Source organism: Magnolia sinica, chromosome 12 (assembly GCF_029962835.1).
Source record: "Magnolia sinica isolate HGM2019 chromosome 12, MsV1, whole genome shotgun sequence".
Classification (NCBI taxonomy): domain Eukaryota; kingdom Viridiplantae; phylum Streptophyta; class Magnoliopsida; order Magnoliales; family Magnoliaceae; genus Magnolia; species Magnolia sinica.
In genome coordinates this window covers 13,742,634-13,814,722 of record NC_080584.1, presented here as the reverse complement: position 1 = coordinate 13,814,722, position 72,089 = coordinate 13,742,634, and the positions used below count along the sequence as shown (strand labels likewise).

Here is a 72,089-nt window from a genome sequence, read left to right as displayed (position 1 = left end):
TTGAATCTAATTTGACCGATGTGTCAGCAGATTCCTGGTGGATAGATTCAGGAACTACTATTCACATATGCACTTCTATGCAGGAATTACTACAGGCAGGCCACCAACTGATGCGGAGCGCTCAGTATACGTAGGCAATGGTGTTAAAGTCGACGTGGAGGCAATAAGAGTCTATAGGCTTAAGTTGAAGTCTGGTCATTTTTTGAATTTAGTTAATACATTCTGTGTGCCGTCTATAAGGCGCAATTTAGTTTCAATTTCCTGTTTGGATAAGTTGGGATATTCGTTCTACTTTGGAAATAAAAGTTTTAGTATTTACTTTAATTCGATTAAAGTTGGAACCGGATCTTTAGTAAACAACTTATACCAGTTAGACTTGATTGCCTCTCACGTCTATAATATTAATACCTTGCATGGAAATGTAGTGGGATCCAAGCGAAGACTAGACTATGAGAATTCCTCCATGTTGTGGCACAGGCGGTTATGCCATATATCTCGTGAGAGATTAGACAGGCTTGTGCGAGAAGGAATTTTGCATTCTCTAGACTTCTCTAACTATAAAGTATGCATTGATTGCATAAAAGGGAAACAGACTAGAACGAGAAAGAAATGTGCAACCAGGAGTGTAGATCTATTAGAGGTTATACATACAGATATCTGTGGACCATTCCCTACAGCCTCATGGAGTGGCCACAAATATTTCATTACCTTTATAGATGACTACTCTCGCTTTGGGTACCTATACCTTATCAGTGAGAAATCAGATGCCCTGGATGCTTTTAAAATCTATAAAGCCGAGATTGAAAATCAACTCGATAAGAGAATTAAAGTTGTCAGATCTGACCGTGGTGGTGAATACTATGGCAGATATGACGAATCAGGACGCAATCCAGGGCCATTCGCTAAATACCTGCAGGATTGTGGCATTGTTGCTCAGTACACTATGCCTGGTACTCCAGAGCAGAATGGAGTTGCTGAGAGACGTAATCGCACCCTTATGGATATGGTGCGAAGTATGGTCAGCAATTCAACATTGCCAGAATCTCTGTGGGGTGATGTGATCAAAACTGCAGTTCATATATTAAACAGGGTTCCCAACAAAGTAGTAAGCAAAACTCCTTTTGAGTTGTGGAATGGGAGAAAACCAAGTCTCCGATATCTACATGTTTGGGGTTGTTCTGCTGAGGCCAAAATTTATAACCCGCATGAAAAGAAGCTTGATCCTAGAACCATAAGTTGTTTCTTCATTGGATACCCAGAAAGATCAAAAGGCTATCGATTCTACTGTCCTTCCCACTCCATCAGGATTGTTGAGACTGGGAATGCCAGATTCATTGAGGACACTGAAAACAGTGGGAGCACGAACATAAGAAATTTTGTATTTGAGGAACAAAGGACTGTGACTCCTGTCATAGTCAATCCAGATCACGTGAACATTAATGATGCAGTCGATTCTGCAGTCACTGCAGAGCACCACGTAGAACCTCATATACAAACCACTGATGAGGAAAATCAAGATCAGACCCAACAAGCTGAACCAATAAGAAGATCTGAAAGAGAGAGAAGGCCTGTAAATCGAGACGATTACATCGTATACTTACAGGAACACAACTTTGACATAGGGGTGGAAAAGGATCCTGAATCCTTTGATCCTTCTCGTTGGTTTAATGCCATGAAAGATGAGTTGAAATCCATGCAGGACAATAAAGTATGGGATCTTGTAGAGTTACCCACTGGAATAAGGCCGATTGGTTGTAAATGGATATTTAAAACCAAACGGGACTCCAAAGGTAATGTCGAACGATATAAAGCCAGACTTGTTGCCAAGGGTTTTAACCAACGTGAGGGCGTTGACTTTAAGGAGACTTTCTCACTAGTATCAAAGAAAGACTCATTCAGGATCATAATGGCTCTTGTAGCTCATATGGATTTAGAGTTACATCAGATGGATGTAAAGACTGCATTTCTCAATGGGGATCTAAATGAGAATGTGTACATGTTGCAGCCCGAAGGTTTTATAGCTACTGGCGCAGAACATTTGGTTTGCAAACTTAAGAAGTCCATTTATGGGTTGAAACAGGCATCGCGGCAGTGGTACCTTAAGTTTCATGAAGTAATTTCTTCATATGGCTTTGTAGAAAACACTGCAGATGAATGCATCTACATTAAAACCAGTGGGAGTAAGTTCGTTATGATGATTTTGTATGTTGATGACATTCTGTTAGCTAGCAGTGATACCAGGATGTTGAGCGACACCAAGAAATTTTTATCTCAAAAGTTTGAAATGAAAGACCTTGGTGAAGCTTCTTACGTCATCGGCATTGAGATTCGCCGTGACAGAACACTTGGACTGCTCAGCTTGTCACAGAGGACCTATATTGCTAGGGTACTCGAAAGGTATGGCATGCAAAATTGTGCTTCAGGAAAGTCGCCCATTGTGAAGGGCGACAAATTTGGTTTATTTCAGTGTCCAAAGAATGATTTAGAAAAGAATCGAATGAAAGAATTTCCGTACGCATCAGTAGTAGGGAGCATCATGTATGCTCAAGTCTGTACGCGACCGGACATTGCCTTTGTCACTGGAATGTTGGGAAGATATCTATCTAATCCAGGAATGCAACATTGGATAGCTGCAAAGAAAGTATTACGGTATCTTCAGAGAACAAAAGACTTCGGACTCACATACAGAAGGTCTGATCAGTTGGAGTTGATCGGATATTCAGATGTAGACTTCGCAGGCTGCGTCGATACTAAGAAGTCTACTTCAGGATACATCTTCATGATGGTGGGAGGAGCTGTGTCGTGGAAAAGCATGAAACAATCTACCACAGCCTCATCCACTATGGAAGCTGAATTTATTGCTTGCCATGAGGCATCTAATTAGGCACTATGGTTACAGAGTTTCTTCTCAGGTTTGCGGGTACTGAAGCATATCCCGAAACCGTTGAGAATATTTTGCGATAATTCGGCTGCTATTTCCTTCTCTAGTAACAACAAACATTCGTCAAGGTCGAGGCATATCGACATCAAGTATCTTGTTGTAAAGGAAAGGGTTCAGAATCATCAAGTGTCCGTGGAATTCATCGGCACTAAGCAGATGATTGCAGATCCGCTCACTAAAGGGCTCCCTATCACGCCATTTCAGGAGCATGTAACATCCATGGGAGTCATTGATCCCACAGATGTTTTCAGTTAGTGGGAGTTGAGCGTACTTTGATTTTCACAGACACTTAGAGATCTCGTTTTATACAGTTTGTTTGGATGATTTTGATATAAAGATTTATTTCTGCTTATTTATATATATGCGCAAATTTTGAATAAGTGGAACTACAGTTGTGTCTCGTTGGAGACATGAAAAAGCTTCAGGACCTCTTAAGGATAGGCACATATTATCACACTAAAGTGTGTAATCCTTATACCACATTTCCTAGTTCGTGATCTATGTCATTAAGATTGAAAGTATTTGTGATCGCGCTTAGACTCACTTCGCCTAAATTAAATGTTGTGATGACTACCGCGTTTCGATACTGACTGTTTTGATGGACCAGATTGAATAGCATTACTCATATTGTCCAACTGTTTTCATTGGTTAACCATTTAGATACTTTCTTAAAATATCAAAACTTGTTTACAAAATTATTATATATATGACTATCATTGACGTTGCTCAATGAGGCCCAAGTGGGAGAATGTAAGAACTCTATTTAGTGGGCCTCACTGATCAACGGTCTGGATTGTTATACAGTTGGACTAGATGATTGAGTAGACCAGTGGGCCCCACTTCAGGTGATGCGCTGCGCAGTCTATCTGCGCAGCTCTGCGTACTAGGGCTGGAATGCTATAGCTGTCTTACGCAGACAGCAGTTTGAGTTGAACTAGGATGCTACAACGTGGAGCATGTGAGAGAGAGTTGTGATGGGTTTCAAACTCCCTCTCCACAGACTCTATAAAAGAGAGCTGGGTCCCCAATCCTACACTACAGCAAAAATTCGAGTCCCATCTACTGATTTGTAGAAAGGGTGTGAAGGAGAGGAAGATCCTAAGTTCTACAGATATTCTGGTATTCTTATCCGGCTTCCATGGCGGCATCTCAGCTAGGTAAGCTATCTAAACCCCTGATCGCCATGTCCCATGCACAGACAGATCCGTGGGCCTATTCCGCATTTAGATTAAGTCCCACATTAGATGGTGGTGATATAGATCATAAGTATGGTGTGGTAAAAACTCTAATTGCATTACTTTATGAAGTTTTATCATGAATCACCGATATAATTCCACTCGACATGATAATCATTGGAAATATATGGTATGATCAAATACTTTATTTATCTTGCCCAAATCATAAGGATGAGGTATTGAGATGTTGGTCACATTGGATGTGATGGAGGGTTGTATTACTACTATACATATCTTTATCTTATGTTATAGGTTTATTCCAAGATATTACTCAAATGACACTAACTTACTCATTCCACTTTTAAGGATGGATGCCTAAGGAATATCATAATTTATCTGTACTAAATCCCCATGATAAAGGTAATTATTCTTTATTCTCAATTTAAAGGGAACTTGATACATATCGCACATCAAATGAAGTGAGACACATAATGTCTTAGTATGATGAAGTATAAGAGATATCATTATCACCTAAGTTTAGATTTCGTACTGGAGGAGATTTATTTCAGAAAGTGTGACTTTGAATTCATTTGCATATATGTATATAACTTCTCGCTTATAGGAGTATCTTAGGTATTGAATATCTTTTGTTACTCTCATGTGGATACTGTCTAATTCAATATCAAAAAACAATTCAATTCCATAATGATTCAATGATGTGGGAGCATAAGTTTGCGCTCTTCAAATCATGGAGTTCTTAAATGAACTGAAAAATGTTGAATAATTGTTAATGATTATGGTTTAAATGCATTATGAATGAATGATACCGTGGAACAAATGTTTTACATTGTATAATTTTATATTATAGTTGGACTAGCATAATAGATAGAGGAAATTACCACTAGAAAAACTTGTTGGACCTTCATACTATAATAATTACGACTCCTTAATCATCTTTATTATTTCAAGCCATATTTGACATATGATTGATATTTCTCAAGTACAGTTGGTTTTACGGCACGTGGGAGATTATTGGAGACATATCTTGAAAAACCAATGTGTAACTTGTTCATGAATGGCATTGAGGTGATAAATATGGATGATGTTTTTATGTAGATCATAATGACCGTGGGTCATGTGTGGCCATGTAACTATTTCATAGTTAATATATGAGAGTATATTAAACATTTGTGAACACTGATTATAAGAAATTTATGTAGTTATCCCCAAGAACTTGAGATTTGACACAATGGTTACTGATTATTAGAGAGTTGTGGACATGGATCTTAGTACCTTATTATTTCATGTATGCCTAAACCTATGGTTATTGCCACTATGCAACTATTTTATGTGAGGGATTGGTGACGAGTCGTTATGAAAAGTCTGCACCATTAGGCTCTATAATGAGTGAGTGCTTTTCACCTACCCCATGTAGGAGTGTAAGGGTGCCACGACACTAGGCTCATGTTGTGGACCCGTTGTACACTTGCACTGATGGATCAAGTACAAGTCTTTGGACTTAGAGGCCCATCATACATGGACCATGATTGACTTGTAGATATATTAAATATGACTAATCTTTATACTTGAATATTGTTATTGACAGATGTCTTAAATATGTCAAACAGGTTCGATGACATCGAGTAAACTTCGATGTTATTGAAGCCAGTCGATGCCATCAAGTATTTTTCGGATTTTCACCGCTGGTCGCTGAACAGATTTGGTCATTCTTCAATGACATCGAAGGTTTAGGCAGAAATTTTATGGAAACGCAAATTTTGAGAAATTTTCTTTCGATTTTGTTTATAATTCTTTCTAAAACTATATATATGAGTGTAAACAGGATTGAGATGTATTCTAAGGCTTCCTAAACTATTCCAAAGGGTTTCTAAATAATTCTAGGGTTTCAAAGAGGTGGAGCAAGGGTGGGATTTGAGGATTGCTCAAATCAAGGTAAGCCTTTTCTCTTTGTAACTTCTGCTTTCATAGTGGATTTATGTCGCTTTGTGCCATGATTTTTTCTCGAAAGGGTTTTTCATGTTAAATCGTTGTGTTCTCTTTGTGTTTGCTTGGTTCTTCTGAATTGTAATCCTAGATTCATCTTTGTATGATTTTGTCGTTTTTCCCAATAAGTGGTATCAAAGCAATCGTTGGGGCATAGACTTGAATCTGTAGGATTAACATTAATGAGAAACATTAGGTATGACATCGAGAAGTACTCAGGTAAAAATAACTTTGAGTTATGGAAGATCAAGGTGATAAGTTTATTAACCAAGTAAGGTAAAGACGGTACTCTTGAGGAGCGAAAGGCGACTATGAGTGATGAAGATTGAAATACTCTTGATAAAAATGACTTATCCTCGATCCGTTTGTGTTTCACGGATGAGGTTCTTTATAATGTTTTGAGGGAGAAAACTGCAGTTGGTTTATGAGCAAAGTTAAATGATATTTATGCAAAAAAATTCCACTAAAGATCGCCTACACTTGAAGCTACAACTGTTCACCTTCAAGATGGCAGAAGGTGGAGATGTGGAGGCCCATATCAGTTACTTTAAAAAATTTGAGTTGGATATGGAGGAAGTGGTCAAAGATGAAGATCAGACATGCATGTTGTTGAATTCTCTTCCGACATTGTATGAATCATTCAATGACTCGTTATGCACAACAAATAAATCCCTAAGTGTAGACACCGTTATCTTATTTCAGCCATTCAATGGAAGGCCATGAGAAAGATAAACGTTGGCGTACAGACATCTTTTGATGTACTGTTTATGAAAGACAGGAATACTGAGCAAAGTAAAGGATCTTTAAGATCTAGATCTAACTCAAAGGGCAATGACAAAGGAAAACTAAAGTGCTAGAACTGTGGGATGACTAGACACATGAAAAATGATTGTACAAATCCTAAAACGAAGAAAGAAAATTTAGAGGCTTCTTCCAGGGAGGTTAATGTTGTCACATTTGATGAAGAGATAAGTGGAGGTGATGTTCTATCTGTGTCCATGATTGGACACTTGCACAACAATCATAGAGATGAGTGGATCCTAGACATAAGAGCGTCATATTACATGACTCCTCATCGAAGTTAGTTCGCCAGTTACAGAGAATGCGATGGTGAACAGGTCTTTATAGGCAATGACAATGCCTGTAATGTTGTGGCTATTGGTACGGTAAGCATCGAGATGTTTGATGGGATGGTGAATACATTGATTGATGTTAGGCACGTTCCTGTATGAAGAAAAGTTTGATTTCTTTCAGTGCACTCAAGGCTATAGGGTGCGAGTTCACTGGTCTTGATAGTGTCCTTAAGTTTCAAAAGGGGCACTCGTGGTTATGAGAGCGCAAAAGCATGAAAACTTTTACAGGTTGATCAGGAATACTTTAGCAAGTGGAGCGGCAGCGACTGTTGTAGATTTCACGTCTGTATGTATGTGGCATGCTCGTCTGAGCCACATGAGCGAGCGAGACATAAAGGTACAATTTGATAGTTGTTTGATTCCAGCTTTTAAGAATTCTGATTTAGATATATGCAAGCATTATATATATGGTAAACAATCTAAATTATTTTTTAAATCTGAAAAACATGTATGTATGAGATTGCTTGATTATGTGTACTCTAACGTATGAGGGCCATCGCCAGAGGTTTCCGTTGGGGGGTCGTCATGGTTTGTTTCATTCATTGATGACTACTCCCCAAAAGTTTGGATTTACTTCATGAAACGTAAATATGAAGTTTTCACCATATTCAAACAATAGAAGGCAATGATGAAAAAATATTCAGGGTAAAAAATAAAGGTTTTAAGGACTGATAATGATGGAGAATTTATTTCCACTAAGTTTAATGAATATAATAAGGATAAATGGATCATTAGGCACAACACAATGCGCCATACGCCCGAACAAAATAGTATGACTGAGGAGATGAATCGAACTCTCTTAGAGAGGGTCAGATACATATTAAGTAATGCTGCGTTGGGCAAAGATTTATGGACAGAGGCTGTTAACACGGCTTGTTATCTAGTGAACCGGTCTCTTTCTACGACAATTGAATGTGAAATCCAAGAGTAAGTATGAAGTGGTCATAAGATGGACTACTCAGATTTACACATATTTGTTTGTGAGGCTTACTCTCATGTACCGTCAGTTGAGAGAGAAAAGCTAGACCATAGTGCCAAAAAGTACATCTTTGTTGGCTATGGTGTTGGTGTGAAAGTTTATAGGTTATTCGACAAGGTCACATGTAAGGTCATTAATAACCGTGACGTCAGATTCGATGAAAGCTTCCTATTCCACAAGAATGATTAAGAGGAGTAAGAGGAACTAGAAAGGTTGACCGTAGAAGTTCAGATTGACACAAATGATACTCAGGTAGAGACGGATGCGCAAACAGAGGTACAAGAGTAGGTGAAGTAGTCACCTGTGAGAAGAAACTCACCGCATGATCGCAGGTTACCGGCAAGATACATAGACGACTTTAATATTGCATATGCCCTCATTACAAATGAGGAGGACCCGTCTACTATTTAGGAGGCTTTTAATGAGCCCGATGCAGAAAAACGGAAGACAGCTATGGACGATGAGATGGACTCTTTGTATAAGAACCACACATGGAAGCTAGTGGAGCTTCTAGTGGGCCGAAAATCGATTGGATGTAAGTGGTTATTCAAAAGAAAACATGATATATACAAAGCGAGGCTGATAACAAAGAGGTATGCTTAGAGAGAAGGAATTGACTTCATAGAGATATTCGCGCCGGTAGTTAAGCAAGTATCTATGAGATTCGTGTTGGCGTTGGTTGCCCAATATGATCTCAAGCTGGAACAGATGGATGTCAAGACTGCATTCCTGCATGTGGAGTTGGAAGAGCAGATCCACATGAAGCAATCAAAGGGCTACGAAGTTAAAGGGGCAGAGAAAAAGGTTTACAGGTTAATAATGTTGTCGTACGGCCTGAAACAGTTGCCTAAGCAGTGGTATAAAAAAATTGATTCTTTCATGTTGAGTCAAAAATTTACTCGGAGTGAATACGATCACCGTGTCTATTACAAGACAATAAGTGATGACAAATTCATCATCCTATTATTGTATATTGATGATATGTTGATTGCCTGATATGTCTGAAATCAACATACTGAAGACTTAGTTATCAGGGACATTCGAGATGAAAGATCTGGGGGCTGCAAAGAGGATTCTTAGCATAGATATCATACAGACAGGAAGATGAACATGCTTTAGTTATCATAGGCAGAATACCTTGAAAAAGTGCTATCAAGTATGGGATGGACCAGCTAAAGGCAGTGAGTGTTCCCCACGCGATTCACTTCAAGCTTTCCTCAGAACAATATTCTAAATCAAATTAGGAAAAACAGGTTATATCACATGTGCCTTATTCAATTGTAATTGACAGTTTAATGTATGCTATGGTTTGTACGAGACCAAATATTTCACAAACAGTTGGTGTTGTGAGTAGATATATGTTAAACCCCGGCAAACAACATTGGGAAGAGGTGAAATGACTACTTCAATACATTCGAGGTACAAAAGACTTCTTCTTAACTTTTAAGAAGACAATGAGCAAAGTTGGTAGGGTATGTGGATTCAGACTACGCAAACAGTGTGGATTTAAGAAAGTCGACTTCAAGATACTCGTTTGTTCTAACAGGTGAATCAATTAGTTGGATGTCGAAGCTTCAGTCTATGGTAGCTCTTTCCACGACCGAAGCCGAATATATGACAGTGATAGAAGCATTTAAAGAAGGTGTTTGGTTAAGAGGCATGGTAAATCAGTTGAGACTTCAGCAGAAGGCTATACCGGTTAATTGTGATAGCGAGAACGCTATTAATTTGGCTAAAAATTCTGTTTATCACTCACGTACTAAACACATTGATGTTCGTTACCATTTTATCCGACAGGTACTTGAGGAAGGAGGCGTAATACTGAAAAAGATTCACACCAGCGTGAATTCAACAGACATGCTCACCAAGGTTGTTCCTATAGAGAAGTTCAAGTTCTGTGCAACTTCTGTGGGCTTGGCGATGACATAAAAGGAGGACGAAGTGTGCACGAGAAGCATTGATGAAGCCATGATGCGAGACAGAGATAAGAGAATAGGTCAAGAAGCTACACGTTTGAAAATTAAAAACATGGTGAAGATTGTTGTTGACAGATGTCTTAAATCTGTCAAATAGGCTCGATGACATCGAGTAGGCTTCGATGTTATCGAAGCCAGTTTGATGACATCGAAGCCAGTCGATGCCATCGAGTATTTTTCGAATTTTCACCTCTGGTCGTTGGACAAATTTGGTCATTCTTCGATGACATCGAAGGGTGCTCGATGACGTTGAAGGTTTTGCATAGAAATTTTGCAGAAATACAGATTTTACGAAATTTCATTATGATTTTATTTAGGATTCTTTTTAAAATTATATATATGGGTGTAAATAGGATTGAGAGGTATTCGAAGGCTTCCTAAACTATTCCAAAGGATTTCTAAATAGTTTTAGGGTTTCAAAGGGGTGGAGCAAGCGTGATGGATGATTCACGGGCCATTAGAAATTACTAAGAAATATTCCTAATTCAAAGCCATTCAAGTCATGGATTTTTTTTATTTATTATTATTAAAAAAAAAAGGAAATGGACTCTTACTACGATTTCACTAATCACAAAAATTTACAGCCCTTCAGGTGGGACCCAACAAAAAGAGATGGACCACACCTATCATATATATTTCTAATTGAGCTAAAAGCACAAAAACCCAAATTAAGAAAACTAAACCGCAAGGGTCCTGAGAGATCCTAACCTGACCCAATCTAGGAAGATCAATCCGCGCACCCGTCTAGGGAGAGAGGCTATATGGAGATGGAGGGAAGCAGACTGGCTGCCACTGCCTTCACGGGCCATGCCATCTGCCGGGCCGTTGCCTTCTCTCTGAATATGATTGAAGGAGAAGGATCCCATCTACTTCAAATGATTGATCCTGGCTAGCCAAATCATGGATGTTAGTTCAGATAATTCACAAAACAAAATTTAATCTTATTTGATTATGATAGATTTCTGGACATTTACCGAAGGGTTGAAGATAGAAAATATTGGATGGTTTTGTTTGACTGCAAAAGTTTCCACGAATCAGAGGTGAAGATTATCTAACCAATCTCGTGTTTTGAATGTAACTCAAGAGACTGGTTCCATAATTCGGTAGGCCCCACCATGATGCATGTGTTTTATCCATGCCGGCCATCCATTTTTCAGATCATTTAGGGCATGAGCTCAAAAAGTGAGACAAATCCAAATCTCATGTGGACCACACCAAAGGAAAGGGTGGTGATTGAACACCCACCATTAAAAACTTCTTCTTAGGGGCTACAAAAGTTTTGGATCAAGCTAATATATGTGTTTTCTCTTCATCCAGGTCTGTGTGACTTGATCAAAGGTTGGACGGCAAATAAATGTTATTGGGTGTTCAATTGTCACTGTTTAATGTGGTCCACTTTAGATTTAGATCAGCCTCATTTTTGGGTTCATATCCTAAAATGATCCATAAAAATAGATGGATAGCATGGGTACGAGACATCACGATGGAGCCCGCAAAGCACTGTTCAATAGCCACCCCACTACTGGTACCATCAGCTGACAATATGCGTCCGATTCAATAGCTTCATTTGAGTTAACCTATGCCAGTGCCTGCTTACGCAGCTTGAGTATCAAACAACCTCCCATACATAGATATGGAGCATATAGGGTACGACCCGGCTTCACCCAAGATGGTGTGGCCCTCACCGTGGGGCCCATCTTGATACGTGTATTCTATATTCACTTGGTTCATCCATTTTGACAGATCATTTAAGCTTAATCAGCCAAAAAATGAAACAGATCTAATTCTCAGGTGATCCATATCTGGTGATTGCCATTAATGTGCCACAAAAGTTTTAGCTCAAGCTAATATTTATGTTTTCCCTTCATCCGGGTTTAAGTGATTTAACCTATTCAGCATGTTGGATGGCAAATTATAAACATTACAGTGAGTCCTAGGAAGTTTTTAATAGTGGGTATTCAATCACCACTATTTCCTTTTGGTGTGGTCCACTCGAGATTTGGATTGGTCTCATTTTTGAACTCATAAAGTAAAATGATCTTAAAAATAGATGGAGTGAGTGGATAAATTAAGACTATCATAGTGCGCCACAAAGCACTATTTAATAGTCGCCTCGCTAGCCAATCTGCGTCCCATTCAGTAAGTTCGTTCAACTTAATATATGCCAGTGCCTGTGCATCAAGCATTATGTGCAGCTAAAGTATCAAATAACTTCCCATATATAGATCGGAAGTAGATTAGGTACGATCCCAGCTTCACCTAAGACGGTGTGGCCTTACCATGAGACTCACCTTGGTGTTGTATTCTATATTGACGTAGTTCCATCTGTTTTGTCAGATCATTTTAGCCTATGGGCCAAGAGATGAAGCAGATCTAATTCTCAAGGTGGACTAAACCATAGGAAACAATGGTGATTGAGACCATTAATGAGCTACCAAAGTTTTTGATGGTCAGAGTTCAATCATCATTCTTTTCTTCCAGTAGTCTGCTTAAGATTTGGATCATTTTTATTTTCGAGCTCACATCCTAAAATGATATTTAAAAATAGATGAAGAGCTTGGATAAAAGACACATATCATAGTGGGGCCCACAGAGCACCGTCAATGGGCAATCCCAGTCCAATTCAGTTGGTTCATTTGAGTTAATGTATGCCCGTGCCTGCGCATCAACGTCATGTGCAGCCGGAGTGTTAAATAACTCACCATAAAAACATCCGGAGCGGATTGGGTACAACCCCGGCTTCACCCAAGTGGTGCGGCCCTTACCCTGGGGCCCACCTTTATGTATGCATTCTATATCCACGCCGTTCATCCGTTTTTCCATATCATTTTAAGGTACAAGACAAAAAATAAAGCAGATCCAATTATCAGGTGCAACATATCATAGGAAACAGGGGCGATCGACCATTAATAAGTCACAAAGGTTTTGGATCAAGCTGATATTTTTTTCCCTTTCATCCAGGTTTTTGAGACCTTATCAACGGGTTGGATGTCAAATAAACGTGAAGAAAACATTACTTCCGGTCTTAAGAAGTTTCCAATAGTATGGCGTTCAACCATTACTGTTTCTTAGATTACGGTCCACCTGAGATTTTAATCTTCTTCATTTTTTGATATCGACCATAAAATGATCTGGAAAAATAGATGGGCGGCGCGGATATAGAATACATACATCAAGGTGGGCCCCATGGTAAGGGCCGCACCGTCTTCAGTGAGGCCGGGACCGCACCTAATCCCATACACTTCCACCACAAAAACCCCAGTACCCGTGCTGTTCATTTCTCTTCCCAAACGCGATTCTCCTCATTCTTGTTTCCCGCTCATTTTCGAAAAAAAAACCCCTAGAAAACCCCATTTCATCTTCAACCGAAAACAGGCCGTCCATCTGAACATCACCTCCATTTCTGACCGTCGAAATTCAAAAAAGAAAAAGGGAAAAAAAGTAGACCGTTGATTTTTACGCCTGTTTCTACTGAGATCAGAGATCAATGGAGAGAAACACGAGAGTGGTTGGGCCACCATTCGCTCTCACTCCACACAAGGTCTCTGTCTGCATCCTCGTCACGATTTACGCGCCGCCAGCTCAATCTGCAGTCCCCTTTCCGTTCTCGTCGATCCCCCAGCACAACCGCCTCGGCCTCTTCTTGTTATCCATCATCAAGGTATGATCTGATCTCTTGCTTGTTCATGTTGGATTTGTAGGGTTTTGGGTCTGTTGAAGATGGTCTAGACTGTGGTGATAGTTTCACTACCATTTTATCAATTTGGGGCGATTTATCATCCAAATTGGAGTGGACTGGAATCCAACCCGTTCCAGTGATAGGCCGCATCGTTGACGAATTATCACCCAAGATTCACACTGATATAGTGATCTCAGCTATCTGATTATGATGTATAATTCGGACCACTGACCATTTTATTTCCAACCGTCCATTTGACAGTAGGCAATCTGATTGTTACGATTAGTTGATCCACAGGGGGCTTTATGATTTAGACGGTCTGGATTGATGTCTGTGTATGTCACAGTTATGGTGAACTAAACACCGCCACGTAATAGAGATTGCGGCAAATTATCACCATACTCTTGTCCTTGTGGAAAATATAACTACATTCAATCTTTACTGTACTCAAGGATTAAAATCGATTTCGGCACACCATATCGGTTGCCTCTGGAATTGATTTGTATACTCATATCATCCGTATCTACCAATATGGGGCCTATATGAGCCAATTATTTTTTGAACAAAAATAAATATGAGAACCAGATCTCACTCGAGGTGAATCTCGATAAGGTTCTAATGGAGGCAGCCCTATGGCGGGAGGACCCGATTGTTGATTTGGCAAGTGGGCTGATAGATCGGCATTTGGCTGGCAAGACGGATGGTTTAAGCTCTCCAACAACCCGTTTGAGGCACTTTGAGCTTTTCTTCCCAGAAGCAGTTGCGATGATAGTATCTTCTTTCAGCCAGTTGTTGGAGATAGACCTGATGCAAGAGAAGAGGGAAGAGGTGTGATGGGCCAGGTTGAGGGTCCGAAGTAAAAGGCTGAGTTCGGTGCTGGAGAAAGTGTATGTGGTGGTCGGCGAAGTTTGAATCCTCATTTTTGTGGAGAAGGAAGTAGGCTGGTTCCCTATCGGCAAGCAAGAAGGTTCGGAGGTTGCTGCGGTGGTCTAGGAGCCGATAATGATGATGGAGCACAGAATCTCGAGTACCGCGAAGTTCTGATTTTTTGCCAGGATGCGTGGCAACCATTGAGTCGGCTTGGGGTAGGGGATGTAGAGTGAATGGTGGTGAATTCACCTCTTGAGGTTTAAAATTTGGAATGGGAGGTTTGGCCGTCTTTTTTGGAATCGGTTGATGGGTCCGATCTTGAGCCTATGCTAGTGCCAGGTTTGGGCCCAAGGAGGGGCTCTTTGTTGGACACGTGTAATGCAGGGTCGGATGAAGGGTTTCTCGACAATTCGCCTTTTGCCTTGGTGGCACGTGTTGCTCCTGACGCATGTATCTTGATCCATTCTAACATTGCATGCTCGCTACTATTTGTAAATGGAGGCATGCGTTCCAATTGGGTTTATAATAGTGCGAGAGACATCACCCTATTTCTAGAACTTATGGGTTTTGATTCACTGTTCCAATTAGAGGGATCTTTGGAGATCACCGGCCAAATTCTTATGGAGAAGGAGAACTAGTCAAAGAGCCATGCTGTGAATAACTCTCTAGCCTTAGTCGCGGTGGACGCAGACCAAGACTCAACACCTATCGTCGGTTGTGTCAGTGAAGCAATGCTAGGTGTCAGTGAATTAAAGAGGACCGATGGATTCTTGGAGGGGATGAAAGAAGGGGGAGTACTGAATATAGTCCCTCTCTGCTCAGAAGCAATGGCAGGTGGGGGTCTGAGGTCGGGCACGAATAATGAAGGCATGTTGATTCGAGCTGAGAGCAACACGGCCATCAACAGCCAAATAGAGTTTGTCAGAGGGAAGTGGTGGATTACGAGTGCACTGATGCACATGGGAAGATAGGTTGGAGTTGTTTTCGACAACAAAGAGGAAGACTATCATGATCTCTTTCAGTTTGTCGAGGCTCGTTGAAGGAGAGGGCAACTAGCTACTTTGCCAAGGCCACCCTCAGCTAATATCAGAGAATTGGTACGTCTTCAATCTAATCTGTCTTATGATATGGGAGTGCGAAACAAAGAGGATAGGAAGGGGCACATGGCAAGATCCTTGTCTAAATGAGGATCTTGTCTTGGAACGTTAGGGGCCTAGGCTCCAAGGAGAAGAGGATCCAAATCAAAGATATTTGCAAAAGAGATAAGGTTCAGGTGCTATTCTTTCAAGAGACGAAGACTCCTGTTTTTGATGTATCTTTGTTAGACTTGGTGTGGGAGTCTACAGGGAAGGAGTGGGTGTCTTTGGATTCCATTAGGGTTTTTGGGGGAATAATAGTGGCTTGTGACTTAAATCACTTGAAGAAAGTTCTCCATTGGGGCGGGAAATTTTTTGTCAGTTGTGTTGGAGGGGGACTTCCAATAGATTTCAATGGTTGTTCACATCTATTTATGGGCCGAACGTGGCTACTGAAAGAGATGCTTTTTGGTCAGGTTAGGGGCATCAACGATTGTTTGTGATGTGTGGATGGGGACTTCAATGTTACTAGATTCACTTTTTAGAAATTTTCAGGGGGCAAAATAACGAGAAGCATGTCAACTTTCTCTAGTTGTGTGGCAAAACATGAGTTTGTGGACCTCCCCTTGGAAGGGGGTAAATTCACTTGGTCGAATGGGCAGGAATGGATCATCCCATTATGACCAGGATTGATAGATTTTTGGTGTTTGCATCCTGGGTGGAGACATACCCTCTTGTCCCTCAGCGAGCTCTTCCTCGTCTAATGTCGGATCATTGCTGTGTTTTACTTGACGCTGCGAAAGAAAACTAGGGGCCGAGATTGTTTAGGTTTGAACTATCTTGGCTGCAAGTGGAGGGGTCTTTAGATTTGGTTAAACACTGTGGGGAACCTTCTCGGTTAAAGGTTTTGCAGGCTTCAAATTGAGCCAGAAACTGAAACTGCTCAAGGGAAAAATTGTCGATTTGAAGAAAGAAGTGCTACAAAGCAGACTTACTGAAATAAAAGCTATGTTGGGTCAACTCCATGATCTGGACATTAAAGCGGAAGACTTTGAGCTGGTGGAGGAGGATAAATGCCTTCGTGAAAAACTCGGGCTTGCCTATGCTAATCGTCTTAAGGAGGAGGAAATCAAGTGGAGGCAATGGTCCCGAGTCACTTGGCTCAAAGAGGGGGATTGGAATACAAAGTTTTTCCATAGTTTTGCGAGTGCTTGTGCCAGATGCAACAAAATCTCTACTATAGTGGTGGGCAGGGAAAGATTTGATGAAAAGGATAAGGTCTACAATGTGATAATTGGATTTTATGAAGAGTTGCTATCGGACTAGGGTTGGTTAAGACCTTCGTTGGATAGCTTGCATTTCAATGTGATGTCTCAGGAGGTCGTAGACTCCCTAGAAAAGTTCTTCGAAGAGGAAGTTAAAAAAGTTGTGGATTATTTGGGGGGAGATAAGGCAGTCGGGCCAGATGGGTTCCCTTTAGCCTTTTTCCAAACATTTTGGGAGACAATTAAAAGGGATGTGCTGGATTTTATGAATGAATTTAACTCCAGGGGAAAGCTTATCCAAAAAATTAGGGGCCTCATTTATTGCCCTAATCCCAAAGATTTTTGGCGCCGAAAACCTTAAAGACTATTGTCCCATAAGTTAGATTGGAAGCATCTATAAGATTCGTGCTAAGGTGCTAGCCACAAGGTTTAAAGGAGTGCTTCAAGGGATCATATCTAAGAACCAAGGAGCATTTATAGAAGGAAGACAAATCATTGACAATTGGCTCATTGCACATGTGTGTATCGACGCTAGATTCAAGCAGAAAGTGCAAGGAGTGGTTTGCAAACTAGACTTAGAAAAGGCATATGATTGCGTTCAGTGGGACTCTTTGGACTACATGTTGGAGAGAATTGGCTGCAAAATGAAATGGAGGGCGTGGATCTAGGAATGCATGTGGTTATCCAAGTTCCCGGTCCTAGTAAATGGCTCGCCCAAAGGTTTTTCCCTAGTTCGCATGGATTGAGACAAGGTGATCTACTATCCCTTCTCCTCTTTGTGGTGGTGGTCAAGGCTTTGAGCAAAATGTTAAGAGCGTGGGCAACAAATTGGACTTTTTAGAGGCTTATTCATTAGTAAGTCTAGTCCCCCGATGTCTCATCTTCAAGTCGCGGATGACATGCTACTGTTTTGCAACGCTAATGCTGGAGTGGTGGAGAACTTGAGAATGGTCATTATGTGTTTTGAAGTGGTATCAGGGTTGAAGGTGAATATATCCAAGAGTGTTATGCTTGGGGTTTGTGTGGCTAAAGAGGATCTTGTGTCTCTTGCTGGGGTGTTTGGTTGTAAAGTGGGTGAATTCCCATCTACATACCTTGGTTTGCCTCCTTCTGTGGGCAAACTGGTTAAACGTTTATGGGATGTGGTTACAGAAAGAGTGAAAAGAATATATCTGCATAACAATGATTGAAGCGACATTATCTAACCTCCTAGTGTACGTTATGTCGTTATACTGTTTCCCACAATCAATCTTGGAGAAGAATGAAGATTGATAGATTAAGGAGAGAATTTTTGTAGCAAGGAGCAGATGGAGGCAAAAGAAAATTCCATGTACTTAGGTGGGATGAAGTTTGTAAGCCCTATAGGGAAGGTGGGGCAAGCATTAAAAATTTGGGTATAATCAATTAAGCTTTTTTTGGAAAATGGCTTTGGAGGTTTGCTACGGAAGAAGAGGCGTTCTGGAAGGATATTGTTACTAAGTGTCGTCACTGGATTCTAGCTAACAGATATAATCAATCGTGGAGGTATGCCCACCGATGGACATGTAAGGACAAAGGGAAATCCAGACAATGGGGGGTGGGGTGCTAGTGGCTGGCAGTGGACCCTTCAATGCCTAAGTTATGACAGTCGATTCTGATTGAGAGCTAAAGCTTGGGTATTGGTTTTTTTGTGCTTATCTTCTCTCGCTATGAGTAGTTATATTTATAGAGTCCTTGGACGGTTTTGAAACTGTTGTGTCTTAATGGGATACGCTGGGGAACCCTATTTGGATGGGAAGCTGTTCTCGAAAATCTCGCCAAGCCCACCTCAGTCGGTGTGAACTTCTGCCGAGATTAGGTTGAGCCTATTTTTCCGGATCAGGGACGTAATCCCTTCTGGGTTACTTATATCGTCTTAGCGATGGTCGGTCGTGTAATCTTAGAATGCGGGAGAGCTTGGATCTCGAGCTTCTTGCCTTACCAGTCCTCTGCATGTGTCGTGGATGCCCCTGGTGAGATGAATCTTCCCCCACCGAGCTTCGCCCTTGAACAACTCAGCTTAGGGGACTCTTCCCTGTGTTGGGAGGACTGCTGATTCCGTCCTTGAGCCCTGCACTCTGACAGCTCAGCTCAAAAACTCGTTATAGGTTTTCGGTCACCTTAGTTCGGAATTCTCTCGTAGTTAGTCGATCACTTTTCCCTTGCAAGGTGGTCTGGCAAGGAGAAAGAGGGAGGAAGAGGTCTGGCGTATCGGCAAGGTGCTCCGACACGGGAACTCTTAAGAATGGAAGGATGCCATAAACTGTTTAGCCGAGGTGAGATTAGGTGTAGGTCGACAAAGCTTGGACTTTTCAAAGCAAACAAATGAAAGGAAGAAGGGGGATCGGGGTATTTATAGAACTCTCTTGATAGCCCATTTACTCTTGAACAGTGCCACATGTCAGCACGAGAGCCCGAGGTGATGCTTTGACTAGCACGCCCCTCCACGTGGCAACAAGGGATTCACCCAAGTCATAGCAGGATGACTCAAACGATAGTTGTCAACCTGTGATTTGTCTAGAATTCAAACGACAATCTGCCATTAATGCATGTCCCCTTGTATCCTGTGTGAGTAATCATGCCTTTTTGACTCTGTGTTGGGCGCCGACCTTTTACCTCTCGCCTCTACCAGCAAATGATGAGCCCGAGCTCAATTTAAAATTCGGAAAAGACTGGGTTACTTGAAATTCAAATTTCAATTCCCGCCCTTTTAGACAAGTTTGAGATCGTACTTCCTGAGCTCATGTAGGATGAGCTCGGAAGTGGGGGGCAACTGTTGTGGGGAAAATTGAATTGGTGCCTTACACGGGGAGAGTGATCAACTAATTACGAGAGAATTCCACATTAAGGTGACCGAACGTCCATGACGAGTTTTCAAGCCAAGTCGTCAGAGCGTAGGGCTCAGGGACAGAATGCGCAGTCCTCCCGACATAGGGATGACTCACCTCGAGCTGAATTGTCTAAGGATAGAGCTCGGTGGGGGAAGATTTGTCTCACTAGGGACACCCACGACATAGGTAGAGGACCCTTAAGGCAAGGAGCTCGAGATTCGAGTACTCTCGCATTCTGAGCTAACCTAACCGACGATCACCAAGACGATATGAGTAACCCGGAGGGAATTACGCCCCCGATTAGGAAAAAGGGGCCCGACCTAATCTCGGCCGAAAATCACGTCGATCAAGGTGTGCTCGATGACATTTTCAGGAGCAACTTCCCATTCAAATAGGGATTCCCCAACGTTTCCCATTAAGACATGATGGTTTTAGAACCGCTTAAGGACCCTATAAATACAACTACTCAGAACGAGATGATATAATCACAAAAAATCGATACTTAAACTTTAGCTCTCAATTAGAATTGACTGGCCTAACTTAGGTATCAGAGGGTCCATTGCTGACCACCGACACCCCTCCCATTGTCTAGATCTCCCTTTGTCCTTGTAGGTCCATCGGTGGGCATACCTCCACGATTGACTGTATCTGTTAGCCAGAATCTGACGACAACATTAAGTATGGATCCTGTGTTGGAGGGTGGTTTACAAAAGGCTCTTCCTTATATAGGGCGTTGCACTTGTTGAAAGGGATTGCATCGGTGAAAGTGTTCTTTGGTAATGGAGTGTGCTTTGTGCTTGGGAATGGTGAGAACATTTGCTTTTAGAAAGATATTTGGATTGGGGAGGAGACTTTGGAGTCACGATTCCTGCGGCTTGCAAGCTCATTAACAGAATGAGAGGTGTTATTGAGTCGATGCTTCTCCCGATTTGGGGAATGCATAATGTGGACTCCTTGTCAGCATTTCTTGTCCGAGGAAGAGGTGGGGTAATTAACATCACTATTGGATCATATCAAATTTTGCTATCCATCCCTTGGTGATAAGGATAAGATGTGCTGACAACTAGATTGATCCGGACGATTCTCGGTCCGATCCTTCTATAGCATGCTTTTAGGCCGCGGTCTCAGGGAGTGCACTAGTGGTGTGGTCGCTACCAAATTTATTTGGCATTATGGAGCTCCTTCGAGTAGCAGGGTTTGCATGGTTGGTTGTTTAGGGCAAAGTTTTGATAGATGATAACCTTCGGAAGTGGGGAATGACTATCCCAAATGCTTGTTTGATGTGCATGGCGAATGCAGAATCAATTGATCACCTCTTTTTGCACTTCCCGACAGCATCCTTTTTGTGGAATCGTATCCTATCCTCGTTCCAGGCGTCTTGGGCCTATCCGGCATGTATTGATCTATTCTTTTTGTTTGGCATGGGGTGAATCTCAAAAAGGAGTTACAAACGCCATGGTGTTTATGCTTGTTGGCAGGGCTTTGGGCTATCTGGGAAGAAATAAATAGGAGGTGTTTTAGAAACTTGAGCCACTCGTCTGGTTGGTTCGTGTTGAAAGCCAGAAGTGAGAAGACTAGTTATTGAATGGGCTTTGGGTTTTGGGGAGGGAGGGGGGAATTAATTATTCTTTCTTCATATCAATAGTTAGGGTGGTTCTCGCCTTCTCTTTGTATAGTCCTTTACCTTTTGGCGCATGTTTATAATATACTTTTGTTACCTTTCAAAAAAAGAAAAGAAAAGAAAAGAAAAGAAAAACAGTAAAAAAAAGAAGCCTATAGATACGAGTTCCACATGCATTTTAAATTAATTTTGACCCTAAATTATACTAATCTTCTATTTAAACACAAAGCTTGAACTGTGGAGGATGCTTTATAACCGAAGGTTTTAAAATTAGTCGGATTAAAATAGAGTATATGGAATGCAATTTCAGTAACAAATAGGAGTGGAAACGAGGAATTAGTTTTGGTTGCTGATTATGAAGTTCCTCAAATGACCATTTTCGATAGCTTGGTTTGATAATTCATGAGAGTGGAGATATTGAGAAGGATGTTACTCATAGAATTCATGATGGGTGGAAGAGTGGAGATATGCCTTTGGAGTTGATCTTTGGCTACTAATCAAATTGAAGGGGAAATTTTGTAGGATAGCTATAGCCTATAAGACAGCCATGCTTTGTGGGACATGACGTTGGGTAGTTAAAGAACAACGTGTTCATAAGATGAGTGTAGCTGAAAGAGGATGGTGACATGGATGAATGGCAAGATGAGAAGGATAAAATTAGAGATGAATGCATTTGAGGAAACTTAGGAGTAGCAACAAATACCAATAGGTAATAAGGTGAGGGAAAGTATACTTAGATGGTTTGACCGTGTGCAATGGAGACCAAGAACTACGCCATTTAGGAATAAGAAAGACTTGATAACCTATGGTTTAACTGAGGATATGGTCCTTGATAGAGTGGAATGATGGAATAGGATTCATGTAGCCAATCCCAGTTAGTTGGGATAAGGCTTATATGATGGCGATGATGACTACACTAATGATCCATATGTTGTGGTCCAGATCATCACTTTGGATGGTGAGATGGTTCAGATTTGCAGTTTGGACAATTAGATCTGATAGTTATTTGATCAAGATCATTGGCTGGTTCTGGTGAATGCCTCATATGCAATTTGATGACCTGATCCTCGATTTGCCAGATCATGGGATCACTTGGGATCAATCTGATGGTGTTCTGTGTTCTGGATGCATCACTTATCCAGAAATCTCTAATGCACTAAATGTTGAGTGGACCAGATGCTAATAAATTTTACTGCAATATCTGCACCCAACCTTCAAAGGTAGCCTTATATTGTAGAATTTCATTGTGTATGGAGCAATTTGTTTGGATTGGAATGGAGAGTGTTGCACCGTTGAAAATAGTGTCTGTGCAGTTCTACTTTAATCATGATAACTGGCATGTGTTTTTCTCTACTTTCAATTATTGTCCAGAAGATGTTTCTGCGATGGATTCTTTCTTTTGTCATGCCTTTCTTGAACCGTTTATTAGTATTGGTTGTTGGTTGACAACCCCATTCTATCTTTCGTGTTTGTGACACACTTTTTGTTTGTAGTCTTGCGACGATTTTTTGGAGCCACCGCTGGATGAACTTACAAGTCAGCTGAAGGCAGTTGATGGTTTACTCCATGATTGGTTGGGTCAGCATTTAACGAGTCGGCTCACATCTCTATCTTCACCTGATGATTTGTTTAACTTCTTCAGCAATCTGCGAGGTGAGTTATTGTTGTTGTTGTTCTTCTTTTTCTTTCTCCATCAACACTTTTGAGTACCTGTGTCAAGAGTTCAGCTTTTATTTTAATTACCAAATCAAAATTTGATCAGGTGTACTTGCAACCCCTGAAATGGGCAATGTGGAGGATGATCAGATATTTTTGGATCCAAATAGCCACTTGGGAATGTTTCTACGCCGTTGCATAGTGGCCTTTAATCAATTGTCTTTTGAGGTACTTGTATTTATTTATTTATTTTTTAAATCCTTTTTGTCATTTCATGCTCTTTATGAAAATGATAGTTATATCATCAATATTGACAATAATATTGCATGTATCGGCTGATATATAGCGATGGTTAAAAATGTTGTCATAGGTCATTCCATTCTTCTATATGAAAGTGCATAGTATTGATCGATGCATGCGTCACTCTGCGGGGATGAAAATTACCTTTACTGTCACTATGAGGCTGATAAGACTGAGCATATAATCTCAACGCTATGCATGCTTCAGAAGACCAAAGTGGCATCCATCCTCACCCACAGGTTGACACTCCTTGAGGACACTGAGTTAACCCAAGATAAGCCCCCAGTAGTAGTCATGTGGGACTCGATAAAAGGAGATGAGTTCTCAGTCAGTGAAAAATCCAAAATATTGCGAAATTTACTTATCCTTTTAACGGGATGACAAATCCGAATATTTTGTCCAATCACCGTATGGAGAACCTACATCTACTTAACATGCACTGACATTGTAGGATGTGAATTTTTGGGATACACTAAAAAAACGGTAAATTGGATGATTGAACTGACTGATCTTAGCTCTGTCTTTGTGCGAATGCCATCATTTGATTAAGGGGACGAAACTGGGTATATTGTGGTTTGATTGCTTCACGTGTATGGCAATGTTAGTGGGTTAGTCACTACTGCATTGTAGCCACCTACGCATAGCAACTTTGATTTTGCCGGTAGAAAAAATAAAGAAGAAAGAGGGTACCATGTTAAGTGACTGAAACTAAACTAAAGCAAACAAATAGAGCAAATAAACTAAAGTAAGCCAACAAACTAAAGCAAGTTAAATCAACTGAAGCAGACAAACCAAGGGGGAAGATGGTCAATCAAATGTGTGGAATCGGACTAACAATGGCTGGTCTCATATTTCAACAATTATATCACTGACCTGATTAGCTTTGGTATAAATGTGGTAAATCTTCAATTTGGTAGAAATTGCTGATTAAGTTAAGAGTGTTTGGTATAATGATATTCTAGTTTTAACCTTCCCAAAACTCTTTGTATCTGTTGAGACAAGATACATTTTGCCAAATGTTCTGAAGGCTAACTCAGAAGCATGTTAAACTAGAAATTGGTCTTGGTTATTTTATTTTTCTTTCTTTTATCCAACTAAGATTACGATTCTGATGTATTTATTTTATTTCAGAACTTGAGTTCCAACTTTATACTCTGTCTGTTGTATGACTTTTTCCCCCTGTGTGTGCATTGTTTGTAGTGATGTTTGTAAATGTCGAAGGCCTCACATGTTGTTATTGGAAACTTTCTGTAGGGCGTGTGTCAGCTTCTGACCAATATTGGGACATATTGTAATGAAGTCTCAAATGATCCTCCTTATGAGTTGCCTGATGAAGACAATTTCAATAATGAATCAGACCTATTGGAGGATGAGGACCTGGATCTTGAAAGTTATGCTTTTGAGAAAAACAGGCATGAATTTGAAGCTGGAACAAGTGTTGGAGAAAGTCCTAAATTTCATATGCATGCGCCCAGGTCTCTTTATGGACTAGTTGAAGGTACAAGAAGAACACGCTTCTTAACATGCATGGTTTTTAGGACTGTTGGATATCTTAACACAAATAACACATGGATCTTCAGTTTCCAAACACATATGCCCCACATTTGGCAAGACATTAAATGCATTCCCAATACGCTGCTTTTCAGATCTGTTGGTTATTTTAATGAGTGACACTGCTTGCAGACGCACATCTATAGTTGCCAAAATAGGTGGTTGTTTGTCAGGTGAGCTGCTAAAATAGGCGATTCTGCTCATCAGGTGGCCCCACAAGTTTTATGAGAAAATTGTCAGTTAATAAAAGATAGCAGTTGTACCATGGCTAAAAGACTTGGTGACTTGGATTGACTCATTCAGCCCTGATTTGAGTTAGGACTTGTCTGAATTGGGGGTGACTTGTAGTATCGAACCGGATCGGGTACTACCAAATCCAACTAGACCTGGACAGGTTGTATCAGGCTCATTGATTCCTAAAACCATGCTTTGTACATGTTATTTATTTATTTTAAAATTATAAATAAGATAACTAAAATTTATTCAGGTGAGAAGAAACAAAAGAAAGAAAAGGGAACAAGCCATGGGGATGATGAGGTCCCATAGTAGAAAATCCCTTCCCCTAACTTTGATCAAAATGCTTGCTACAACACCCAACAAAAGTAATAAGACTTAATGCTCACTTAAGTACTCTGGCCCCGGCCCTTTGAAAGACCCAAGGTTTTGAATAACCGTATTAGGGCCGGACCCAAAAACGATATGATATGTATCATATTGGACTGTATCTACATGTATTGAACTTTATGGGTTTGTATCAACCAAAATCTTTTTGGCGAAAAAAATTTAATCTTGGAAAACCATCACAAATTTACAATAGGAAAGTGTAAAATATCAGAATGTCTTTTTAACACGTATTTACTGGTGCATCTGACCATTTCTTTCATAACAATGTTGTTTGTTAGCTTAACCTGTTAATAAATCAATCAAATAGGTCCTACACAAACATAAATCAAACATGATTTAGAGGACTAGGGCCCATTAGATATGAATAAAACAAAAAGAAGAGGAAAAACGAGAAGGAAAAAGTGGCGATGATTTATCCCTTCTTCCTATCTTTCCCAAAATGGTCCATTTTGCTTTGATTTGCGGAATCCAAATAAAATCTTGTGTTTTAATTCTCAAAATAGGCCTAGATCTAGTCTAAAAATTGGTTTATCAGTTTCTTTCTTGGTTGAAATGGGAGTGGAAGAAAGAGAAAAAGTTGAAGGTAAAAATTTCAAAATGGGCCATTTGTGGTGATATCAGCCAGTATCCTGGGGGTTGGACTTGTTAGTTAGGCCTATGGGCTAGGCTTGGCCTTGGCATCCAAAGCCCAATCAATTTTTTGGGTTAGACTAGGCTTCGGCTTAGATTATTCTAACCCAGCCCAACTTATGCATGATATGGAACAGTAATCCCTTATCCTAATCTCACACACCCCCACACACACAAAACCTTTAAGTCACACCCTTCCTCCTCTTGTTGTTGCCATTCTCACCACGGGATCTGTGACTCTTACTTAACCCAAACTGCTCATCTCTCTCCATCTGTCACAAATCTTCCCACTTTCCCTTTCCATTTGAAATTGTTTTATTTATTTATTATTATTTACATCTATGAGATTCATGTTACACTAGTCCTTCGTTCCTACAACACTGTTTGCAATAATTCCCCTTCGAGAGACGGAAAAGAAAATGTTCCGCATTGTTGAGAAGATGGCAATTGCTTCCCCTCATTAATGGGCACTACAGGGCTGTTGATTTCATATGCTGCTTCTCTCTCTCTCTCTCTCTCTCTCTCTCTCTCTCTCTTCTACACTTGTTGGTTAATGGGCCAGGTTGGGTAAGGCTTGGGCCTAGCCGGGTAGTGGCTGTGTCTTCAAAACTTGACAATGCTAGAAATAAGGTTGTCATTGATTCCCTTAAGTCAAATCTGAAAGTATTTGAACAAAGGAACGTTTGTAAACCCATGATTTCTTAGAACCACGAAGCATGCCTCTTCAGCCATAGGTACTGGTAGTGTTCCTACTCGATTACCTATTTATGATGATCCTTCTTAGAATCTACCTTAAACATACTTCCTGTAGTCAGAAAAGTAAAAAAGATAATGTACCTCTTATCCTATTCAGAGGTTTGTTTTCTATCATACCTTGTCTCCTCAACACTGGTTCTTTGTTTTGGCGCTTGAGTGTTTTTCCTTCACCATTCCTAAAAATCTCAAGAAGGCTTTTGTTTCTCCTCAGTGGTGTCGAGCTATGGAGGAAGAGATGGTAGCTTTTGAAAAGAATCATACATGTGAGCATTGTTTGAAGTATCCCCCATATTATCGAAATATCCTCGATATTATCCGTATCTCCAGCTTGACAATACCGATAACATTGATAACGGTACCGATGACATTAGTAGTATAAAAAATTCAAGGTATTGGCGATGTATCGCTGAGTATTGCTAATGTATCACCAATATCTTCAACTGTTAAAATTCCGAGTGTTGCTTGTATTGCCGATGTATATTGATATTACCAATATTTTTGACTGTGTAAATTCCAGGTTTCATGATGCAGGATAAGTAACCACTTGCTCTAAAAGCTTGAACTGTTAGAGCACGACGAATCAATCCATTTATCTTATAACTCAGGCCCCACATCTCATGGGTTAGGACCTCAAATGAACCCTCCTCGTGGGCTCCAAATCACATGGGTACCGCCTCACACGAGCCACCCACCTCACATGGGCCGCCCACTCCGAGTGTGCCCCTGCATCCCACAGGCAACCCCACTTGAGCCCGGTATGAAAATGCCCCTGCATTAATCACCTCAAGTGAGGAGTCTCGAACACGAGACCTCCCGCTTTGATACCACTTTGACGTAGGACAATTAACCACTTGCTCTAAAAGCTCGAACTTTTAGAGCATGGCGAATCAATCTCTTTATCTTATAGCCCAGGCTCTACATCTCATGGGTTAGGACCTCGGCCGAACCCCCTCTCGTGGGCCCCAAATCACATGGGTACCGCCTCACACGAGCCACCCACCTCACACGGGCCGCCCACCCTGAGTGTGCCCCTGCATCCCACAGGCAACCTCACTCGAGCCCGATGTGAAAATGCCCTTGCATTATGTTGCTTGTATTGCCAGTATATCAATGATATTTCGATGATTTTTGCTAATGTATCGATATCACCAAAACTTATTTGTTAAAAAATTTTCATTTCAACTTCTTCATGGGTGCATGGTTAAATGTAGTTTTCAAATTTTTTTTTTTTTTTTTGACAATAACATTGAAAATTGCAATATTATTGTTATCGCAACATGCACAATATGGAGATCACAATCTTTCATTTCTTTTCCAGTTGTCAACGATTTCTTAGCGAAATATCGTGTATTGTCGATATTTTGAAATATCAATGGATGTTTGGATGGAAGGTTGGATCATGGATGATTGGATGGATAGATGTGATGGATGGATGGTTAGACTGATTTCTTACAAACCACACATGCTTTTAGGCCCCCATTAAATTGAAACTTATTATGTACGAAATTCATTTTTGCAATTTTTTCATTCATAAATATGCAAATATATGTATTTTGGCTCTCTCGAAGTTTTACTAAAAATTCCCCCATTTTCCCCCATGTTTTCTTAATGTTTCCTTGCATTTCTAGTTATCGGCGATATTGTCGATGATTTTGATATTGTTTCCGTATCCCTAGCCAACGAAACTTGTAGCGATAGTGATACTTCGTACATTGCATGAGAGATGATTGAGTTATCAGCTAGGAAGAATCTGGTAGGTTATTGTTGGGTGCATGTTTGTAAGTATAATCTCAATGGAAGTATAGCTTGTCATAGAGCCCGCATTATAGCTAAAGGTTTTATAGAAACCTTTGGTGGTGATTATTTTGAGACATTTGCTCTTGTTGCTAAGATGAATTCTGTACAGGTGATTATTTCTATTGCTGCCAATTTGAATTGGCCTTTTGCATCAGTTGGATATTAAGATTCTTTTTTGAATGGTGATTTGACTGAGGAGATCTATATACTTCCTCCTAGTGGATTTCCATAAAAGGTGAGCAGAGGAAGCTATTTTGTTTGAAGAAGACGATATATGGGTTGAAGTAGGCTCCTCATGCCTCATTTGAAAAGTTGAGTGGCGTCTTAATTCATATTGGTTTCACTCATATCCATTATGATCATTCTGTGTTTGTCAAGTGGCATGTGAAGGGGACTATTATTGTCAGCGTATATGTGGATGATATCCTTGTTACAGGTGGATGATGTTAATGGTATATCAGAGCTGAAATTATATTTGAGCAAGGTATTTGATATCAAAGATTTGTGACTGCTAAAATACTTTCTTGGGATTGAAGTCTCTTGTTTCAAGAATGGAATAATTCTGTGTCAACGGAAATATGCTCTCGATTTGTTAACTTCAACTGAGAATCTTGGTGTCAAACCTATTGGTTTTCCATTGGAGGTCAACAAGAAGCTTGGGGCGGATGATGGGAACTTGTGATAATCCTCGCATGTATCGGCGTTTGGTTGGAAGATTGACATATTTGACAATTATTTGACTAGATTTGTCTCATGCAGTGACTTTGGTTAGTTCGTTCATGCACGCTCTCTGTTCTACTGATCTCGAAGCCGTTCGTTGCGATACATCAAATTGTTCACTGGGCGTGGTATACTCTTTGGTCGTCATCATAATCTTGATATTAAGGGGTATCCTGATGCTGATTGGGAAGTTCCCTAGATGATCGTCATTCTACGTCAGGCTGTCGTACTTTTTTTTTGACGCAATTTAGTCACTTGGAAGACTAAGAAGTAAACGGTTGTAGCACGGTCCAGTGCTGAGGTAAATTATCGAATTGAGATTTTCGACGAATACTCTTTTGCAGATGTATTGTGACAATCAAGTTGCTATTTACATAGCTTCTAATCTTTTTTTTTTTTCATTAACACACAACTTATTGAAGTTGATTGTCACATTATTTGTGAGGAGGTTGCTGTAAGTGTTGTTTCCACTCCATTTATTTTGTTTTCCAAGCAGTTGGTGGATATCTTCACAAAAGACTCTTATAGTGGAAGTTGGATGATGTGTTCTTGGCAAGTTAGGCATGATTGATATCTATGCTTTTTAACTTGAGGGAGATTGTAGGTGCATGTGCTTGTGGGCTTATGACTGGGCCCACAAGTACATACACCTAGGCCTTATGTGTTGTGGGCCTCAATCCTTAGTTTTTTTTTTTTTTTTTCATTTTTATCTTTGTTTTATGTTTATCTCTTAAAAAAGAAAATTTGTTTGTTCTTATTTGCTCCTCCTTTCTTTAGTTTTTCCTTTATTTTTAGGGCATATATGTAATTGCACCTTTTTTCTATCATTATAAATAAGATGGGGCTGGATATCCCAACTCTATGTGCTCTCTTTCTCAAATTCCCTCCTCTTCTAACAGATCCAATACCATGCAAATCAATGAGTTGACCACAAGATCTTAACCATCGGATTACCATCAAGTGTGATGAAAACCTTTTCAACAGTTAAAGCAAAAAATCTAAGGTTGAATTCATTTATAAAAACATTTGAAACCATTTGCGTTCTGCCCAGCTAAAAACAACTTGATGGATGGTCCAATTACCAAGATCTAAGCCATAAAAGTGTTCTTAGGCAATTAGTGGATTCTCTGTCGGATCATATGTACCTCAACTATATCCTAATGTATATACCTGATTACACCCACATATGAGCCACTGCATTGACTTCATGAGGAGGGCCAAAGCACATTACACTAGGAACTCAAACTCCCTATATGTCCTTAGGTTTAAGGGTTTAGTCAAAGATGGTACTTACATAAGTTGATTTGGATCAAACATGATGGTTCTCTCGATACAGAGACTTGAAGCGATCCACCAATGCAAGTGTCCAAAGGGTCTAGTGACAAGATTCCACATTCTTGAATACTCACTCTCATGTAGGGTAGGGCAAAGGCACCAATTTGTTGTTGAGCCTGATGGTGGAGGCTTTCCATCTTGGCTCCTGATCAATCTCCTCACACAGGATGTTCTCCTACTACACAGGTTGCCCAAACCTGCTTAAAATGATCAGCAACATTCTTAGTATGAGATCCATGGTCTGCAACTCTCCCTCGGCCACTGGCCATTGTTTCCAATCTTGAATACTCAGGGGCAATGGAGGAAATCCTCTCCTTTAACCCACAAATGTATGCACGGTTAATGTATTCTCACATATTAATCGCAATATTAAAACTTGTCCGTATTGGACCCATGATTATCGTGATCATCGATCAAGATCATCATTGGCTTTCCAGAGCACGCGACACTAACATTGGCCTCAGTGTCTGGCTCATTGCCACCCTTAATTGCTTCCAATCCCCCTTCTAGGTTCTTCCTTATCTCTTTCACTTACAGTCTTCTACTCAGGTTACCCTGCTGCTATCGTCTGCCGATTCTCTTCCATTCTTCAAACCCTGGCTATCAATGTCCCGTTCCTCTCTTGACATTATGGGCTCATAAGCAACTCCTATTTTTGGCCCCAAACAGGCAATTCATTGAATCTTCTTGGACCTTAGCACCTAGTTTTTCTGCTTTCAAAGTAGATCAACTAACTCCTTTTCGTAATCGTGTCCATACCATGCATCCTTTACAAAGATTTCCGTACCCTCAAATATCTTCCCAGTTCTGACTCAAATCACATTTGTTGCCTCCTCTTTCATCCCATATTTCATGAACTTGAGACCTCTTGTTTGACTTGAACCCTATTTCTCATGTGTGCTAATCTTGCATGGTGCCCACCTACCTGAATATGCTGTGTAACTTGAAAACAGTTATTCCATTTGGAAGATTAGATATGTACAATGTCTTCCATTTCTTCCAGGCTTCCTTACCTCCCTTGAAATCAGATCAAAATTTATTTTAATTTGCAAAGCTAATGCCAAACTGCTCAAAACTGGGCAAGAAAGAAAGGCCGTTAATGTTTTGAACAGCGAATATGGACAACAAGACAGGCAGGACTGAACTTCTTGTAAATGTTTGAGTTTGGCACAATCTATCAGTAGAGTGGCTTGATTTGTGGGACAGTGCACAGTAACAGAGGGTTAACCTGATGAAAAGCCCAGATCTTGCAAATATGTGTCTAGTTGGCACGTGTTAGGGTGTCTTTTTTTTTTTTTTGTCCTTCTTCTTTGGAGACTAAGATGACTGCTTGCAAGTAGCATCTCTTTAGAAGTTAGAACTACCTACTGGGAAGAATGTCTAGTAAGAAGGAAGTCCCTAATGAGCTTCTTTACATTTATAGAGAAATACCTCTCCTTCCTTGCCCTTATTTAGATTTTTGCTGTCTTTGCTAAGCTCTTTGGAGCTTGTATGAGATGCAGAAATCCAAGTTAAGGATCAGTGTATGCTAATGGATGCTTAAGTTGACCAGTGTCCAATGAAATTGTAAGTGTGGTATGAACTTGAGGGTTCTGAGGGGCTGTCAATCAGCTTGTTATTGGCTGAGTCTTCTTGGTCTCATCTGACCTTTGATTCCTAGGTAGAAATTGCAGCTTATTCTACCTTAGCTTCAAATGCCATGTGAGGTTTGGAACTGGAAGTGCTGTGCCTATCTGCAAACAGTCACCTGATTTACATCTTGATGTCAATGGAAGAAGAGTTTTGAACTTTGGATGGGGCTACATTTCACTATTCTTTCCATGTTAAAGATCTTATTTTTTCCAATGTGTCACTATCATGGAGTGGTATGTTAAAAACTAATGGGTTCTCGTGTAACGAAGGTACTGTCATGGTTATTACTTGAGCATTTTTTTTTCCATCTGGTATTTGTTCCTTTTATCTATTATAATTATGAGGTAATTATTATCAAATGATTGACTGGGTCAATTTGAACCTGCAGATGTCCAGATTTCTGTTGACTCCCAGTTTAAACACAGTGATGATAGTCCGCAAGGTAGTGACTTTGTATGCCCTCTAAATGACGCACTGAGAAATGATGATCACCATGGGGGGCTGTTCTTACGTACAAACTGGCAAGTCCAAGGGTACCTAAGGGAGCAGGCCGACTTGATTGAGAAGTAAGAGACTCATTGATCTTGATTTCCAATGTATGAGCCCCACAAGGGCTACTCAAGAGATCAGGATTTGGAGTCCTACAGTTTGCATATGTAACGATGTTACACACCTGTGTCACATCGGGCCTTTCATCATGTTAGCTCCACAGTGCATGCACCACAAGTCCATGAGCTGATATCTGCCACTCTGGTCTGCTGATGGGCCATATGGGTGTGATGATTATGGAAAATTGGCCTTTAAAAAATAAATAAATCCATTTTTTGTATCTTTGCTGCTCACCTAATGACCAGACTGGTCTGATTTTTGGGCCATGGCACATACACGATGGGGCTACAAGATAACAACTGTATCTTCTATACATGGAAAGAGTAGGATTCAAAATTCCACTTTCGCTAGTAGCCATCACATTTCTCTTAGTTTATTGATAGAAATATATTCTGGACGGTATGAAATGGTGTATTTTCTGTACTAGGCATGCCATCTCATTCCCATTGAATGCATTCGAGGCCATCCTACTGCAGCTTCAGAAGCTAGCTCCAGAGCTGCATCGTGTAAGTTGTAAATTTAGATATTGGAGGTGTTTGTTTAATTTCTCACTTTTCATGCAAAAGATATATAATGTGTAGTAATTCTAGCTAAGTTAAAACAATACCTTTCTTTTACCTTTGTCCTTTGATTTCTATGTAGGTCCACTACTTGCGGTATTTGAATAGTCTTTACCATGAAGATTATCCGGCTGCTTTGGAAAATCTTCATTGCTATTTCGATTATAGGTAAATGTTATGTTGTTCTTTTTTTTTTTTTTTTTCTTTGTTTCTGGAGCAATTTTTATTATATATATTTCACCTGAGAATCAACTCAGGTTGCAACCTTGAAGTTCCAATTTTGGTGGCTCTAGATAACAATACCATATCTCTATGCATGAACTCCTTTTGCTCCATGTGCAAACACATCTACTGTCACCTGTTTTCTCCTTTTCTCTTCACCTTCTTTGTCAAGATCTTGTAAATCCATCTAGTTCATGAAATTGATGTGAATTTTACAATTTTTTTTTTTTTAGAAATTCCTTTGGATGTTGTTGGACTACCCTGCTCATGAAATTACAAAAATTCCATTGGTTCTAAAATTTTCTTAAATGCTATTTTGTGCCAAAAGGCATGGAACTGCTCCCTTAATTCCAAGTCAAACCCCATCTATTAAGGCTGTAACTTGCAAAGCTAATCCAAGCTGCAAATACTGGCCAGATCCATTTCTTTCTTTTTTGGATCATTTTGGTGCTACTTTGAAGTTCTTTTTTGTATGCGAAATCCTCCAATAAAGTTTCCTTTTTCTTTTTCTGTATCCTGTCTTCCTATGTTGATTTCTATGGCCCTGGAAGGGTAAATATCACTGTGCCTGTACAATATCTAGTTCATTTATCATTTACTAACATGCAACATTATGTGTTCGTGGGAAGTATATAGGTCAAAATGTCACCAAATTCTGTTTACTCATTAATGTGCATAAAATGAAAGTCATCTCACCTTATTACGGTCTCTTGTTTCATTAAACCCCTCATAAGGGAATCTTAGGTTGTTTCCAGATGGTGTTCTTGTCCTTGAAAGTGTGAAAAATGGTAATGCTATAGCATCTTACTGAAGTGCTTTCTTTATGCTTTCAACATGATTTATAGATCGTAATTATATGTATACTAAAGTCTTCATGCACAAAGCTGGTCCTTGGTGGCTTGCTTAGATAATGAATTCTTCCTTAATAATGTGGGGAAACTATTGCCTTTGCAGTAAGGTGCCAACTTGTCTTTTGGCTTTTCAAAACTTCTCACGCAGACAAACTTAGGATCTTTGTTCATTGTTTTCTTGTTAATCCTTATCCTGTAATGTTTTCTTCATTAACAGTTAGGCTCATTCATCACTGATCTGGTTCATCTCACCTAATTTTTATTCTTTTTACACAATGCTCCGGCATGGAGTTTGTGCAGTAAGTTCAGTTTTTTACTTTGTACCTGTGTGTCCCATTGTTTGGTGATCCAAAACGTTGATAAAATGTTCCTCACTATGGACAGTGCGTGCACCAAAAACCCCCCATATTGGAAGAGCCTATCTCTAGTACCTTTGGCCCTTTTCTGGATGAGTGCAAACAATTGCTGCACCTTTTCTTTTATTAATTCTGTTTGTTGGATACCCTATTGAAGGGTTGTGATTTCTCCATCTGCAAGATTTTTGTGCATGGACTATCTACATCAGCATCATAGCTTTTTTCAAGTTATCTGGGACCCACGATATCAGTGCCTTGAATCATGGAACCATGGGTGCTATCTCCACTGACTGCAAACACCAATGGTACTACTATACTCAGTCTGAGCATTTTGTATAATACCTCTCAATGAATTAAGTTGATTTGTCAACAGTTTGTGGGTCAATTTAAGTCACCAACCCATTAGATCAAATATGCATTGAGGTGGAATAATGTCGTTTGAGTTCTCCCAAGTTAATTTGTTGATCTATAATGTGATAAGATTTCTTGAGTTGAATCCATTATAAAAATCAATCACAAAGACTAACTCCGTCAATATCATGTTCCATCTTCTGATTCAATTACTATCCATATTTGGTTCTAGTTTATGAATTTCATGCTACATGTATAAAATTGTTTGGCATTACTGGTTCTCATGTGCATTGCATCTTTGCTTTGGGAAGCGTTTTTTCTTTTTAAAACTAGACTATAAGCCAGTATATGTTCATACTAATTTTGTCAACAATAATTTTGCTTGTGTTACTTTAATTCTATCATTGGTATCTAATATTAGGAGTCTTTATAGATTGAAGTGTTAAACTATTGCAAAGTAGTGAAGGATTCTAATTTATAGTTTTGCACTTAAAGTGCAGGGATAGAAGGAGTAGAAGGTGGTACATCTTCTTCCCCTCTTGATGATTCTGTTGGAAGGTATGAAACTGCTTTATTGTGCTTGGGCATCATGCACAGTCATTTTGGGCATTCTAATCAAGCTTTAGAGGTAATATGGCGAGAATTCTCTCTATTGATCTTATTTTCTTTTTTTTTGTCCATTGTTTTTGGTTCATTTAGTTTCACACACAGCTATTTTTCTTGATATTGTTCAGGCCCTAACTGAAGCGGTTCGGATTTCTCAACAGGTAATTTTAGTGCTGTTAACCTTTGTTATACCATCACACTATATTCTAGCAAACTCGGTAGTGCAGTTTTTTCTGTTATTTAAGGTTGAACTGTAATATATGGTCTGACTTTGGATTAGGTAGGGCTAACTATTCTCTCTCATTCCTTAGTCTAGGTTTCATGTCCTATAACTTATGTTAGTCTAGATTTTTGTCCTAAAACTTATGTTAACAGCTTCTCTCTCTCTCTCTCTCTCTCTCTCTCTCTCTCTCTCTCTCTCTTTGTATCTATCAACAAAGATCTGTTTTCTGGATGTTGTCGCCAGAACCTTCTAGCCAAGGTGTTGCTCCTGCTGAAAATATTGCTCCTGCTTCCTAGGCATGAATTTGAACAGTGGTTTCAGAATGCGATTCTCACAGGGGCTGAAACCTGTATGAGTTGCCCTTATTCACCTGTTTTGGTCCCGTTTTGAACTGGTTTTTGGTCTGAAACCGGTACAAAATCGATGAAACCAAGTTGTAGGCAAAATTCCAAACCACGTGCTTTGTTATCCACACTTCTTGATATGTTGAGATCCTCTGCTTTGATTCACTCACATCGAATCTACTCCTGCTCATGCTTCATGCAACTAAGTTCTGGAACCAGCATGGTCTATGGTACTTGTAGGATTCACGTACCTTATAGAGGAACACCAGACAGAGAGAAGAACTATGACAATCCTTGAAAATCCCCAGTGGCAGAGGTGCAACTTGGGCCGGGCTCAACCAGAACCTGACCTGCCCAACTTGGTATATAGTTTGGTTTGGGCTTGTGCTGGAAATCCTGAAACCGAACCCAAGTTGTATTGAGCTTGGGTTGAGGCCTTGACCAATTAGATCCAGCCCCAACCCAACTCAATATCTATACTATGTACGCAAGTTGCCAGGGGCAAAATTTCCACTTGACTGGTTTTTACGTTGGTTGAAACTTTGCCTTAGCAAAGTGTTTTTAGCTAAGATAAAAGTTTATTTTTTTTTTTATTTCATTTTATTTTTATTTTTTATTATAACAGGAGTACATTTATTTTCTAGTAGTAGATAAATATAACCTATACAGACTATTTAAGAGTACAAAAAGAATATTATAAGATACAAAGAAATATGATATGATACAAAGAGATTTAGCACATGAATGATAATCTGCTGCAGTACAAAATATGTACTCTTAACAGTTTTTGGTTTTTATCCATGTGATATGCGTTAGCCGTTTTGGTTGAGCATTGAATACCTTGGGTTGCACTTTGGTTGATCCCCAACCAACTGACCTGCCCGAGTTGCACCTCTACCCTGTGTTACTTATATCATGAGATGAAACAACATGTTTAGGGAATGCTTGTTGAATGTGCCTCGACCGTGCTTGGATGTCTGGGCATAGTGACATCTCTGGTAGTTTGAAAATATCACAATATTCTTATTTTCAAAAAACACTATTTACCCAATACCATCCCATTTTTTTCACAATATCTCCAAACCCATATAATGTTCCAATATTTGCTTGATAATATCATGATAATACCTAGATATATAAAATTGGAAAATTTGATCTTCTCCAATTTATCTTTTACAACTTATGTTTCTGTTGTTATTATTATTATTATTTTTTGCCTTCTAATATTTTATCTTTGGCAAGATTTTCCCAAATATATCTTGATAAAACACCAAAAATTCAAATCACTCCAAGAAATTCCTTTATGAGAAATCTATAAGAATAAGATTTGTAATTATGTTGGGTGTGAAGCTAAAGAGACACTGTATTTTTACACGACATGTATGCAACACCATGGTTGTACCTGAAAGTTTCTCAATCCTAGTGCCTGCATGTGATATCTGGCACACACAAAACTATGTATAATTACTGATAAAGCATGCTTGGTTGGAAACTAATATAGTTATACAATTTGCTTCTATTCTTTCTTTCATCCACATGGTCATTCGTATGTTCAAGGCATCACATCTCATGTAAGGAGCCTCTTCTATTACTATCATTATTATAATTTGACAAATAAGGTTAATTTATTGAAAAGCAACATATGACGATGAAATCAAAGGAGGTAAGGATGGTGAAAGATCAATCCTCTTTCATCATTGCTTTCCCGCCTAAATGCTTTTGTACAGATGGTCTCACGAGTGACCTTTCTTTTGCTCCACTAAACACTTCTCCCCACGATTTGGACTTGTGTTTATAAATTCTATTATTTCGTTATTTCCAAAGTTCCCACAATTTTGCAAATGAGGACAACATCCATAATGTCCTTCCCTTTTACCTTGATGGTCCTATGTCATTCTTCTACGAATGCCCTGATCTCCTTGGGCACCATCAAATCTTACTCACATAGCTTGATAATCATTGTCACACCTGTTGTAATGCACAATGAATAAATTGACGTACCACTATTTTCTAATTTTTTGACAAAAATGCACCTGTTCTTATTTACCATGTCTACTTTGATAATTAATCGTAAGTACCTTATCTTAACCAACTAGCCATTGAAACACAATCACTCTTGACAATCCTTGACATTACTGAATTTCTGCCATGGATGCTGCACTGGCTTTTGCCTCTTCCTCTTAAAATGAATTATAAAACAATTTCACTAGGAAGTACCTCAGAACGTCGAAGCCCCACTCTCATCTGTCTCCTTCTGTTGTAATAGGAGTCACCCAATCCAGCTTCACCAAAAGATCGGCTATCTCTTCGCCCCTTAAGTCAATCCTGAAGCTGGAACCATACCATCTAATTTTCTTAGATGTCATAACACTTATTGACTTTATTTCACTGGCACCAACCTGACGCAGGACGGCCCTAATTATGATGTATGCTCATGGAGATAATTAAACAGCGGAAATAAAAGGAATAAATGATCTAAAATTCTAACAATAATCATCATAACTAAGAAAATCATAAAGGAAACATGCAATGGAGCGGGCCATCACTACAACCATGGAGTATGGAATTCAATTACTACTTAGGTTGGATCTGGCGAGGGATGAGACCTCCCGATCTTGCATGGTCACACCCAATCGATCAATGAAGATCACTAGTCCGAAGAACCAAGAAGTTTCTCGGATTAGGGATTTGAGAATCTGGGGATTTAGGGTTTAGATCGGTTCTCAAGATTTTGATCGAAGAGGAATTAGCCAAAACAAAAAAATAGAAGAAAGAAAGTTATTACCTTGAGGAAGTTGGAAGGGCACAAGAAGAAATTAGAAGAAGAAGATCAAGGGGAGAGAAGAAGCACCATTAGAGAGAAGAGAGGAAGGAGGCAACCAAAGGGTTTGCTTTTCATTCATCAATAGTTGAAAATCGTGTTTAGGGCTTTACCCCACTTAAATAAGCACATAAAGACATAAAATTACTAAAATACCTCTAGGATAAGCAAATAAAGATATAAGATTACTAAAAGACCGCTAACTAAGTCAAAAAACGTGCAAATAACATAAGCATGGGAAAGTCTGGGCGCTCGGTCCTCTTTCTCCAATCTTCCTTCACATGTGTCTTCCCTAAGTGGGGTCTTCTATATGTCCAATCACATGTGAAAGGTCTTCAGCTCCTCAATATTCGCCTATCCACAAGGACGGCACTTGTGGTTGGCGCTTTCTTCGTTGGTACACCTTGAATGCACCTGTGTCCGCATCAATTCCCCTCGGGTGAGAAAAACTCGACCCCGACGAGTTGAAACTTTTGTAGCGCTCAAGTAGATCTGGATCAATACCCTGCAATGCGTCGCCCGACAGCTACGTAGATTCAGACGATGGTTTGTTCTTCCACTTGACAAGATACCTTTGGAAACCCCCATCTCTCGTGGATACTATCTCGTCATCCAAGATTTCCTCAATTGCTTCTTTATGGGTAATGGGTGGAGGAGGGGGTGGAAGGGGTTGGGTAGCAAACTCAGAAAAAGGCCATGAAAGGGACGATGTATCAACAATGGGAGTATGGGCACAGACTAGATCTTCCACATTAAAAGTTGGATTAATGCTCATTTCAGATGGAAGGTCAACCCGATACGCGTTGGACCCAACCTTTTGTAATATCTTGAATGGTCCAGCACTACGCGCTTGTAATTTCTTTGCAGATCCTTGAGAGAATCGCTCTGGCCTTATTCGCACCATTACAGTCTCCTTCTTGAAATTCTTGCACTCTACGATGAGAATCAGCTAAAACTTTATAATCATCATTGCTCTTATTTAACCGCTGTCTAATATGTGTATGCAAATCATGAATATGGCGTGCGAATGCATCGGCTGACTCAGAAGACCTTTGGGTAACAGACATAGGTAAGAGATCTATGGGCATTCTAGGTTTATAACCACTTACAATTTCAAAAGGACTCAACCCTGTAGATCTATTAACTGACCCATTATAAGCAAGTTCAGCAGTTGGTAAAATTAGGTCCCAAGTCTTAACATGTTCACCCACTAGACAACGTAGAAGATTTCCAAGGCTGTGGGTGGTAAGCAGTAGAAAATTGCAAATGAGTTCCCATAATGTGCCACAGTGTCTTCCAAAAATAGCTAGTAAATCGAACATCACGATCAGACACTATGGTTTTAGGTTAACCCATGGAGACGCACCACACCATCAAAAAAAAGACGAGCAACATGAGACGCATCTGACGTCTTCGAACATGGGAGGAAATGCGCCATTTTAGAAAAACGGTCCACAACGACAAAAACGGAATCGTGCTTTTTTATAGTCTTGGGAAGCCCGAGCACGAAGTCCATACTAATGTCCTGCCACGGAGCATGTGGCACTGGCAATGGCGTGTACAACCCAGTATTTTGCTTTCTTTGCTTTGCCAGCTGACATGTTCGACACTGCCCTAAAACTTTGGCTACGTCTCGCTTGAGGCTTGGCCAATAGAAACGATCTTCCACGAGGGCAATGGTCTTATCACGACCAAAATGGCCAGCTATCCCTCCTGAATGAAGCTCCCAGATGAGGAATTCACGAAGGGACATACGGGGAATACAAAGTCTGTCTCCCTTGAAAAGAAAGCCATCTTTAAGAACATATCCACCCATAATATGCTAGTCACTAGAGAGCGACGTGTAAGTACCCCCAAAATCAGGACATATGGGGTATTCATTTTTCAGTTGCTCAAATCCGACTACCTCTACACTCAAGGAGTTGAGCAACGCCACTCTCCTACTAAGGGCATCCGCTGGTTTGTTTTCAACCCCGGCCTTGTGTTTCAAAACAAACGAATATTCCTGAAGAAACGTACCCACTTGGCATGCCTTGGGTTGAGTTTCTTCTGAGAATGCAAATATCTCAAAGCCTCATGGTCAGAAAACAAAACGAATTCTTGCGGTAGGAGGTAGTGTCACCAATGTCTCAGGGATTGCACTACCGCATAAAATTCTTTGTCGTAAGTGGAGTATTTTTGTTTTGCCTCATTCAGTTTTTCACTGAAATAGGCCACTAGGTGTCCTTCTTGACTCAACACTCCACCTATACCGACACCAGACGCATCGCACGCTACTACAAAGGCTGTGTAAAGTCGGGTAGACGCATGACAGAGCTTCCACCATCTTGCCCTTAATTTTTTAAAAGCCTTGACGGCGGCTTTAGACCACACGAACTCTCCTTTTTCATGCACTCGGTAATGGGAGCCATGATCGTCTAAAACCCCTAATGAACCGACGATAAAAAGTTGATAGTGTGAAAACTTCGCACCTCATGAATGTTCCTTGGTTCGCCACTCAACTATGGCCCGACTTTTCAGGGTGCCTTGCATCCCTTCGGATGACACTATAAATCCTAAGAACACAACTTGGCTAGACATGAATGCACATTTCTTAAGATTAGCGTACAACTTTTCCTTCCTAAGGACACTACAGACCTTCTTTAAATGTTCAAGGTGTGATTCCTTAGTGGTACTATAAATAAGAATATCGTCAAAGTACACCACTAGGAATTTTTCCATGAACGGCCTCAAAGCTTGGGTCATCACCCGCATGAAAGTACTGGGTGCGTTAGTCAAGCCGAAGGGCATGACCAACCACTCATACAACCCATCTTTCGTCTTAAACGCCGTCTTCCACTCATCTCCTGGGCGTATACGAATTTGGTGATATCCACTCTTGAGGTCTATCTTAGAGAATATAGTGGACCTGGCCATCATGTCAAGCATATCATCAAGTCTAGGTATAGGGAACCTATACTTGACAGTAATTTTGTTTATGGCACGACTGTCCACACACATGCGCCACGTGCCGTCTTTCTTTGGCGTCAACAATGCAGGCACGGCACACGGGCTCATACTCTCTTGGATGAAACCCTTTTGCAGAAGCTCATCAACTTGCTTCTTCAACTCTGCATGCACTGCAGGGTTCATCCTATAGTGAGGAAGGTTCGGTAGAGTAGACCCTAGGACAAGGTCAATGGCATGTTGTATGTCCCTCATAGGTGGCAACTCATTCGGTAAGTCTTCAGGAAATACATCACTGTATTCCTTCAGGACCGAGGTCACCTCACAGGGCAACTCTGATGGAACCTCAGGTGTAATTTCTCTAGCCACAAGGGCATACACCATAGAATCCTCCTTAGCCTCTTTTTCAAACTCTCTTGTGCTGATTATATGTAAAGACTTAGGTTTGGATTTCCCCATTTCTCTAGGCTCACTTGCCTTCTCATCCTTCTTCTTTCCTAGTGTATTCTCAGGTGGCATGGGATTAAGTTTGATCTTTTTACCATTATACATAAAAGTATACGCATTCGAACGGCCAAAGATCGTGACATCATTATCGAATAGCCACGGTCTACCTAGGATAATATGTCCCACATCCATAGGTAAAACATCACACCATAGGGGCTCTTTGTATGACCCAAACTCGATGGGGACTAGACATTGCTGGGTGATAGGTAGAGATGTCTTATCAACCCAAGAAACTTTATACGGTCTAGATGAGGTGTGGATTTCAGTTTTAAGCGATCTAAGGTGCTAATGGAAATCACATTCTGACAACTTCCACTGTCCACTATCACCTTACAATTCTTTTCACCACACTTGGCAATAGTGTAGAAGACAGTGCTTCGACGCCAGTCAGCACTACTTCTAGACTGAGCTAACACACGCCTGACTACTGCAAGCGTTGCTTCTCCATCCACTTTTTCATCAGTAAGTCCTCCTTCAGGGTGATACTCTTCAACTTCATAATCACCCTGGTCATCTCCACCCTCGTGGGATTCGCCTATAACTAAGGCTCTCCCACGGCTCTTCGTAGGACACTGATTAGACATGTGGCCAAGGTTGCCACACTCATAGCACCTCACTTGGCTCATGTTACTAGGACCGGCACCAAGAACCCCTTTGCCCTTGTCCTCCCTAGGCCTAGGCGGAATGGTCGCCTGTGCCCTAGGTTGATTACCAATATTAGGTCTAGTTCCTTGGGAACTAGATCTAGTATTGGAGTCTCGGGACTCAAAACGATGAACGACAGGAGCCTTCAGATACTGCTCTAACTCCTGCACGACTTGATATGCTTCATCTAAGTCCGTTAAGGGCCGAGTGATAAGCTCGCGCTGAAGATCCGCACAAAGGCCCGTTTTAAAATGCGAGAGCGTTACTAGAGGGTCTTCTCGGATATCACATCGCATCACATACTAGCGATGTAGTCAGCGGCAGACATTGACCCTTGGCGTAAGGATTGCCATTGGTCAAGGAGCTTCTGACGGTATGAGAGAGGAAGGTACTTCTCCTTCAACTTCTCTTTCATCTCATACCAATGTGTGATAGGGGCTCTACCAACTCTCTCTACCCTACGCTCGGTGTTGGTCCAGAAGAGCTTGGCTTGACCCACAAGCTTCATCTTAGCAAACCGCATTTGACGGTTTTCTGACATGCCATACCACTCAAAGTAGTGGTCCATGTCAGCAACCCAGTCAAGGAATGCCTTGGGATCCAAGCGTCCATCAAAACTCGGGGCCTCAACTCTCACACTCTTCATCGCACGCTCATCTGGATCATAACGGTCTTGATGACCATATGTGGCTCGTGCCTCTCGCACCACACCACGACCGTTACCACGATCTCTATCCTCACTACCACCACGTGTGGCAGCGCGTTCTTCAATGATTCCTTCCACTTGGGAGTGCGCATCTTCCCCTACAGCGGGGTTTTCCTTTTGGGACGCCTCTAGTTGCTCCACCTTAGTCATGGTAATGGTAATTTGGTTCTCAAGGCGGGCAAACTCACGCCTTTGACCCGCTTCTAGAGCGGTTATCTTTTGTATCAATTGAGCAAGTTGCTCAGATAACTGCTCGTTATCCATGGTAGGTTGAAGTCCGAAACCTCTACCTCTTCTCGTGGGCATACAATGAAGACTTGAACCAAACTCTACCTAACTAGACTACTAGGTGTTATGACTTTCAAGATGAATGCGATGAATGCAAAACTACTATGAACTGACACAATTAAGTTGAAACAGGAAACAACTCAAATCTGAAAATTTTCCAGATTAGGAACTTTTTAAAATTGGAAAGTTTCTAAAATTGAAAACTTTCTAAACCTGGAACTTTCCTAAGTTAAACCTAAAAAAAATCAAAACCCTAATTTGATAACTCGATCTAGACAAAAACCATGCAAGCCTAGGCTTTGATACCAAATTTGACGCAGGACGGCCCTAATTATGATGTATGCTCATGGAGATAATTAAACAGCGGAAATAAAAGGAATAAATGATCTAAAATTCTAACAATAATCATCATAACTAAGAAAATCATAAAGGAAACATGCAATGGAGCGGGCCATCACTACAACCATGGAGTATGGAATTCAATTACTACTTAGGTTGGATCCGGCGAGGGATGAGACCTCCCGATCTTGCATGGTCACACCCAATCGATCAATGAAGATCACTAGTCCGAAGAACCAAGAAGTTTCTCGGATTAGGGATTTGAGAATCTGGGGATTTAGGGTTTAGATCGGTTCTCAAGATTTTGATCGAAGAGGAATTAGCCAAAACAAAAAAATAGAAGAAAGAAAGTTATTACCTTGAGGAAGTTGGAGGGGCACAAGAAGAAATTAGAAGAAGAAGATCAAGGCGAGAGAAGAAGCACCATTAGAGAGAAGAGAGGAAGGAGGCAACCAAATGGTTTGCTTTTCATTTATCAATAGTTGAAAATCGTGTTTAGGGCTTTACCCCACTTAAATAAGCACATAAAGACATAAAATTACTAAAATACCCCTAGGATAAGCAAATAAAGATATAAGATTACTAAAAGACCGCTAACTAAGTCAAAAAACGTGCAAATAACATAAGCATGGGAAAGTCTGGGCGCTCGGTCCTCTTTCTCCAATCTTCCTTCACATGTGTCTTCCCTAAGTGGGGTCTTCTATATGTCCAATCACATGTGAAAGGTCTTCAGCTCTTCAATATTCGCCTATCCACAAGGACGGCACTTGTGGTTGGCGCTTTCTTCGTTGGTACACCTTGAATGCACCTGTGTCCGCATCACAACCTGCATAATCTTGCAAGCTATTGACGGAGTGGCTTGTCATTGCACATTGTGTCCTCCCTCCTTTTTGGGCTCCATTCTAATTCTGAAGGCCACACCTTTGGAGGAATGATTCTCAACCCTGTATACTGCTTTCCTTACACGGGTACCATGTAATGAGATCTTTTCCGAGTGCATTATCATCCTTCATGATCCCCATATTAACTAGATATCACTTGCTTCCAAAGATTGTCAGGATTCATGAGAAAAGATGTGGACAAAGTTTGACATCGGTTGCCAACTTGATGCAACCCTCCTTTATCTAGGCTTCAGACCGGCAATGAGAGCAACATACTTCCATTGGCGGAGTTGAGTGAGGATATGGTCCTTGATAGAGTGGAATGGTGGAACATGATTCATGTAGCCAACCCCAATTAGCTGGGTTAAGGCTTAAATGATGATGGTGATGACTTGTTTCCAACAATTATCATTTTTTTTCCCCATATCTCCAAAACCATTTACCTAGGAGTGCTAAGTTCATGACTTTCAATGCCTTATACTTGCCCTTCCTGCTTCCAAGGCTAACACTCTTCCCCCCATATGAAAAATCTTACTTCAAATCCATGTCAATGCATGAAATTCATGCATAGATAGGATTTACACTTGTTTCTTCATGATCAGTTGAAACTAAAGATGAATTTAAACACCTAAAACGAAAATTTCCTCATCGAATGGGTTCCAGCCTTACTCTGCTCTCGTATTGCATCTATTCACCAAAATCATGTTTTGCTGAGAAATGCTTGAGTGTAGTTGCCAAAATGCACATATGAACAAAATCCCCCAAAAAATATCAACTAATTTTTTTTCTTGAATTTTGAGATTCTTTATTTCACATTTCCTTCGAATTACACTGTTATTGCTTGAAACATGCAATGCCACATGTATCGATGGACATACTGTAACTTTAAGGGAGAGGTTGGCAATATATTGTGATATAGATAATATTTCAATATATCGTGCAATGCACGCAATATCATGTGATGTTGGGTATTTTTGCGAATACACCTGTTTTGTATCGCGGAGCGCATTCAAATTACATCAGATGATATTTCGACTGATATCATTGATACATAAAGTAATCACAATGGATCCATGTGGGATATGGCTTATCTGTATACTTTTACAAAGTAAAAAATGTAAAGACATCACTACAAACTCAATAAAAATATGTTAAAATCTGATTATAAAAATACTAAAATATTATAGATATGGCACCGTCTTCGTGCCTTGAGATTGAGGGTCAAGCAAGTCTGGCACCTAGATGTATATTCATACCTAGCACCCAAGTCAAATGCAAATAACATAGAGCCATCTTGGCAATTCCTTTCTTTCTTGCATTTTTTCTTTCTAATTATTTTTATGTTATGAAATTTCTTCTCACTTCTTACAAAGTCGCTTCTCACATGTGTTTTTCGTGTGCAGAATAGCAATGACTTTTGTCTTGCATACACTTTAGCAGCCATTTGCGACCTCTTGTGTGAAATAGGTAGCTCAAGCAAAGCTGGAATAATTGGGTCAACACATTCACCTGTGACCAGTACTGGTTTAGGTACTTCGTTGTCCACCCAACAACAATTACTTGTGCTCTTACAAAGGTCTCTTAAGAGAGCAGAAAATTTGAAGCTAACACGCTTAGTGGCTTTCAATCGTCTTGCTTTGGCGAAATTGGATCTTAAGGTAAGGATACGTAAGGCCATCATGCATGCTTCAGACATTTTTTCAAAGGATGTATTGGTGGTCTTCTATTATATGTTTCTTCTCTTTAGGGAAATATTCTGTTGTGATCTTTATCATGATACTATCCTTAACAATGTTTGGTAAGAGCAATTGAAAATCATATCTCAACTCTGAAATCTTGATTTACTGGACAAATCTTTTTCATGCAAATTCACAAACATGTTGATTGAATCATGGTTATCATATCGGTCAATGTTTCTAAAATTCATCTGATGCAGGACATGAAATTCAAATATGATGTGCAAGATTTTCAGGCTTTAGATCACACTAGTTCAGAAACAATTACACAAAATTTCATATCCCACACAAAAGTTCAAACACTTAATCAAGGGGAATCTTATGCGGATCCAGGCCTACATATGCTAGGGCCGGATCAATCAAAATTATAGACCAAACATGAATCAAAGGAGGGTAAATTCATCCACACATGCAGAGAAATAATTTTCCCAATCCAAAGGATTCAGAAATTTCAATTCGGGGAACCCTAAGGTTGAAGAAAGGGCATAAAATTGGGGATTTGAGTAATTTAGGGTTAGGTTTAGGGATTTTGGGTGAAAGCGGAGTGAAAGAGAGGAGAGAGACGAACCAGAGAAGTACCGCACGTGTGGACAACAACAATGGCCCAGACGCATGGGCGTGTGATCCCGACCGCACGTGTGTGGGGCCCACTATTCAGAGAAAGGCTACCTTGGCCTTGGTCGGTCAGGGATGGACTCCAAACCCCCAAATCTTAGCTCGATCCGATGCACAATTTTTGCATGGTGCTTCGCCGAAGTTTCAGCCCTCCTGCAGGGCCAGATTCTAGAAATCTGCTGTGGATGGGGAAACGCCTGCAAATATTGATGGATTTGCAGATGGAATACTTGTAGGAAAAGAGAAATATGGATGGTAGAAGGTGGGGGCAAATCGGGATAGGTGTGGCTTTGTACCACGGTAGTTAACTTCGCACCCAATTAGGTTTTTGTAACTCGGAAAGGAGTAGGAAAACACTAAAATTTTATTAATCTTTAATGAATAAAAAAGACTACAAGGGGTGCCTATTTATAATAAAACTCTATACCCCAAAACTCCAGCCATGTGTGCAACCTCTTACTTGGCGACAAAGTAATAAAAAATAACAACTAATCAAACAATCTAAACCGTCCATGATACTCCTAATAACAATAATAAGCAAAACCCAAAGTACTAAATTAATTGGAATAGTGGGCCACGATCATGAGAACCCATGGTGGGATTCACATGATTATCGGGTCCACTCCAACAAACCAAAACGCAGCCCTCTAACTAGGAAGTCCTCCCTGGACGTCGTCATCAATCCAGATCGATGGTGGGGCCCTCCTCTTTGCGTACATGCGTAGGGGGGGCGTGCATGTGCGCAAGATGTCCCCATCATTATCACTTCATAAATGAAATACTGGACATTTTTTGACTGCTGAATTTGAGTCCTTTTCATTTGTCAAGTGGCTAATCCTTCTACATCTATGTAACAAAGAACACTCTTTTTAAAATTGATGGGTTAGAGTTTCAATGTTGGTCACATGTCTGAAGCACATTGGCATTCCCACTAGGAAATACGTTGATATATTTTTTTAGTATAATTGTTTTTTGAGACTAATGAAATTTTATGAAAAAGAAGCCCAAGGGGCAACAAAATGAGACAGCACCCAGCATTAAAAAAGAAAAAAAAAAAAAAAGAAGAAAGAAGAAGAAGAAGGAAAAAAGCAATGCATCCAACAAAAATACACCTAGCAACAGAGTTCAACCCTGAGAAAACATAAATATACACTCAACAAAACCCCAACAATCAAGAAGCCTATTCAAACACGTCTGATTTCGCCCTCCTAAAGAGCTTCAAAGCCTATCCGCTTTGGTTCCAAAAGCGTCGGTTATTCTGTTCTCCCTGGAGAGCCCAAAGACTCTAGCCAACAAAGCTAATCTCCATGTCCCCCTTCCTCTTTTCCCAGATCTTTCCCCATGCCACAAGAGGAAGAAAGCCTCATTATTACCCTGCATCACCTATGCAACATTGAAGAAGCCAAAGAAGCTCTCCCCAACAGCTTTAGTGATTGGGCAATGGATGAATAAGTGATCGACCAATTCCATATCTTGTAGACAAGCTACAAAAATTGGTGTTGACCATTGACCTTTTCTGGAGATTGTCAATAGTGAGCACCCTTTCCTTCCTACTAGCCAATATTGGTGATGACCATCAGCCTTTTCCACACATGTGAGCATGGCTGGCTGACTGAAAAATTCCACTTTCCTTTTCCATGTTCCTCTAAAATTACTGGTACAATGTGCAATCTTCATGAATTTAAAAAACAAAAAGAAGGCATGGCATGTGTAATATGGCATTCCTGATAAGAAAAATAATGCTCAGCATCTTCTACCTTTATTATACACTGACTTATCCACCAGTATCTTCTCTCTTCATTTAGTCAATAATTAATACCTTGGATGAATTTCTGTTGATTGAAGACCAGCAAAACAGGATCCTGATTGCAACCAGAAACTGAAGAAACTTATTTGGAATCTTTTAGTACCTTGAAAGATTGTGACTAGTAATGAATGCTGAATCCATGGCACAAAATGGGGATAAAGCTGAAGTCTATACAATAGGGTCAAATTACATTCATGCATAGATTTTACACTTACAGAAGCTATTACATTTCCTTCTAGAACTAGTGGCTGAGGTGACCGAAGACTAGAACTGCTCTCTTTCATCATTTTTCTCTCAATATTTTTTCTTCATTTTTCCTCATTTTGAGCTTAAAGGAAGGATAAACTAGGGCTTGAGACCATATTTATGCTCGTTTTGATTATCGAAACACAAGATTCAAGGGTGATTCAACAAATTGAAGCTGGGTGGACCATTTTGGGGAAAATATGAAAAATGGGTAACCAAAAAGTGTCTTTTTTTTATTTTTTTTTATTTTTTATAATAAAAAAAATTGTTTTTCAACCTAATGGGCCCTAACCCACCAAGCCATGCTCGATTTGTGTTCGAGGGCCTATTTGGTTGGGTTTTTCAAACTTCCACGTTTTATGATGTTTTCTACTTGTATAAACTAAAATCTCCCTTTCTAGAACTCAATCATATATTCACATGCATTGCATGTGCTGTGCTGACCACAAATTTTGTTAGTGCAGCTTTTGTCCTTTTATTTCAACATCATTAGTCATTTCTGCAGTACATTCCTAGTCATTACTTATTAGGCAAAGGTTGGGGCTTTTGGATGGCTTATGGGAAGAAGAATCTTGACGATTGACAACCTCCAAAAGCGTGCCATGGTTATCCCTAACATATGCCTTTTGTGTATGTACAAGGCTGAGTCGGTTAACCTTCTATTCATTCATTGCCCTTTTGCAAGCTGGGTTTGGACTTCTATCCTTGGTAGGTTCAACTTGGCTTGGTCCATGCCTGCTGATGTTGGTGATCTCGTTGGGGCTTGGCACAGGATTGCTCTCTGCAGAAAAGTTTGAAATGTTTGGAGGCTTTGTCTTCTCACTTTCTTATGGGCGATATGGGGCGAAAGGAATGGCAGATGCTTCCGCTATGAGGGCAGAAGTGTAGAGTTGGTTGCTAGCAGTATCTGGCTTATTGTTGTCGAGTGGGCTGTGGGTAAGGGGTGGTTGGAAAAGACATAATTTTTACTTTTTAGATCTTTGTAGGCAATGCTTTTGTTGCTTCTGTTTTTGGCGCTATCTCTGTGACTTCTTAATGAAAGTTCTCATTATCTTTAAAAAAGAGAGAGAGAAAATCCTAGAACCCTCGCGATCTATTATAGATGTATTCACACTGAATGTAAATGGTAAATTACAAAAACTCCAGTTTGTATAAATATGAAAAAGTACACTGAACAAATACAGCATCGAAATACAGTGACATGACTTCTCTATGAACAAATCTTATCATGGAGTGGCTAAGCAGAATCAATATCAATGGCTACAGATTGGTAGAGAGGACACAGTAGATACTATCTGAATCAACTTCTAATCTTTTTAAGTTTTAATAGGTGATGTTGTTGTCTTATGCTTGAAAGTGCTATGCATTGCATCATTATTATAAAACACATTGCACTTTTGAACATTCTATTGTGGCCTCACATAAATGTGTTCATTTCCAGCATGTGAAAAGACCACTGCTATACTTCGGTCCCAAAGCTCCCACAAAGCTCAGAACATGCTCAACTAGTGTTTGCAAGGTAACAAGAACAGTATTTACAGCCATGGTTCTTCTTCTTTTTGTTCAATAGATATTCATCTAATAAACCTAGTTATTTAGCAACTAATGTTTCGGTAATGGGATCATTTCAGGAGCTACGATTAAGTTCTTATTTGCTTAGTGAGTTTGTATCAGATGAGACGTTGCTGACTGTTGATGGTGCTTTTAGCACTTCATGGCTCAAGAACCTACAGAAATTGAGGTCTTCTTCAGTATTGTTGCATGAGAGTGGATCTGGAAGTGATTATGATTCATTCCACTTTGGTGCGCAGCCAAATCCTATTCCTGGGTCTGTATTGCAATTGGCGGGTGCATCATACTTGCTCAGATCTACTTCCTGGGAGCTGTATGGCAGGTAACAAGTCTCTTTTCTCTCTGTGTCTTAATAGCATATATCAATCTCAATTCCTGTAATGCCAGATGCATGGGCCATTTATGCAAATATTGTTTGCCCTGATTACTTTTCATGGAGATGTTACATACAAGATTCTGATTAAAGGTATTTTGATACAACCATTCTGTATAATACAAACACGACTATACAAATTTCTCACTGTGGGGCTTTGAACTTTGTTGCCTATCAATTAAGCACTTGCGCAGCAGGAGATTATCCTCAATGGTTGCATTTTTTGTCTTCAGGCAGAGGAAACGGTTGAGCACCTGCTTATGTATTTTGTCTTCTCTGCAGAAGTTTGGTCGGGTTTCTTTAACCAGTTCCAGGTTCAATGGGGTCACACCGGCAGTATTCAGCTTTGTTTTCCAAGCTTGGAATGGTGGCTGTAGGGGGAAGAAAAGGAGATACTCTTTGGAAAATATACTTTCTCGCAGGCCTTTGGTTGATTTGGAAAGAAAGAAACAGCCAATCTTTCTGCAACAGGGCTGAATCCTCTGGCCAAGTGTACCTTCATGCAAAATATAGAGTGATCTTTTGGGCTTCTGGCCTCAAGTTGTATTGGGGAATCTTTTATGTTTCTTAGGATGCTGATTCCCTCTTTCAAGGTGTGCCGTAACAATAGCCGTAATGGCCACCACTGGTCAAGGTGTCCCGTATTGGTATCGGTTGGCGTAACGGTGACCTCCAAAACCGATACGGATACGGGGGCGTAACGGTGATACGGGGGCGTAACGGCGCAAAATTTTTTTTTTTGCCAAAAAAATATGAAAAAATATGGATTAAATCCGGAATATTCTAAGCATTCCAAATATGCATTCATTTATAAATTGGAACATGTTTATGGTGGTGTAACGATCCACTCTTTAGTGAGAAGTTGTATCGGACTGTCTGATGAATTTATGAACCAGATAACCTGAATCTGACTACAAAATTCATATATTTAATTTTCTAACTATCTACTATCAATGATAGATATATTAGAATGAATGTAATATGAAAATATCTTACATTTAGGTGTTTGCAATTATTTTTGAGGGCCAAAATTCATGCGTAAATAGAAAAAAAATATAAAATGGCACTCCAAATATGTAAAATGCACATTAACATGTTCTACTATGATTAACACATCATATGGCATCATTAAAACAGCAAAAGAATCATTAAAAAATGATTTTTCAAATTTTCAAAAAAAGGGCCGAAATAAATGCGTAAATAGAAAAAAATATAAAAAAAATATAAAATGGCAACCCAAATCTGAAAAATGCACATTAACATGTTCTACCATGATTAACACATCATATGGCATCATTAAAACAACAAAAGAATCATTAAAAAATGATTTTTCGAATTTTCAATAAATGGCCGAAATAAATGCGTAAATAGAAAAAATATAAAAAAATATAAAATGGCACCCCAAATCTGTACAATGCACATTAATATGTTCTACTATGATTAACAAATAATATGGCATAATTAAAACAGCAAAACAATAATTAAAAAATTTTTTTTCGAATTTTCAAAAAAAGGGCCTAAATAAATGCTTAAATATAAAAAATATAAAAATAATATAAAATGGAACCCCAAATCTGTAAAATGCACATTAACATGTTCTACTATGATTAACACATCATATGACATCATTAAAACAGCAAAAGAATAATTTAAAAATGGTTTTTCGAATTTTCAAAAAAAGGGCCAAAATAAATGCGTAAATAGAAAAAAATATTAAAAAAATATAAAATGGCACGCCAAATCTGTAAAATGCACATTAACATGTTCTACTATGATTAATACATCAAATGGCATGATTAAAACAGCAAAACAACCATTAAAAACTGATTTTTCGAATTTTAAAAAAAGGGGCCAAAATTCATGCGTAAATAGAAAAAAATATTAAAAAATTATTAAATGGCACCCCAAATCTGTAAAATGCACATTAACATGTTCTACTATGATTAACACATCATATGACATGATTAAAACAACAAAATATATTAAAAAAAGTATAAATACCTATTTTTGACGAATTTCTGAAAAATGGCCCACGGAGCTTTGATTCAAAAAAATCTATAATATAATGTGTTTTTCTATCAAATACCTAGCTAAGGTTGGTCGAAATTAGTAGTAGAAGGAGTTAGAAACAGTTTGGAAGCAAGAGGTTTCAAAAAAACAGCAAAAACAGAGCTAAAAAAAAAAAAAAAGAGTTACCGTTTCGGGCCCGTAACGGCCCGTTACGCCCGTATCGGCCGATACGGGTACAAAAAATCGAATCGGCCGTTTCGGCCCCGAAACGGGTAACGGTTCGCACCGTTACCATTACGTATCGGCCGATACGTAACCGATTTGGCATACCATGCCACTGGTACATTTATGATATGGGCCATAGTGGCTGTTAAGTTTTTTTTTTTTTTTTTTTCGCAATGGCCGTTATGGCTGTTATGACCCTGTAACACGTAAGGGTTGGCACCGTTACCATTGCGTAACGGCCAATACAACCCTATAACGGTTGTTACGGCACACCTTGCTTTCTTCAATGCAGGATGATTCCTCATCATCTCTGCCTTTTGTTTGGCTTCACACTTTTGCTTTTAATAAAATTTTGCCATTCGTGAAAAGACATATGATGCCCAAACCTTTCATATACTAACACATTTGAGGGAATTTATGAGTAACACCAATGTGTAATAAGATGAGGGAAAGTAGGCTTAGATGGTTTGGTCATGTGCAAAGAAGACCAAGACTTCACCTGTTGGGAGTGAGTTGGTGCAAGTTTAAGGCTCTAAAAGAGTCAGGGAGGCCCAAAAGGATGCGGGTGGAGGTAGCAAGAATAGACTTGATGACCTATGGTCTAATTGTAGACTTGATGACCTGTGGTCTAATTGTAAGTTATGGTCCTTGATAGAGTGGGTATGGTGGAAAAAGATTCATTTAGCTGACACCAATTAGGTGGGATAAGGTTTAGATGATGATGATTGAAGTTCATTGGCTTCTATTCCTTTTGATGGTTAGGCGACAAACCTAATTCTAAGTAAGACAGGAATACAGTAGAACCCGTAGCTTTCCCATACATTAAGGTGAAAATTTCTGTAAGAGAGTGTATCTATAGAAGCACCATTACATAAATGCATGGATCAAGACTCCCATCTAGAATTAGAGCAGCTGGGGAAAGAGTGAGTAAAATGCTGCTCATGTAATATTTCCATTTTCAGAGAGAATATCAACAGTTTTTGTCCCCAATCCTTTTTGTTTTGTCATATCATTGATTCTGTTGCAAGTGATCCTTCAACGGAAAAAAAAAAAAAAAAACTATTTTAAGGGGGATATTTTTAATCATAGGCCATTTAGCGGTGAATTTCTAATTGAAATTCCTCTGTGGTATATAGGTCTGAGACCATTGTTTTATATCTCAAAATCAGTTAAGATTCATTTTCTAGGGCTCCTATATATTAATAAAAATATGTGCATTCTTTGTTTACACTTCCAGTTGTGCTCATCATTTTTCCTTTTTTCTGAATTTTAACCTGGCAGCGTAGTGTTTGAGATGTGCGTCTTCTTGAAGGTCAAGGTGAAGGTTTCCCTTTATTTCTTTTCCCAGTTTCAGTTCACGTGTGAGTTGCTTTTCTTTTTCCTTCATTAGTTGCCTAGATCTAAGAGCTCTGAAATGTCATCATCATTGGCATCACCTAAGCCTTATATCCCAACTACTTGGAGTTGGTAGGAACTCTGAATTGGCAAATTTCCCAAAATGGAACTGTGTGAAAAAAATCCCTGACATCAAAAGTTTCTGATATAGATAATGTCTTAAAATAGAAAGTTTCCTACAATGGAAAGATCCCCTAAATTCGCTGTAATCATTTACTTCTTCCCTCTCCTTTTCCTTACACAAGGGAAAAAAGGAATGAGATACTATACAATGCTCTGGCCCTGAGATTCTACAGTATGTTCTGGTTTTCAGTTTGTGCTAGTAGGGACCATAGTTCAGTGATCCAAAACATTGAGATGATGGCACTCAACACAGCTAGCCATACACTAAAAGTCACCTACATTGAATCCCACCTGTAGAGTGTTTGTCCTTTTATTGGTCGAATGACAAACACTGCTGTATCTTCTTTCTTAACCTTTTCTTTTTGTTGGCTGCTTATTGGTAGGTTTAGGATATATATATGTTTTCTCCTTCTGGGAGAGTTTTGGTTCCCCAACATTCACAATATGGTCTGTTTATATCTATGGTTTGGATCATTGAACAATGGGCCCTACGTGTATGGTACTAAATTGTTCGGGTTGAGCACGGTATCATACCTTGCAAGGAATCCATTATCATTTCCCTCCGTTTCTCATATCTCTTCTCTTTGATCCTTTCCCTTTTAAATTTCCTTCCATCCAGATGTTGATTCATGATTGCTCCTTGACACCATTTCCAGTTGATTCCCACCGACTCAGTGCTTTCAGCATGATGAAGACATTTGTAGAGATGTGGTGTTGGAGGGGTTCCCAAGCATTTTACAGGTCCCCCTGTATGTGAATCCTTGGAGTTTCCAAGAAAGGTGGAGAGATCCCTAGAAAGCAGTACTACAGTCTTATGTCTGTCTATATCATCATTGCAATCATTACCATGAAAAGAGTTTGGCTAACATTTTGAGATGAACATCAGAGAACTGCAAGGACATAAGATCAGCGTCGAAGAACTGCAAGGATGCCAAAAGCAGTGAAGAACTGGAAGTGGACTGGAGATCAGCTCTGATCTTGTTGAATTTGAGGGAGTGTTGAGAAGCAAACAAAATATTTTTTAGTCCTTAATATCTTTACAATGTATTTTACTGCTATTATGTTTCAGTTGGGCTATCTTTGGTCCAACATCAATGGGTGTGAGGAAAATGAGTCTGGATCATTCTTACATGCCTTAAAGAGTCAGTCAAGATGCAGCATCTATCACAGCGAGGAGAAATATTTGTTCTGTTCATTGATCCAGTGCTTGCCATGTTTGCTTCTTCTGCTATTTTAACCCATCATTCTGTTATTGGTTGATGCATTTGCGTTACATTTGTAAGTTGTTGCAAGTAATTGAAAGGCAACTAAGATTGCTACAAGCTATAGAAGTCATTAGCAGTTATGGCTATAAAACTTAATATTTTACCTTTGCTATCTTTTCCAATCTGTCAGTGCCCCAATGGTTCGATTAAACGCATTGGTCTACGCAACTTGCTATGCTGATGCTGGAAGGTAATTGTGAGTTAAAAATTTTTGTGGCATGATGCCTCTATCCTGTTTGTCGTTTCTCCCCTAATTCTCATTTTGGCACATGGCTATAAACTCATCTAACATGTGTATGCAGCTCATCAGATGTATCATTGGCATATGCCAAACTCATTCAACATCTAGCAGTATTTAAAGGATACAAAGGTCAGGATAAATACTTCAAGCTCTCTCAAGACCATACTTTTATGTTATGCTTTTCATTTTCGTTAAATATTTTCTTGTATTCTAGAGCTTTGCTAAGCTCACATGTGTGCAATAAAGCTCATGTACAACACATGTGTCAGCATGGCAAGATAGGTCTGAGATCAAATCCATCCATCAGAACAGCAACACTACATCAATGCCCTAGCCCAGGAATCATGTTGATCCACTCGTCAGGTGGGTCAGAATTAGCAAAACAAATGTACGGCTCTGAAAAACTTGGCTGAAGTTTTCCAAGCCATCCATCTGTTTCTAATGTTGGTTCCTATGTGGTGAGTGGACCATGTTTATTTTTGGGAAAACATGTACAAGGTTGGACCAACCTGATTGATGGACTGGATCTCACACCTATGGGCTATGCCGGCACATGTGGCGTGTACATGAGTTTTATCGTGAACACGTCTGCGCTCAGTAAAGCTCTCCTAACGAGCATCTTACTTCTATGCGATCAAAGAAATAGAAAAGAAATTTAAGAATCCTTTAAAGTTTCACTAGATTCAGCGTGTCATAGAGACATCATAGAGAAGAAAAAATATTTAGTCGGATGGAATTGCATTTAGGGGAAATTACCAAAAAAGCTCTGAACTTATTTTTATTCCCAGAAACTCCCTTATATAAATATCTATCAAGAAAGAGCCCCTGCCTGCTAGAAGCTGTTCCTCCTGTTGAGTAACTGTATTTCCATTTTCACTCTGCTTCAAACATTAAAAAGAAGCAATTGTCTCCTCCAAAGAAGGAGAACTTTCTCTATAAAAGCATGGTGCTGAACTGTCACTATATTGTTGCTATTGTGAGTAATGCTAATAAATGTACTCAGTGCAAGTATATACTTGCCCCACACTCAGAAGAAGATGCACACGTTTGCAAGATCAGAACCTCACATCAGCAAATCCTTGCTGTGTAGCAGCATGTCTAAAAGATCAAGCAGATATTACCATTACATGCATGATGCATCATATATTTACGTTGAGTTTGATCTGTTGGTCAATTTTTCTTGGCCTCTCATCAAATTTGTACACATGTGGTCTACCTGATGATCATTTTGGCATGAAAAGATATGCAATATTCACATAATGAATTGCCTGGTGACTGGTGAGTGCTCAAATCTTACACGCATGTGCAATAGTTAACTAACTATGAAAATGAGAGGGGTAAGAATACAAGGCACTGCCTCTAACCTTAAGGGTTGCTTTTTTGGACATATGGAGGGGTTTTCTGTAATGAAAACAAAGGTGGGGTGTTTTTTGTCCAAATGTTATTTTCTAGGTAATTTTCCCTAATGTTGTCAAATTGCATATGCAATCACACTTTCTTTCTTTCTTTTTTTGAAAAATAAAAAATGAAAAAAAAGGGAAAATCGAAAAAAATTGGAAAAACTTGCCTAATTAGTTCAAGCTATTGTATTTGGTTATTTACTTATTTCATTGTAGTTTGAGTGTAAATAGTTTGGAGGGTGAGCGTTTCCCTATACTCTGTTTCCGTTCATGTAATCCACCTGAATCATGGATGGGGCTGCTTTTTAGGCCTTGAGCCTAACATGGAATGACGCATCTGGTGGTAGGGGTGGATTTTGTATGAACATCACAGTGGGCCGACCCGAGCTACGACCCCTTGCTTGCCAACTTTCCTGTTTAAAAAGGGATTTGTATGATACTCTGGCGCATGCACTAAGAAATTGTACATGTGTCATATATTAATTCAAATTAAACCAATTAAATTGTGGAACCCACTGTCACTAAGTCACGGTCCCAAAAATAGATTGTTTGAGCAATCCTGACCTTTGATTCATAGACAGTTGTTTGATGAAACAAGACCATTGGATATTTTTCATTTGTAACTGTCCAATAAATGTCCACCAATCTTATCTAGACGAGGAAATAGACATAATTCTTGGGTCACGAGACATAATTTGGACACTTTAATTTCAATTACTTGTATGCCATGTGTGCAATTTTTAAAATAATTTATTGGATCTGTTTGTATACACGTCTTCTATGATATAAATGATATGAATTGATTTTGAATATATGTGCATCACTTCTGTTAGATAGTGTATAGTTTAGGACCCTACAGAAAGGAAACCTATTATGTGCACTTGGTTTTTTGGATTTATTATTATTATTTTTTTAAATTTTAATTTTTAAGTGTGTAATGATGTCTTTTTTAACACCCCTGAGGTTCCATTGAAAAATTCAACCTATCTCCCAATGTTTCCTAAAAACCGAAAAACATTACGCAATAAATCTGATATTTCCCACGCGATAACCAATGTTTCTGTATCCCAAGGGTGCACTACATCCGTTGATACCGATACTGAAAGCATTGTCTGGATCATCTTCATTTAGTTTATTTTCTAGTAGACTAGCAGGCAACGAAACACAAGGCCTTTTTGTTTGATCAGTACACAAAACATCCTAAATATGCATTGAAGATACTAAGATATTACATGGTACATTATTCTGCAGAAGCCTTTAATGCCCTGAAGTTGGCTGAAGAGAAGTTCTTGTCCGTCTCGAAATCACGTATACAGATACTAAAGTTGCAGTTGCTCCATGAGCGTGCTTTACATCGGTAAGGATATTGAGCTCAATGAATTGTTTGGTTTCTTGAATTGTTGAGGGAGAAGTCAGGATCTCAAATCCTTTTCTCCCCATCTTCCAATGTGGCACATGTGCAAGATCCAGGATGTTCGTTAGGTTCGTACATCAAACATGGACTGTTGGTCAAATTCCGATCTAAATTTTTGTACATGTGTGCCCATCTGATGACTGGATCTGTGTGATTTTCGGGCCATGCCATACACTGTTTGGCCCGCCACATCAACTGACGAAATCTCATGCACACCTGCCATTTTGGCAAAGTAGGGACTCTCAGGTAGCCCTCTCCTTTCTTCAATTGTAAACTCTAACTTTATCTAAATTAATATGATTACAATCCAGAGGACATCTGAAACTGGCCCAACAATTATGCGATGAATTTGGAGTGCTGGCTTCCTCTGTAACCGGAGTAGACTTGGAGCTGAAAACTGAAGCTAGCCTCCGCCGGGCCCGTACACTACTTGCAGCCAACCAGTTCAGCCAGGTTTGAAGTTCTGCAGCTCTTTGCCAAGTTCTCATTTTCTTGATGATGACCAATCCTATTAATTCTACCTATGATGCACGAAGGCATAAAGAGGAAAGAAAAATTCTCTCCTAAGTCACATGAATAATCATGGGTACTCTGCATACTGGCACCTCTACTACATAGATAAATCTCCTGTGTGTGTACTCTTGAGCAGGGAAATTTCCCAAAGTAAGATACACTTTGTAGATCTTGAGTGGAAAATTTCCCGAAGTAAAGACTTTCAGAAGTAAAATATGGAGGTAAGATGAATTCTACGATCCTCAATATGAGGAGTTGCACAGTATACTCAGTTTTTCAGTTTGTACATGTGACCTGTGTGGCTCATGGTCCTTTGATCCAGACGATTAGTGCCCTCCCTTCCCCCTTCCGGATGTATCATGCTGAATATCCTCTGATGAACTGTTGTAACCTCTCAATTTGTGGCAACTAGATTGTCAAGACGAGAGACAAGTGGGTGGCATCCAACTGCATGGTTGGGATCACTGACCCACTTGAAAAAACAGACTCGAGCACATTGTGTATATCCTTGGATTGAGAAGCTTCAGTTCGTCGGACAAAATATGCTGTTTGCCACCAATATACTTAGGATGTAGGAAAACAAGAAATGGATGACAGAAATTCAGTTTGCTTTGCAATTTTTCCCACACGCAGTTACTGTTTGACAAATATGAGAGGTAACTGGTAAATCTTAACTGAACGGTCAGCGTCTTTTTCTTTTCTTTCTTTCTTTTTAATAACTAACTGGTGGATCACTGTTAATAGAGGTGTTTGTTGCTTTAAGGGCAGCTTGGACACCATAATGTTGTCTTTGGTATTTGTTTCTGTTGCATAGGGATTTGTTTAATAGAGCGTTCTGTGTAGGCAGCAGCTATCGCACATTCTCTGTTCTGCATGTGCTACAAATTCAACTTGCAGGTCGAAAAAGCCACTGTTCTTCTCTTACTGGCAGAAATCCACAAGGTACGATGCAGTTTGTTGCTTTATTATAGCTTCATTTAATAATTGATTATTTCCTCATCAGCCTGAGAATATGCCTGGCATCATTGGGTTTTCAGTTTGTAAAAGTGGGTCCACAATTTAGCTATCCGATCTGATGGGGCTGGAGGTGAATGGACCACACAAAAATCTTCATGGTTGGATGATGTGAACCCTTCAATCGGTGGCCTGCAAATAGATAGCTAAGAAACGACAAAAGCAGCAGACCAACTGGACAATGACAAATGTCCGGCGGCTAGGATCTTCCAACCTGAGACTTTTTGGTGGATGGAAGCATCCAAGGCAGGGTCTATCAGATCAATAGCATGGTTTGCTGCAGCAAGGGCCCTTCTGGTACAAACTGAAAACTCAAGTGATACCATGGATACTGTCATGTGGAGGATCAAGTGATTCCTCTTCATTTAATAGTTTAAATGCATTGTGAAGTAAAATATTCCATTGCCATTTTTGTTTTCCGGTCAGAAAGCAGGCAATGCAGTTTCAGGCCTCCCATATGCTTTAGCAAGCCTGTCATTTTGCCAGTCATTCAACTTGGATCTGCTGGAAGCGACGGCCACTATGACCCTCGCTGAATTGTGGCTGTCTCTTGGACCTAACCATGCGAAACGTGCGTCGACCCTAATACATCGGACTCTTCCAATGATTCTTGGTCATGGTGGATTGGAGCTATGTGCACGAGCCAATATTGTAGTTGCAAAATGCTATCTATCAGATCCGAGCTTTTCAGGTAATTCAATATCAGCTTCTTTGGTTTCGTATCTTAAGCAGTGAGGATGAATGGTCTTCTCAGCATATTTAAAAGGGAGAAGCTAGAGAAGCTTATGAACCTCATTGGGGATGGATGCTTGTTCCTCCAAATAATCTTCACTGCACACGTGACAGAGTTCTGCGAAATTAGAACTGTTGACCTAGTGGACCCATTGCATGAACCAGCAATGGCCCAATACTCACGGCAATCTGGAAGTACGAGCTATCTGATTTATGCAATTTTCAACCATTGAAGCTTTTTATTTTACTCGTTCCTTTTCTTTATTGGCCCTTAATTCAATGCTAAGATAGTCCAACCTATGTTTTTTTAAAGCTTATAGCCCATTCTTATGGTGGTCCACCAGATTGATAGTTCTGATTTTGCTTATCATCCCTTTGTCTTTAATGTGCTCCCCCAACCAATGTTTTTAAGTATTGATGATATTGGCCGATATATCATATGATGTATCTTGTAACCCACCCGGGCGATACGAAACACACAAGTAGTGGGATATATCCCACATGTTCGATCTGGTGAGCATTTTAGATTTTCAATCATTTTTCCCCCCCCTGTAAATCATGTTAAATTGTTACAAATTCATGATTTTTCATGTTTTGATGGATTTTGAGCTTCGATTTCGAGATTTGGAGGAAATGGGCGAAGTTGTGGAAAAAAATAAAAATAAAATCAATTTCTAGCAAATCCGTTGCAATCTTTATTTTCAAACATAAAATCAAACATGTATGTAACATGATCCAGTGATTTTTCTTTTGCTTTTGAATATATTGCTTGTGTTTCCAGACGTCTTCTTACATTTATAAATTATACGGATAGACTTTGAATATACTTGCTACAATTTAGTTAGACAATGCATAGATTAGGACCTCACACAAAGAAAACCTATTATATGCACTTATTTTTTGTAATGTTTTGATTTATAAGTGTATTGATGTCCTTTTTTTTTAATAATTACTGAAGTTTCATTGAAACATTCAACCAATTTCCTAAATGTTTCTCTATATTTCCAACGACATCAATATATTACGTGATACAACCGATATATCCCATGCGATAACCAATACGTATCCATATCCCAAGGGTGTGATACATAATGTGATACTGATATTTCGAATACTGCCCCCAACTACAAATCACTATAGATCTTTATCCAAGAGGATGATTTGTTGTTGTTTTTGCATGCAAATCTATAGAGCAAGTGATCCTAATGACACTTTGTCGATTTCTGAAAATCACTTGCAGTAAATGTGGAAAACGTGTCCAGCTATTCCAAACGTCTTTTCTGGTGGGCTACCACATGGATGGGCCATATCCAAAAATCAAGGGTATTGGACTGGTAGCCATCCCACCAATGACCTGCTCAAGGAAGCAATGAACCAAATTCAGACAGCAAAAACTCACAACAAATGAAGGCTTATGAACTTCATGTTTTTCGGTCAATAGCTTGTGCACATGGTGGCTCACCAGATCAATAGTTCCAATTGCCATAGATGTTTGCCATGTGTACTATGAGGGATTTGCACATCTCCTTTCATGCAGTGACTTGCATAATATTAGCATCTCAGCATTCCCTTTTCCCAAAGGGAAATGATACAGTGAGTCATGATGTTCTGTAATAGGGTAGAGTACCGATCAGCTAAGGGCAAGTGGCATATAAATTTCTCCTTAAAGGTGCTTTTAAGGTATCACATGACATACTGCAATTGGTGCATGTCATGACCTACTCTATTATTTCCTTTTCCCAAATGTTGGCATGCATGTATGATTAAGTGTTTTAACAGCAGTAGCGTGTTGCATAGAGTTCAACCCTCTTTAGCATGCAGCTTAAATAGCATAAGGTCGGTGATACTTCTATTTTTTAATTTAAAAATAAAAAAATATAATAAATAGTAAGAAAAAAAAACAAAGAATATAAAAATGCCTAAAAGACGATTCGTTTGTCAAGTATAATTATGTTCAAACAAGTTATTAGTTATCATTTATTAAAAGCCAATCTACATATATAAAATTACAAACCAAATTAAATAATTATGACATCAATAATTTTCTAAGAAAACCACTTTAATTAATAATGTCTAATTGAAACCACAAGTCACAACTCACAAATATAAAAAAGAAATAAAAATCCCACAAGTTAAAAAGTATTAAGTATAATACAAATGCCAATAATATACGGAGGGGTTTTCAAAATCCTTCTTTCAAGAAGCTTTTTCTTTTATATTTAGCTTTAAAGGTTTTTTGAGTGTATGAGTTTCACACCAACTTTACCAAAAGGATTATCACCATTTTAAGTGAAAGTAAATAAAGAAATGTTTGATTTTAACTTTACATTTTAAGCATTTTGATAATATGAATTATACACCATTTTTAATGGACAAAACTTGAAAAAAAAATCTCGAAATCATGCCCCAATTGGCATAAGGTAGGCCGTTATTGATAGACAAGGAACCACTGTGGTTCTCAACTACAAATTTTTTACAGGCAGCCCATCTCAGGACAGGACTGACCTTTTCGGCTGCAGCCCGTACACTGTGGGGGGCTTACCTAATGATCACTCCTGATATCATCCGCATAATACTCTCACAAGTAGCCGTTGCATTTCTGTTCTTAGAAAGTCCTGAAGATATTGGCTTATATGGCCATCCTTTTCCCTCCTATTTATCCTTTGATTGCTGATGCTTCTGTTTTTGTCCTTCCATGAAACCTACCCTCAGTCCTGGATGATCCGGAAATCGTGCTGGATCCTTTAAGACAAGCTGCTACGGAGCTTCAAATTCTAGAGGTGCGTTTAGTTCATATTTTACAATGCATTTTGATCACACTATCGTTATCATTGATGATGATATTAACGGTATGCAGTATCATGAACTGGCTGCTGAAGCCTTCTACCTGACGGCCATAGTCTACGACAAGCTTGGGCAACTAGAGCGGAGGGAAGAAGCTGCGGCTTCTTTTAAGGAACACATCCTTGCACTCGACCATATACAGGATACTGAGGATCCGCTCATGCATGGCTTGTGAAAAATCATGCATAAACACGTGTTCCGCACCGGCAGATATGTAACATCTTCACGTGTCTTGCTGTTGTTTATGGATGAACTTCAACGGGAGTTTCTTGACAGAGATCGATGGGGATTGAAAACACTGTAAATTGCAGTGGTGTATTGGAAGAAAGGGAAAATAAAACGATGCTGTGGAAATTCCGTTTTCCTGGTGATTCTGGGTATATATGCAAGAATTTGAAAATTTGAATTTTGCAGTTGATGTGGTGAGTTCACCAAGTTGAAATTGTAAGAGGCGTCCTTCTGATGGACGGCTCTGATCATTGAGCATGTTCACGTGAATGAAGGTCAGTGCTCTTTACCAGGAAATATAGGTTAATCTCGCAAAACACGTGTGAGATGAATGATCTCGGCCATCCACTGGAATGGCCACCTCTAGGATTTGCGGTCCAATCAATCTTGGTTTTCAGTAGTGTCCTCTTATTGGTGGCCATTATGATGGACGGCCTGGATGAATGAGAATGCTCACCAATCAGGTTCAGTGAGATTAATACATCTTCATGAAAAAAATGCAGCAAGGGTTCTTAGAACTGCAATTTGCATCTTGAACGTCGTTCAAAGGATGAGCCCTCATGCATGGGACTGTCCAGGTATATGAAATTTGGGTCGCCACCCATTCATGATTGGGTGAGCCAGATGATTGGTCCAGATCTTGAGCAAATGTTTCATCTGCACAGTTTGAGATGCAGAGGCACCAACCCTTAGCTTGAAATTACAATTAGAGGTGGCAATGGGCTGGTCGAGGTCAGCCCAAGCCTGACCCATTTGCTAAATGGGTGAAAGATTCTGACCCAAACCTGATAACCTACATGGTCGGGTCAGGTAGTGTAGGGTTGAACCCAAGCTCAACCATTTACTTAGTGGGTCACATCGTCTAGCTGAAGCGGGTTAAACCCACCTCAGAAACAGGCTCAGCCAATTGACCCAAGCAGGTTGGACCAATTGACCCATTGGCTAACCTGACCAATCGGTAACAAAAACGCATCCTAGAGTGTCCTCATCCACTAAACACGTCCCAGACATGGACCACCCCGTGGATGCTCATGGGTGAACAATCAAACGGTTCAAATGAGATGCAAAAGGTTCGTTTGTGGCTACCAATCACATGGGCAAATTTTCAACCGTGTCACAGTAAATTAGACGGTGGGGATCATTTAAAACGTACACCACATGCATGGATATCACAATCATTCTTTAGCATAAATACTTCATATATTTAAAACTATCTTCTGACACCTGGAAGTGAAAAAAATATACACACATGATAAGATGGATGAACCTTATTTTATTGGGATCAAATATATAAAAAGGGATGCGGAACCTGATGAACGGATGTGATTTCAACGTTCCCCATGCATTAGTTACAGAAAACATATCTAGATTATCAGTAATAAAAGACAATTGAACTTCAAGAAGCACCTGATTCTACTGTAATCTTGGCTTCAAGGGTCTTTTCATATTCTTCAATGGATTTGAAGAGCTCAGAGAAATTGCCCTTACCGAATCCACCACACCCACCCTTTTGGTAGGTCTTCCCTTCCCCATCCTTTAGCATACACCCAACTCTTTGTATTATCTCCAAGAATATGGTTGGCCTGCATCGACAATCCCAACGTCATTTTAATCCTTTTCTTTAAGTGATTTTTTTAAAAAAAAGAGATAGTGTAAGCGGCTGGGTCTGGCTCCATGGCTCAGTGTAGTAGACAGACTCGGTTTCAACAATGAGACCAGAGATCGAGTGACGAGTGCCCATGTGGTGTGGGTGGGTGTGCGAGTTTTTAAAAAATGATAATGTAAGTGGCCCACTCAAATCCACAGGTCAATGAGTAGCATATCATAATTTGTTTTTTTTTTTTTTCCGAATTGTATCCTGTCCTAAATAAAATGAGTCACCAGAACGAAACAGGACCGAGTCAACCGAGTCAGGCACCCCAAAACCGCTACTTAGATATGTACACAATACATCCGGCGCATTTGTCAAAAACTCATTGGCTCAACTCAAGACTTGGCCTACTTGATTCAACTTCAATTAAATATAAGGTGAGCCCTGTCAAATTTTGATCCAGCCAAGAGGTAGACTCACTACAATTCAGGGAGCGAAGGTGATTCGTGCAGATGGGGCCCATGGTACAGAACATGAATTGGTGGGCAAACCCCCAAAATCTTTCAGATTGAGAGATTGAAACCTTTCGTTCAGTGGCCTAAAACTCAACAATTGATGACAAAAAACATCATCGATCCAAAGAAACGTCCACCAATTGAATGGCTGTAATCTTCCAATCTGACAAATTTATGGGTCACAGTGGCCCTTTGAAATGGTCTGGATCACATAACCATGGGCCCCACATGACCCCATAATTCTTCTTCAATTCAGTAACCTAACCTGTCCCCAATCGGCTTAGTGAAGATCTGAAGCAATGTCCCTTGATCATCCCTGTCCACCAAAATCCCCAACTCTTCACACTCTTTCATTTGCTCCTCGCTTAGCACATCACTTGCTCTCTGCCTGAGGTTCTTGTAGTACGTTGGTGGCGGGGACGGCATGAACTCAAACCCACCAACACCGCTCCTCTTCCTCATCTCCCTCATTGTCTTGAATATGTCCTCACTAACAAGAGCAAGGTGCTGAAGGCCGGCACCCTCGTTGTGCTCCAAGAATGTCTGTATCTGACTTTTCCGCTTTGTACCTATTGAAAATCGCAATCAAACTGAATTTCCAAAGAGAGTATAGGGCATTTGTTTGTAAATCACAACTTCTTTTTCATCTAAAAAAACTAGAGATCCTTACATCTTACTAATAAACCCCCCTAGTGACCCTACTGCTTTGTGACCCCTAGTAACCATTAAGGCTGCAAGATGGGTGGGTTGGATCTAGTTGAGGGTCCCAACCAAACCTCAAGAGGAGTCATCCCAAGGTCTAACTCAACCCAAAGTATGAAATACTCAAGACTCTCAAGATTCGGGTTGGGTCCGGTTAACACCTACAACTAGTAAACTCTCATAAAAGTAAATACGTAACCATCAAATAACATTATTAAATTAGTCCTAGATTTTTCTTGCTTAAATGCTCAGGAAATAAGCATTAATAGATTTTCTTGTTTAAAGATTTTCCTATTTGGAGATCTTGGCTCGCCAAGAATTCTATTTTAGATTCTATAGATTATGTTGAAGATAATAAGCACTTATTATAGATAAGGCTTATGCCTATGGAATAAAAAAGTTGAATACCATTGTCTTTGAGTTAATTCTCTTGTTTCTCTACTGCAATTGTTGGGTGTTTTTTATTTATTTATTATTTTTTGTTTGGGGGGGGGGGGGCTGATGAGCTTGCTCACATTCATTGCATTCTTTTCTCTTTTGTGATTCAAACTTCGGTCTGGTATGTTGAATCATTGCAATTAGTTTCTTCTTTGATCTATTTGCATCAATTGGTATCAGAGCAAGTTCTGCTCTTGGGAAAGTGAAAGAAGGTAATTTTCTTGCATTAATTGGTATTAGAGTGTTCAAGGAAGATATTGCAAAAGAATTCAAAGAATTCAAGGAGGTAATAAGAGCTTGCTTCGAGTCTTTGAGTGAACAAGAAAAGCATTATGGACTTCAATCCATTATCTCCAGAGTTGCTAAGAACGACACGTTTGAAGCAAGTGTGGCAACTCAAGAGGAATCCACTGCTGGCTTACTCTATGGATCCATGGATACACCTATTGATGAATCAACAACTCAATGGAAGGAAGCACCAATGACACGGTACATGAAGTTAAAACATTGAATGACACGGTACAGGACAGGAAGTTAAAACATTAACAAGTACTATATAGTTCAGTGATTGAAGAACTAGATAATTTCATGATTACCATGGTGCCATCTCAATGTCAATCAAGGCCCAGAGATCAAAAGCTGACCATGACAAAGGGACCACGATCAACATCTAGAACTTCAATCTGGTTAGGTTGAATTATTGCAATCAGTTTCTTCCTTTGATCTATTTACATCATGGAGTGTCTATATAAAGTGGGCAAGCCCAATGATCTAAACCATCAATAATTTGGGCCCCACATTGGAGTGCTTAAAAATGACTCTAATTGGACAATCCTAACCATCCAATGGCTGGCCCGCAAACAAACTGAAACAACCCAATTCTCCATATGATTCCAATTCTCCAATTACTGTCATTTTCACATGGTCGCCCACAACGTGTTCCCCACTTGCACTCTTGATGCCCATGTTTGATGGATAGATCTCAATCTCAATCTTGAAAAAAAAAAAACACAGAATTCAGGTTCTCCAAAATTACCGTAAACCGGCTCGTTCATTGGCAGCAGAACCATCTCCTCATTGTTTGCCAGCACGACCGAGTTGAGCCCCGACTCAGCTGTCCCAACGTCGTCGGCCGTGAACTCAGCAAATTCATGAAACCCAGTAAATGTCTTCACATACTCAACTGCCTCTGCCAGGTTAGTCACATTCCCGACGGCATGATCCAGCCGTCGTATCCCAAAATCCAATGGGTACGATTCCACCGCCTCGAATCCAGGCAGGAACACCGGGTCCGGCTTCTCAAAGCTGATGTACCTAAGAACAACATCTCCATACAGGCGGACCTCGGCGAGCCACGCCCCACTATCGCCGATCTGCGCTGGCGGGGCCGACGGCACGGCGCCGTGGGCGACACTGATCTCGAAGGCCGACACTGCATCATCGACCTCAATCGCGACGGCCCGGACGCCGAGCCCGTGCGATGCGATGAAGTGGTGGGCCGCGGCGGCTGAGAAGGAGGGGATAGGGGCAGGGGCAGGATTGGAATTTTGGGCGGTAGCAGGGGCAGGGTTGTAATTAAGGAGGGAAGGGAGGGTAGAAGAGTAAGGAGCGGAGAAGAGGAACTGAAGATTGCCGGAGCGGAGGAGGTAGGAGGCGTGTGTAAGATTTCCGGTGGAGAGGTCAGATTTGGCGGCGAAGGTCATTCCAAGGCCCCAAGAGAAGCGGAGGTAGGCGTTGGTGGCGTCGGAGGACCAGAACTCGATGTGGTGGAACCGGCGGACCGGGAACCGGTCTGACCGGGGGTTGGACCGGACGAAGTTGGCGTATCCCACCAGCTTGAAGGAGGGCGCCGCATGGTTGCTATCGTGCGCTGCATCGGTCTTCTTCTGCTCTTCTTCCACTTCCTTCCCCATTTTTTGATTTTCTGCTGCGCTTCGGCCGTTTCCTCATTTGTAGAGAGAGATAGTGGGGTTCTGCTTGCATCTGTCGCGACTCAGAAATACAGCATGTATCTACTGATTGAGGCCGTATTACAAAATGATCGGATGATCAGAACCGTTCATGTTATGTATTCTACGCTATCAAGTATAACTGATGAAAATTATCATGAATTAATGTTAGGAAAAAAATTATTACATAGATTAATTTAGAACGTAAAAAGGATTTTCAATGGCCATTTTCAAGTTAGGAAATGTACGGTATGGGTAATTTTTTAAAGATATTATTTGATAATGGATTTTTTAAAGTATGGGATCCATAACATGGACAGTTCAGATCTACCGAACATCTCATCATGTGGGTCCAAATTGGGAGACGCATGCTAGTTACCTCAATCGCGACAGAAGCAAAACGAACACGAGCGAAGAGCGAGGGATTTTCTCTGGCCGCGGGTAGACTCCACCTTCAATTCCTCGCGGGAATCACGGGTCGATGTGGCTTTGACTCGACTGTAGGGGCCCACCGTGATGTATATGTGTTATCCACGCCGTCCATCCATTTTTAGAAGTAATTTTCGTAATCAACACAAAAAGGCGAAGATTCAAGGCTAAGGAAGCCACACCAGAGGAAGCAGCAGTGATATTGACGCCCACCTTTGAAACCTTCACTGGGCCTACCTTGATGTTTATTTGCGATATCCAACCCGTTCATAATGTCACATGGACCTGGATATAGGGAAAATATCAGCTTGATCAAAACTTCCATAGCTCCCAAGAAGTTTTTAATGATGGATGTTCAATCCCCACTGTGTGGTCCACTTTATCCTCTGCATATTTTTTGGAAACCGATTGGCTACTCGCCTGCCACTAGCCCGGTGGCTAGTGGTCGGTGCTATGTGGGCCCACCATTATGTATGTGTTTAATCCATGCCCTTCATCCATTTTTACAGATCATTTTAAGGCGTGATCCAGAAATTGAGAGGGATCTAAATCTCAGGTGGAACACACTACAGAAAAAATAATATTGATTGGATATCCACCATTTAAATCCTCCTAAGGCCCACTGTACAGTTTATTTGAAACCCAATCTGTTGATTACGCTATACAGACCTAGATGAAGGGAAAAAAATAAAGATCAACTTTATCCAAAACGTTCATTCAACATTGTTTCCTGTAATGTGGTGCAATTGAGATCGGGATAATACTTTAAAATGATCTTTAAAATAGATGGACGGCATGAATGAAACACATACATCATGGTGGGGCTCATAGTGCATTGAAAAAATGGATGGATGGCGAGGATGAAACCTATACATCACAGTGTGCCGC

The 72,089-nt window shown here is 39.9% G+C and overlaps 2 protein-coding genes across 2 annotated transcripts; one reads left to right on the top strand and one right to left on the bottom strand.

Moving 5' to 3' along the window:
- The first annotated feature begins 13,471 nt into the window (after positions 1 to 13,471).
- On the top strand, positions 13,472 to 65,762 carry LOC131220953 (anaphase-promoting complex subunit 5). Its single transcript, XM_058215983.1, has 20 exons — positions 13,472 to 13,869; positions 23,062 to 23,221; positions 23,331 to 23,452; positions 24,779 to 25,022; positions 32,958 to 33,135; positions 33,606 to 33,684; positions 33,821 to 33,906; positions 36,014 to 36,146; positions 36,253 to 36,285; positions 47,228 to 47,482; positions 51,670 to 51,747; positions 51,860 to 52,122; positions 57,322 to 57,381; positions 57,494 to 57,561; positions 60,084 to 60,189; positions 60,558 to 60,699; positions 61,603 to 61,701; positions 62,200 to 62,464; positions 65,218 to 65,285; positions 65,363 to 65,762. Exons 1-20 carry the CDS (start codon positions 13,696 to 13,698, stop codon positions 65,522 to 65,524), a joined length of 2,775 nt encoding a protein of 924 aa, XP_058071966.1. The 5' UTR covers positions 13,472 to 13,695; the 3' UTR covers positions 65,525 to 65,762.
- Positions 65,763 to 66,824: 1,062 nt separating this feature from the next.
- LOC131220954 (4-hydroxyphenylpyruvate dioxygenase) lies at positions 66,825 to 70,762 on the bottom strand. The gene is made up of 3 exons (XM_058215984.1): positions 69,860 to 70,762; positions 67,949 to 68,252; positions 66,825 to 67,160 (listed from the first exon to the last, which is right to left on the bottom strand). Exons 1-3 carry the CDS (start codon positions 70,734 to 70,736, stop codon positions 66,974 to 66,976), a joined length of 1,368 nt encoding a protein of 455 aa, XP_058071967.1. The 5' UTR covers positions 70,737 to 70,762; the 3' UTR covers positions 66,825 to 66,973.
- Between the last annotated feature and the right edge of the window lie 1,327 nt (positions 70,763 to 72,089).

Bases quoted from the DNA above. Each gene is read 5' to 3' on its own strand.
- LOC131220953 (XM_058215983.1), top strand. From the start codon at position 13,696: ATGGAGAGAAACACGAGAGTGGTTGGGCCACCATTCGCTCTCACTCCA. The intron at 36,147-36,252 runs GTAATATGGCGA...GATATTGTTCAG, and splicing joins ATTCTAATCAAGCTTTAGAG to GCCCTAACTGAAGCGGTTCG. The intron at 57,562-60,083 runs GTCAGGATAAAT...ATTATTCTGCAG, and splicing joins AGTATTTAAAGGATACAAAG to AAGCCTTTAATGCCCTGAAG.
- LOC131220954 (XM_058215984.1), bottom strand. From the start codon at position 70,736: ATGGGGAAGGAAGTGGAAGAAGAGCAGAAGAAGACCGATGCAGCGCAC. The intron at 68,253-69,859 runs GTAATTTTGGAG...GATTTTCAATAG, and splicing joins AATGAACGAGCCGGTTTACG to GTACAAAGCGGAAAAGTCAG. The intron at 67,161-67,948 runs GTTAGGTTACTG...TTGTCGATGCAG, and splicing joins ACTAAGCCGATTGGGGACAG to GCCAACCATATTCTTGGAGA.